This window comes from Erpetoichthys calabaricus, chromosome 10 (assembly GCF_900747795.2).
Source record: "Erpetoichthys calabaricus chromosome 10, fErpCal1.3, whole genome shotgun sequence".
In the NCBI taxonomy this organism is placed as follows: Eukaryota; Metazoa; Chordata; class Cladistia; order Polypteriformes; family Polypteridae; genus Erpetoichthys; species Erpetoichthys calabaricus.
In genome coordinates, this window is record NC_041403.2 from 71,952,262 (window position 1) to 72,024,350 (window position 72,089).

Consider the following 72,089-nt stretch of genomic DNA (forward strand, 5'->3'; position numbering starts at 1 on the left):
AAACATGTGGCCCAGTGAGGCTGTAGCTAGATTACAACGTTCACAGGTTGAATCTTGCCCTGGAAACATTTTGGATAATTTTAATTAGAGATAAATGCACTCGATAAACGATTTTAAGTTGGACAATTGAGTGCTTTGTGCATATGGAGCTAGTACATATTCTATGCATGGCTGCCTATCACTCGTTTTCTGAAATGTTAAGTGAAAGATCCTTTCCCCATTGTGCCCTGGGAACTTCAAAAAGAAGGGACTTTAAAAGGTTTTTATAAATTGTGGAGATGCTATCTAAGTCTTCAAGACTGATCAATATTTCTTCAGGAATAAAAATAGGAGGGAGGTGAGGAAAATTGGGGAGTTTCTATCTTGAAAGTAGTGGAAAAATTGTATTGATGAGAAGTTAAATTTGAAGCTTAATTGCTCGTAGGATGCAAAAACAGATTGCATATATGTGTAAGATGAAATTAGTCAATGTAAGATACTTGTATTCATAAGTATATGATATATATAACTAACAATATATTCCACAGTTGCAGAGAATTTATTTCAGTGGTGCACCACAGGGTATTTTACAACTGCTCATTACACTCTTTTAAACTTGGTATGTACAGCTACTGTGAAGATGTTCTGCCAAAGTATGTCCAGAACAATAGCTACTAGACCTAAATCATTGCATTTATGAAGATTACTTTGTGTCTTTGTCATTCCAAGCCAAAGGCTTTGGTTCTTTCCCCTAAAAGGACATGTTTGTGTATTTTATAGATTTTGGACATGTAAAGAGATTGCATGGTACATAGAAAGTCAGTTCCTTATTTGGGGCCTGTGTAGGCCAAAGCCTCCTCGAAGAGTTGGGAGAGCAGACTACTTAGGGCAAAGCTTCTTCTAGGCAGACTAGGATGCTTTTAAATGGCCTTGCACCCTTTTCACTGTTGCATCTAAAAAAATAAAAAAAAACCTTGCCATGGGAATTATTTTCTCAAAGAGGAATTTAGATATTCCAAGTTGGCAGGCCGAAAGCTTATGGTGGCGATATATTTAGTACAGTAGACCCAAGGACACAATCCCATATGTGTGCACATGTTCGTAAAGTATATCATCTACCAAGTATTAGCCTTAGACATTCATCTCAAAGTTTTCAAGCATATTGTAGGATTAGTCTCAGAATGTATTCTAAACCATTAACTGTTGTAATTCTTAGTATGATCTATGGAAAGATTTTTGACACTTTATTTTAGTTGAATATCCCATGTTGTTATTATTTTGTCATTGTGTTGTCATTATAAGTTACATCAAGACTGACCGCAACTTTGTATGTAGCAATGAATTGCAGAGACTATGTAAGATGGTGGTATAGTAGCAATACATGACTGATCATGTCACTGGATTGTGTGATGAGGACAAGCATAACTATTCATAGCTTGGTTACTTTTCCTCTTATAAACAAATTTATGCAGAGAAGAAAGTGTGGTGCTGGATGTTTAGGTATGCTGATGGATTGCAGCTGAGTGGGCTCATTCCTTAGAGTGAGTTAGGCTGCTGCCCCATACAGGGAAGTGCTGCGAAGAGTCGAATAGTCAAGCTGTAAGAGAGCCATAAGAGTTAGAGTTCCAGGGAAAAGAGAGAGAAAGCTTTCCAAAAGGGTGAGAGAAAGAGTAATTTGTTTCTCGGTAGCAGGTGGGCTTACAAGTCCCTCCAGCGTGTACTGGGTCTTCCCCGGGGCCTCCTCCCGGTTGGACGTGCCTAGATCACCTCACCAGGGAGGCATCCTGATCAGATGCCCGAGCCACCTCATCTGACTCCTCTCGATGCGGAGGAGCAGCGGCTCAACTCTGAGCCCCTCCCGGATGACTGAGCTTCTCACCCTATCTTTAAGGGAGAGCCCAGACACCCTGCGGTGGAAACACATTTCAGCCGATTGTATTCGCGATCTCGTTCTTTCAGTCACTACCCATAGCTCATGACCATAGGTGAGGGTAGGAACATAGATCGACTGGTAAATTGAGAGCTTTGCCTTACGGCTCAGCTCCTTTTTCACCACGACAGACTGATGCAGAGCCTGCATCACTGCAGATGCCGCACCGATCCGCCTGTCGATCTCACGCTCCATTCTTCCCTCACTCGTGAACAAGACCCCGAGATACTTGAACTCCTCCACTTGAGGCAGGATCTCGCTCCCAACCCTGAGAGGGCACTCCACCCTTTTCCGGCTGAGGACCATGGTCTCGGATTTGGAGGTGCTGATTCCCATCCCAGCCGCTTCACACTCAGATCCAGAGAGAGCTGAAGATCACGGCCTGATGAAGCAAACAGGACAACATCATCTGCAAAAAGCAGTGACCCAATCCTGAGTCCACCAAACCGGACCCCCTCAACACCCTGGCTGCGCCTAGAAATTCTGTCCATAAAAGTTATGAACAGAATCGGTGACAAAGGGCAGCCCTGGCGGAGTCCAACTCTCATTGGAAACGGGTTTGACTTACTGCCGGCAATGTGGAGCAAGCTCTGACACCGGTTGTACAGGGACCGAACAGCCCTTATCAGGGGTCCGGTACCCCATACTCCCGGAGCACCCTCCACAGGATTCCCCGAGGGACACGGTCGAACGCCTTTTCCAAGTCCACAAAACATATGTAGACTGGTTGGGTGCACCCTCCAGGACTCTGCTAAGGGTGTAAAGCTGGTCCACTGTTCCGCGACCAGGAAGAAAACCACACTGTTCCTCCTGAATCCGAGGATTGACTATCCGACGGACCCTCTTCTGCAGAACCCCTGAATAGACTTTTCCAGGGAGGCTGAGGAGTGTGATCCCTCTGTAGTTGGAACACACCCTCCGGTCCCCCTTCTTAAAGAGGGGGACCACCACCCCGGTCTGCCAATCCATAGGCACTGGCCCTGATGTCCATGCAATGTTGGTGTCAACCAAGACAGCCCTACAACATTCAGAGCCTTGAGGAACTCCGGGCGTATCTCATCCATCCCCGGGGCCCTGCCACCAAGGAGTTTTTTGACCACCTCGGTGACCTCAGTCCCAGAGATGGGGGAGCCCACCTCCGTGTCCCCAGGCTCTGCTTCCTCATTGGAAGGCATGTTAGTGGGATTGAGGAGGTCTTCGAAGTACTCCCCCCACCGACCCACAACATCCCGAGTCGAGGTCAGCAGCACACCATCCCCACCATATACAGTGTTGACACTGCACTGCTTCCCCCTCCTGAGACGACGGACGGTGGACCAGAATCTCCTTGAAGCCGTCCAAAAGTCATTCTCCATGGCCTCCCCAAACTCCTCCCATGCCCGAGTTTTTGCCTCAGCAACCACTGAAGCCGCATTCCGCTTGGCCTGCCGGTACCTATTAGCTGCCTCCAGAGTCCCACAGGACAAAAGGGTCCTGTAGGACTCCTTATTCAGCTTGACAGTATCCCTCACCAACGGTGTCCACCAACGGGTTCGGGGATTGCTGCCACGACAGGCACCGACTACCTTACGGCCACAGCTCCGGTCAGCCGCCTCAACAATAGAGGCACGGAACATGGCCCATTCGGACTCAATGTCCCTCACCTCCCTCGGGGACGTGGTCAAAGTTCTGCCGGAGGTGGGAGTTGAAGCTACTTCTGACAGGGGGCTCTGCCAGACGTTCCCAGCAGAACCTCACAACACGTTTGAGCCTACCAGGCCTGACCGGCATCCTCCCCCACCATCGAAGCCAACTCACCACCAGGTGGTGATCAGTTGACAGCTCCGCCCCTCTCTTCACCCGAGTGTCAAAGACATGTGGCCGCAAGTCCAACGACACGACCACAAAGTCGATCATCGAACTGAGGCCTAGGGTGTCCTGGTGCCAAGTGCACGTATGAACACCCCTATGCTTGAACATGGTGTTTGATATGGACAATCCATGACGAGCACAGAAGTCCAATAACAAAACACCACTCGGGTTCAGATCGGGGTGGGGGCATTCCTCCCAATCACGCCCTTCCAGGTCTCACTGTCAATGCCCACGTGAGCATTGACGTCTCCCAGCAGTACGAGGGAGTCCCCAGAAGGTATGCCCTCTAGCACCCCTTCCATGGACTCCAAAAAGGGTGGGTACTCCAAACTGCTGTTCAGTGCATACGCACAAACAGTTAGGACCCGTCCCCCCACCCGAAGGCGGAGGGAGGCTACCCTCTCGTCCACCGGGGTAAACCCCAATGTACAGGCTCCAAGTTGGGGGGCAATAAGTATGCCCACACCCGCTCGGCACCTCTCACTGGGGGCAACTCCAGAGTGGTACAGAGTCCAGCCCCTCTCAAGGAGATTGGTTCCAGAGTCCAAGCTGTGCGTCGAGGTGAGTCCGACTATATCTAGCCGGAACGTCTCGACCTTGCGCACAAGCTCAGGCTCCTTCCCCTTCAGAGAGGTGACATTCCACGTCCCAAAAGCCAGCTTCTGTAGCCAAGGATCGGACGGCCAAGGTCCCCGCCTTCGGCCACCACCCAACTCACACTGCACCCGACCTCCTTGGCCCCTCCCATAGGTGATGAGCCCATGGGAAGGGGGACCCACGATGCCGCTTCGGGCTGTGCCCAGCTGAGCCCCATGGGTGCAAGCCCGGCCACCAGGCGCTCGCCATCGAGCCCCACCTCCAGGCCTGGCTCCAGTGGGGGGCCCCGGTGACCCGCGTCCGGGCGAGGGAAAACGCTGTCCAAATTTTTTATTCATCATAGGAGGTTGTGTTGAACCGCACTTTGTCTCATCCCTCACCTAGGACCAGTTTGCCTTGGGTGACCCTACCAGGGGCATAAAGCCCCGGACAACAGAGCTCCTAAGATAACTGAGACACGCAAACCCCTCCACCACGATAAGGTGGCGGTTCGAGGAGGGGTCATGCCCATGGTATATTATATTATACAACAGCATCCAAGTTTGTGGTTAAATTCAAGGCAAATTTACAAACAACTCAGTTTATTCAGAGAAAAGATTTTTAGGCAGCTAAGACTTTACTTTGGTTATACAGTTTGGTGTATGATCCATTAGTCTTCCTGGTTCAGCCTATTTCACGTTTATCTGACTATTCTCGGGCTTATAATTAATTTTCTGGTCCACACCACAATCATTAGTCATTTTTGGATGAGCTTAACATCATCTCACAACATTAAGCATCAAAAACCCGTTACGTGGGAATCCTGGCACTTTCCAAGACGAATACAGTTAGCTAAACACTAAAGCCAGTACAGCAGATCTGCCTTTCGAGCCAACTGATTGCAATCTTACCACAAAGGTGCTTTAAGATTGAACAGTTCACATTCTCTTGTAAGTTGACTTACTTTAAAATTGGCCTTAACTATACTACTTCAAGGAAACCAAGAAAAAGCTTATGAAGATCATGAGCGCAAGAATAAAATGTGCTTTCATTAAAGTTGGCTTTTTAAATTGGCAGAATGCAATCAAAAGGAAAAAAAAATCACATTTTCATACTGACGCAATTCAAAATGTTGATGAGATAAGTTGCATGCTTGCTACTGATCTTACAGCAGAGAAAAAAAATTCACAAGACCTATGATACAAATGATGCCCAGCACCAAGTTTTATGTAGGAAGCTTGTTGGAATTTTTATTTGTTACTGTAAAAAATTAAAAATAAAAGGATGTAAAGCAACAGTAAATAAAAAGGAAACATGGAGTTCAATCATAAAATACACTTTACATACAATATAAAGAAGAAAACTGTAGGTAGTACCTTTCTACACTAAACATTAATCCAATGAGCTTTGCAATCACAGATTTATAACAACATTGTTTACATGGGCATCTTTTACAACTGGCGTTCAGGCAGGTATTGGGGTAACGGTTAAAATAAATCGGTCACTTGGTGGATAAAAGTCAGGTACCTTGCAAGCTGGTTGCATATCACAGAGTACAAAAATTCATAGCAAGCAGTGCAAAATGTGTTTTTTATCCTTTTTTCTTTTCAGCGTGAGAATAATCTTAAACTTTATTTTTTTCCTTTGATGATGCATGCTGATGAAGCCTTTCATTCACTTCATAAATAACTTTTTACCATATATACAAATATATTTTTAATCTGTTTATATTTTAACATAAACTTCTGTTCTGATGTTAGACCCTATTTTTATGCCGTATTTGATTATCATATAGCATGATGGGCTCATCAGTAAAGTGAGCTTAGCAACAATAAAATGAGTGAACATAGTCATTCTGAGTTGGCCTGCAGTGTCTGCAATGGACTGGCACTCCACACAGGATTGTTTCTTACCTCACATTTGATATTGCTATGGTGCCCCATAATCCTAAAATTGTACAGCGTGCATTCGGCATACTGTATATGAACCAATGGAGGGAATTGTGCTGCTGTTGCAATGGTTAGCACTGAACAAGTGGAAAGATTACAAATTTGTGGTGGTGGGGTTGGGGTGTAATGATAAAAATGTTTTAATTCATTCAACAAATTAACTATATAAACACATCAGAACTGCACAGCCTTGACTGTCCACCTCAGCATGCAGTGCTGTAAGTCTGTTATATTATGAAATTATGGATGAAAAAAATATATTCTCTCCCCATAAACAAACACTAATAGCCTCAAATTGCTCTTCCACATGAATTGTCCCACCTCCAGTTCATATCTTCCTGCCTACCTCAGGCAACTTGGTCAGTCATGTCCCAGTGGCAGCTGGTTTAAAACTGCTGTGTAATTTCTTTCAGACCCTTGTGAATCATATGGTGATCTGCATCAGTAGAGACAACTGGATGAAGACTTTCCTGCTTCTGAAAAGTGACATCTGACTACTTTTTCAGATTTACTCCTGTCCGGCAGACATGCTAACTTGAACAAACACAAGCCATTAAATCATCACAGAAGACAGAATAAGCAAAAATTAACTATTAGTAAGAAATGATTATAGCTTTGTTTTAGGTTTAAACCAATTTGAAATATGAAAATTAAAACAAATCATTTTACCAGGTCCATCAAGTCTTACTATATAATGGCAAATATTTATTTTGATTGTCAGTGTTTAATCGACTTATGGCCCATGTCATACATAAAGAGAGCTAATGGGTATCGAGCCTCTCAACCTCTCGACTGTCCATCAGTTCTTTTTTCACCTTTTTTCATTGTCATCCCTCTCACTAACCTTACATACAGAAGCACACAAGATTTTCAAGCCCACAATCTTCAGCTGCCTTCAGTTCTCTGAGTCTCCCTCTGATTCTTTCATCCCTTCTGTGTCCTACCCAGTTTTCTCACACCCCTGTCTTAACTGACAGTTTTTGCAGGATTTACCAATTTAACACAGAAGCTTTTTTCATATCTCATCTAATTTATTGGTCTAATGATGCAAGGCTAACGTCTAGTAAATATGCTTTGTGTTCACTTTTTAGATTTTATTTTACAGGAGAAGGCTTGAGAAATCTCATAGTTGACAATCAACGGGCTTTCAAATTTTATCAAAGTATGCAAATTGCTAAAGTTTATACAAATCTGCCATTCCATGTACTGTGTAGTATTTTAAGAGAATACCTGTGCAGTGATAAAGTAGTTTGTTTCTATTATAATAATCAGCACAGTGCGAAGAGCAGAGCACATGCATAGATCATGGTACAGTATAAAGTGAAATAATAAAAATAAAAATTAGCATAGGAACAAAACTCCCGTCTCTAGAACTTCAAACCAATTCCTGGTTACACTGCTTTCTGCTTAAATGCTCACCCTATGTGTTTGGTTCGAGTAAGATTTCCCTGGAGAATCCAACATTCTTTCTCAATCCAGAAACCTCCACATTTAGGTGGAATGCCAACTCAGGACATTATGGATGTGTTTATCTTTGTGCCCTCTGACTGTCACTCGATCCAAGGCTGATTACTTCTTTGAGCCAGTTCCTTCTGGGACAGTTAGAACTAGAAAGTGAATGGATTGATAATAATAATAATAGTAAAGCACTTCTAATTATGTAAACATACTTGAAATAGCCATTAACGTGCTTTATCTTAATAATCAGAATATAAACTGAAACAGTCATGGCAAGTAGATTTTACTTGCCTTTCATCTACCAATTACTAACTAAGGCATTCATCTAGATTTAGAGGCTTTCTTAAAGTGATTTTACCTGGCATTTTGCACTTTAATCATACATTAATGAAAACAGTAAAAAAGTCATGGTCTGGTCACAGCTTTACAATTTCCACTTTCAAAGTTTCTTTAAGGAACAAGTTTAACAAAAGTCTATACAATAAATGTTTAATTCTGTGTGTATATATATTGTGAGTCACCGTCTTGCACCTCAATAAATGAGACTGAGTCTCAGTACTTTAGAAAAACCAGCTTTATTCAGCTTGAAACAGGAACAGCAGTGCTATTTATTGCAGTGGGATCTACCACTCTATACACAGACAGAACAACCAGGGTCGGGGGGCAGATCAATGGTCAAGTTATACTGTTCCCTGCATTTATAATGTTCCTTGCACCACCCATCGGAATTAGGTGCTTATAGCGTGACCGCGATCAGCTCGTAGTTGCTTCCGAGGTGCTATGCTGCTGCGCTGTGAACCTGCGGTTGCTTCAGTGATGGACAAGTAGCCATCTTCAGACAACACTCGTGCTTTGGTGTGTCGTCCCATTGGGGGAGGCACCAAAAAGGGTTCAGAACCCTCACATATACACACACACACACATATTATATATATATATATTATATATATATATATATATATATATATATATATATATATATATATATATATATATATATATATATACACACACATACATACATACATACATACATACATACATACATACATTGTGGACACTAGAGGTCACAGTCGCTCCTCAGACCCAACACAGACAACGAGGACAAAAGTTAAAATCACCAAGAGCTCATTAAATTGTCAAACTCTTCACAAGAATTTCCACTACCACTGCCACAAGTAAATAAACAATACAGCACACAGTTATTCTTATTCTCTCTCTTTCTTTCTCCGCTGCTCCTCCCAGCAAGCTTTATCCACCATCCACTCGACTCTGGCTCGTCGATTGGTTTTAAAGTGGACCTTTTAATATTGGCCAACCCAGAAGTGCTTCCACTCTTCTGCCCACATGGTCTGGCAGCACTTTCAGGGTTAGGAGAAAACCTCATCCCGTATAAGTCCTCCACAGTACCCCATTGGCAGTACCCACGGCACCCAACAGGGCAGATGTCCCAATTGCCCAGCGAGAATCCAGGGCACCGCTGTAATCTCAGGGAGCTGCCATGTAGTGTCTTGGGTGAAGCATTGCCTTAAAGAAGCTTCCCTCCCCCATCCTTCCATATCCTTGGTGTCCCGGCTGTCTTTTACAACATTATATATATATTATACACACACACAAAGAGTGATCAGAGGGGGCACTGTCGTTAGCATTCCCTTATCTTTCTCTCTTTGCAGCATCAAGAAAACATTCACTGAGGGCACTTAGTCCTGCCCCTTCAGGTTTCTCAGCCTACTGTATAAGAGCCCCGGCTGCCCGGAAGGAGGGGTTTTTTCTACCAGAGCAAGTTGCCAGATGGAGCTCCTGACAGACTGACCCGGAGTCCTTTTTGCTTAGTTAGAAGCTTGAGGGCGAGAAACCCAGATGCCAACAGACATTGTCCTTTTTTTTTTTTTTTTTTTTTGGATCTTTCAATTAAATTAAAATGGGACGACCCGGTTAGTGTCCCAACTTTTATACACACACACACCCACATACATACATACATACATACATACATACATACATACATACATATTTATAATTACTGACACCTTTCCATTGTTCATTATCACTATCCAGTTCTTAGATACAGATAGCTGCTGCTGATCATGACAGCATTGAGTTGAAGGCCAAATCCAAGCATTCATCACAGGGCAAATTCATGCATATACCCAGACTCAGTCAAGATAGGGTCAAGTAAGAGTGATCTGTTAGCCTAATCTGCAAGTCTTTGGCATATTAGGAAAACCAACGCAAACAGAGGTAAACCCAGCCACACAACACCACCACAGAAGCAGGAGGGTGCATCTGCAAGGCAGCACACCCTTACCCACTGCACCATATGCTGAAAAATATGCTATCAAATACATATTCTAAATAAGGCTAACATTGTATCACTTCATTAATACTTCTAGAGTGTGGTACATACAGTACAATAAGAATTATTTGTAATCACTTTGTAAACAGTGTTTTATGGTACTTCCTTGCTTTGAGCTTTGAATCCTCTTTAATTTTTTTGTGCTAAAAAGGAAACCTAGATTGGCACAGCCCTTTGTAAGATGTAAAAAAAAAATGGAATGCTTTACACTCTTTAAATAGAGAGAACACGAAAGGAAAGAGAAGAAAAAAAAAAAAAGATACCATACAGTGCGTTAAGTGACAGGCAACTATATATCACCACCAGGCCATCCTGACATCTTTATACTAGCAGCCCAAAAAGTGACCGATACATTTCCAAATTACAAAGAAAATGGCTTAAATAAATGGAACTTTTGAAAGTGACAGCTACATGATAGTCTCACTAATAAGCATTTGAAGAATGACTTACTTTATAACAGCGATTCTGACATTTATAGATTCAAGGATTTTTTAAAAGCCTCATCAACTAAAGCTCCCTGTCACACATAATAAAGCATTTATCACAAAATCTGTATAAAACAAGTCTCTACTCCTTTTGTGCTTTATATGACTGTCTGTAGGCGCTTTACAAACTGTAGCCTGAGCCACAATGGTGTGGTCAATCCCATCGCAATACATATTCATCACTTATTCCTCTTCACCATTGTATCTTGATTGGAAGGCTCTCAGTTGGACATGCTGCTCTTGAGAATTTCCAAAAGCTATAAAGTTATTTCAGCAACTCCTAGCATGCTGTGAGACAGATTGGGACCCACAATCTGATCATATCATCTAATGAACTGAATCAAAATTTCCATCAGGATACAAAGTCAATTCTTTAATGAAGCTAACAAGATTATTACAAATTAAGGAAAAGTCCCCGGTAGCTGTGACTCCAGTCTACTATAAAAATCTGTCCTTCCTCAATTTGTGATGACATTAAGAGCTTTTAACAAACAATATACTTTCACGACATATGAAGGAAGCTTAAAAAAATTATTTCTGTTAGTGTAGTTTATTAAGTGGTGTCGCCAAGCACTATTATAAAATTGTATTTATTTGGTCCTTAATTGAATTACTCCAAAGCAATTCCAACGTCTCATTTTTTTGTGGGTCGTATTTGCTATCAACTTCTTTTCAAATAAATAAAGATGTCATTATTCTACATTCTTACTTTCTACATTCTTACTAAGTTTTTGTTTACATTTTTTTCCAGAAGGTATTTACAGTAACTATGGCAGTTTTATATACAGTACCTCATATTAGCACAGACAGAAACTGTTAATTAAAAAGCAATAATATTTTTGCATATCAATCAAGTAAAAAGAAACCAAGTTTATCATGTAAATATGGTGTAAACCAAATTAAATTTAATAGAAAAGCAAACAAAAAAAAAATTACAGCTTGTTTTTTATCCATGTTAAAAGAAATGAGTTTGTTCTTTGATCAACTAAAGTTTTACTCCAACTGAACCATTTCTTAACAAAGGATTACCTCAGTACTACAAAAATATGCATTTTGCGATTTCAAAATGAACAAGTAAATAATTAAGAAACACAAGAGCAGAAGGATTCGGGAAATCTGAAAAAAAAAAAAACTTAAGGCACAAACTAAAACAGCCTGCTTTCGGGAAGGAGCAGTACTGATAATGGATATGTAGTACAGTAAATAGGCTATACAGATTTTTGTAACCAATCAATTTTTAGTGTCATATTTTTAACCAGTTGAAAATTGACCTGAGAAAAAATATAGTACGGCAAGGGAGTATCAATAAACGATATTTCAGTTTGCATTAGAGAAATGACAAAAGATATGTTTATAAAGCATGTCTAAGGCAGTCAATAAAACAGAGCTGAACAGGGAAAATGGAGTCAGGAAATAAAAAAATAAAAAAATAAATAATAATAATCAAAAAACAAATTCACATTTTTGAACCCAGAGCCTATCCTGACAGGATCAGGCAAAAGAGAGGAAACAACCACGGACGAGGCACCAGTCCATTGTAAGGCTCACTTATGAAAATATCCATCTAACAATTTAAAATCAGTAAGTAATCTAACACATGTGTCTTTGGAGATGGGGAGAAATACTGAAATACCAGGAAACAAAAAAAAAAAACTTGCAAACAGAAGGAGAGCATGCATAATTCAACAAATTCATTTCCATTTTTGACAGTTATTTTTTTTTTTTTTTTATAGTATTCTTCACTGACCACAGGCTCAGAGCGTTTGCCAAGTATGCAGCTATAATATACTAACAAAATAGTTAAACTATACATAATTTACACATGCAAATTATGCTTAAACCCACCGTAAAATATAGTGATTTTATTTTCAAAATCATACAAAATGATGAAAATGTTAGTCTGTTAACATTATAACCAAGATCTGACTACTCAGAAACATAGTGAAGTTAAATAAAAACTCCAACCAACAGCATTTGCAAACAAACAGACAAAGTCGGAGTATTTTTGAGACGGGTCTAGTGGATGCTTACTTCCTCCAGAGCTATCTACAATATTATTAATACTGTATGTGCCGAGTAGTCTAAAAAGATAATATTCGTTCATCCTTGGGTCCTAAGACTTCTGTATCTGTGACATATCCCATGTGAAGGAGTAATGGCTTGGTAATGTAGCAGCTGCACAAAGAACTAAAACAGGATATCAAGAAGAGAAACAGAATAGTGGAGATTTAATATAATAATTCATCAATGATTGTCACTTTTATTTTAAGGGAATGATGAGCAAACAAAATTGTAATATGTAGAGCTAATTAGCAGCTCTAATCAGGGTATGCTAGACTAAAGTAAAGTAATAGTCTTCACCCTAGATTTAAATGTAGAGTCCAATGGGGCATCTCCTATACTAACAGGTAGATCATGTCACAGCTTTGGGACCCTTTAGCTAAATGTTTGACATCCCATTGTTTTGTTAATTCTTAGAATCTTTAGTAGACAGGCAGCTTTAGATGATAACGTAAGCTCTTATAATTTAACTCTGTGTATGCAAGGATTCTAAAAGTTTGCACAACACTTAACTGAAAACAGTGTAAAGACTTAAGAACTTGGTTATGTTTTGTTGCAAGTTAAAACACAAAGTCCAGAAACTGAAGGCACCCTAAGCACTAGTCAAAGTAGTCAAAAAGCAAGTAAGGGTAAATACCAGGAAAATAAAATGAAACTGCAATAAATTCAATACCCCAAGCAAAAGTCTTAACAGATTAAAAATCCTTTGTAACTTGCTAGGAAATTGTTAAAAGCCAAACTAAAAAAAAACTGTAAATTTTAAAAAGTGTAAGGGAGCGAAAGGTATTAAAATATAGTAAAATTAAAATATATTATGTATACCTGGGTATAGTGCTACATGTTCAACAAACAACTGGCAACTGACATTTTTAGTGCATTATAAACTGTGCCAGTCAATAAAGACCTATTAATGATGTTAAGAACGGGTACTATTTTAAAAGTATGTGAGATTTTTTAGTAGTACTAGTGAGTTTAGGTATAAGGGAGAGGTTAAAGGTCTCTCTTTAGAAACTAAAGTTAGGTTAGGAATTGACAATATTAAACAAAAAAAAGCAAAAAAAAAAACAAAAAAACAAAAAGAGCAACCTGGCCATTTATCCACTTTAGAGGCAAAAAGATGATTTTAAATTTTGAAACTGAAATTGGAAGGAATGGCTATATGTAAACTACTGTACACTATATAGGTCATAGATTTTCAAAGTTTATAAATTTCAGCTTTGCCTTCCCCAAAATTATTGCTCTTCAGCAGCTTTTAAACTTTGAAGACCTGGGCTTGTGTAGCTCCATCTACAACTAGTTATTAAATTTTATAATGAGCAGACAACAGGTTCACTTACACAATTAGACACTGGAGGCCCCACGAAACCACTGCCTTCCCCACTGTGCTCACTCTTCACCTGTGTCTATATGGTCAAACACTGTAATAACCACATTCTTGGGATGGTCTAATTAGTGATAAATAGGAGACTTCATATAAGAATCATGACAAATTGTTAAATCTTATATATTTACATACATAAATATATTGAACATGCCTTAAAATCAAAGCAATTTCAGTTTCATTAACAAACGAATCATGACAATAAGAAGTCCATTATAAGTAACAAATTACCAGTTAATAACAAGTAGAGGAAAATATAATCTTCATGCAACAGCACTGATACAGAATATAAACCTCTGAGGGGGTCTAAGGTCAGTTATAAAGGATAAAGTCACAGTTCCGCTGTCCTATAACAACTCCTGGGCATTCCATGATATCAATCAGTATATACTGAATAGTGTAAAATATAATTAAATCCTTTTACTGATCCTAAGGCCCCAAAAAATCTCTGATGTTAAATCCAGTGGGCTGAATAGAATTCAGCAGGCATAGAAAAAGCAATATGCTGGTACATTACATTATACTGGAAATAGTAACTGGATGTTCCGGAATCAGTATCTGTCATTTCTCAAAATATTTAATAAGCACATATTTGTTACCTCACTTTTCATTTTTTCTTACTCTTTTTAGTTATGTGCCCATGTCACTAGATGTGACAATATAAATATGGCTTTCCATAGCCATTTAAGCTATTCCTTTTCATTTCTCATGGGCAAAAGACACTATTCCTAGTGTTAGTTAGCTGCTTTTCAAGTACAGTAGGCCTGAGTGGTAGGATATCCTTTCTGGTTGCAATGTCCTTTCTTCCCCGGCTACAAGTTTTTGTCTTCCCCTTTGATCCTGTTTATCTGGTTTAGTTTGTCTTAACGGTTTCGTCCTTTGCTTTTTTCAAGATTAGGTCCTGCTTAGAGCTTACCTCTCCTGGACATCTTTCAGACAAATTAATTCTTATATACCTCAATGTGTCCTTAACAGTAGTCGGCTTTGAATTCCTTAGGTTGCAAATCCCTAATGACCTACAGCATAAAAACATAAGAGTGTCACTCCTTACTGAGGTACTTGAAGAAATGTGGTATAAAGAAAAGGATACTCCTGAACATTTATTGATGCACCACTAAATAGGTCCCACCTAGTGACATCAAATATGAAATATGGTGACCCAATAGCACAAGACAGACAATTGTGAGATCTTCCAAAAAAGGGAGGGGGGCAACATACCAGTAGTTTTAAGATCTATTATAAATTGCTTCAAAATAAAGCTTGTGTTGTAATAAAAAGACCCCATCTGACCATTTACAGTCTGGTATACCCAATCAGTGACCTGGTTACAAATGTGAACAAAATGCATCTCTTATATATATTTCTCTTCTGGTTTGTCCTGCTTCCACTTCAAAACCGGTCCCGCCCACACACAGCTGACACGGCATTTCTCGATTCCTATTCGTCGTCTTCCATGTCATGCACTATACTGGCCTACTGAGTGTAATACATCCAACAAGTACTCGAGGTGCTGCCACAACGGTAAAGTAGCTTTATCACCTTTGCGGGAGCCACCTGTGTCTTTACAACAGCTTCTTACACAGCAAACATCAGAAGCTAAAAATTATCGTGAACACATTTGAGAATACAACTCTTCTCTAGCATTTGCTTCCATGGGTGCATAGATAACTCAGCCTCCTGGCCACGGACCATACTGTTTTAAAATACATGGGCAAATTTATCACCAAATCTCTCCACTATACGCTAACACTTCTAGCTCTCCAGGATATGGACAGTTGTATGTTTTTGACACAGTGCAAGCTACCGATACAATGCTCCGACATTGCAGCGATTTTCATCGGAGAAGATGGCCAATTGCTTGCCGAAAGGGACATTTGCATCTATCCCATATGCAACTCCTGTAAACAGATTTCCACGCTCAATGTGAATTGCGATCCTGTAGTTTACCCACTTTTATTCCCTTATGGACACATTGGCTGGCACAAAGATTTACAACATGTTCCCGATAAAAGAACCGGCAAGCGAATAAGGCTTACTCAATGCCAATTTTACACGTACAGATTAACAATGAGGAATACATTTAGTATTTTGCACTCCAGCAGCACACTATTCCAACAGTACGTCATAGATGCATATGTTAAAACAGAGGGCGCGTGTCTCAACTATCTCAGATTACATCAACAAGATCTGCGCGTGGAACAATACAATGTTTGAATACAGATGCACTGCAAGCAAACACTGAAAATAACAACATACATGTAGGCAAAATGATCATATTACCATCCACATTTCCAGGAAGTCCAAGATACATGCAACAAAACTATCAGGATGCCATGGCCATAGTACGTAAATTCGGAAAGCCTGATTTATTTATCACTTTCACATGTAATCCTACTTGGCCAGAAATTCTACATGCACACTGCGTCTTTCAAGAAGTATTAATTTCTACTTGATTTCTGAATTCCTTTCTCACCGTTTTCCATCCCTATTCTTACACCGCCGTATGCTATGGTGGGCGCCGGCTAGTACTTGAAATATTATAAACACTTTACACCATGGCTAACTAACAATATATATATACCGTATACTCACGTATAAGTCGGGTCTTGAAACCTGAAAAATGTATCATAAAATCAAACCCCGACTGATACGTCCATTCAAAAATGCAACACAATTATTTATTTATTTTTTTACATCTTCTCGCCTCCTCCAATCTAGTATCAGTTTCTTGGACGCATCGAATTTTGGTGCAGCAGCGCAGTTACCAATTTCTTTCACTACTTCAACGATGTTTAATTTAAAACCAGCTTCATATTTTCTTCTCATCGAACGCTCCATCGTAGATAAGGGATGCTCTTACGATAAAGGTGAGATACAAAAAACACAAAACAGTGCAAACATCGCATATACAAAAAAAAAAGGCAGTCTGCTCAGAGGTTACTCTCTCAGGTTGGCATTAGCATATCATAATCTCTTGGACCAATAGCGTGAGTTTTCCGCATTCGACTTATATGACCGACATTATAAAATACCAGAAATTATACGATAAAAAAAAAAAAATCAAGTCCCCACTTATCCGTGGGAGAACTTATCCGTGAGTAAATACAGTACACACAACACAAGACTCAAATACAATAGATATCAAAAGTCTACACAATGTTATTAAAATTTCACCTTTTGTTAAAGATAGCAGAAACTGGAACACATCATGTCTTACCTTTTTTCCTTAAGATAGTAAAACCAACAATATCAGGGTGAAAAAAAAAAAAATTTAAAACAGAAAATGCCCTATAATGGTTTCATCATAGTACAAGCATATGCACAGTGGACTAGTACGAAAATTGAATAAACAGCTCCGTTTCCTTTATTGGCCAGTAGCCAGTAGTAATTCATTCTATCAGTATCTATTATAAAATTGTAAAGGATGATCTTACAGTATCTTCAAGCCAGAATAAAACCAAGGAGGTTAAAGTAATAGAGTGGGTAATTTTATTGCACAACTAAACTAACACAAGGAAGTGACAAGCCAAATGAGAACACAAACTATAATGTAAAAAAAAAAAAAAAAAAATCTTTCGGGTGCTCCCGTTAGGGGTTGCCACAGCGGATCATCTTTTTCCATCTCTCATTCTCTCTAAATCAAAGTCCGTCTTCCTCCTATCAATCAGGTGTCACTCCTAAACTCACCTCCGACTCTGGGATCAGCGAACTTGAGATTTTAAACTCCATAGCATCTTCATTTCCTGAGCATACTGTTGTACGTATTCTATATCGAAAAAACGGTGTGGGTTCCCTTGGTGTTTCAAGGTCCCTCTTATTCATGCGTTATATGGAAGTGGGGGAGATGTTATTTGCACCTTGGATTTTCCAGCATGCTGATATATGTATGTCGAAGAACCTTGGGGGTTCCCCTTAGAAGTCAGAGCAAGAGGTGTGTACCAGCCCACTTCAAGCCTTGCTTGTGGGGCTGGAAATGACCCCCTAACAAAACTTTTGCTGTCTGCTCAGAGTTCTCTCTGGAAACCGGAAAAATCTATCTCAGGAATGCAGGGACATCATTTGTATACAGTTGAACAATACTGGCAGCTAACTTCTGGCCTGTCTTCTACAACACATAGCAGGGGTCTTTATGTCCTCACTAAAGCCAACATGTTGCTTCCAAGTGACAAGGAAGGTTCATTGCAATCTTTCACTGGTCCTTCCCTGATCATGTTTTTATTCCAGTGCCACTCTTTCCACACTTTAATCCCAGGGTATTTTTGTCCAAGTGTTTGATTCTCCCTTTCATAACATGAATGTTGTGTACTCTCTCTGCTTAGAACCGCAACCCCTCATTTGAAATACCCCCCCCCCCCCCCCCCCATTCACCTGCGTGATTCTTACACTGTAAACTCTATCAAATAAAGTATCCACTCAGGAACTAAAGTATTAGGCTGCACGCGCCTAATACATACTAAAGATTTAAGTATTATGGACACAAGATACACTAGCCTGATTGTATCGGGACCAGCAACCATGCTGTGGTTTTTACATTTATTAAAATACTGGGTGTATCAAGAATGGGCCGTCACTTGAACAACATCTAACTATTGACTGCTCTGTGGTCAAAAACATAAGTAACATAAGTTTAGTGAAAAGTATTGAATGAGGATATTATGGCTGATGTGAAGTAGAACAGACTACATTCACTCTGGTAACATGCGAGTACTAAAGTGATGCCAAAGAATAAGTAACAAAAACCAAACAAAATTTGGATGCTGCAGGATCAGAAAAGCACTCAGAATAAGAATTCATGAGATCAAGGACTCAACAAGATGTTTTACAGTAAGTGGGGCACAGGAATGTTGGCCTTTGTTGACTTTAATGTGCTCCATAAGTTGCTGGTTAATTTCTAAATAGTTTGTTCTCCCTGCATACCATAAATGGCAAATTGGATTAAGATCTGGTGATCAGGAAGACTAGGATATTAATAAAAAACAAAAAAACTTTTGTTCCTGGACCCATTCCTGGACTTTTGTAGTGTTTTATCATTACCCTGCTAAACATGCAATTGGAATTCAGATATAGTGAAGCATTATAGCAGCCAGTGTGTGTCACACAAGATCACGCCACGTCATTACACCACCAACAGCAGCCTGTGCCCTTGACAGCCAGCTACATAGACTCATGGACTTGTGTTTTTCACCATAAACCGGTCTTTCTATTAGCATCGGTCAGCTTGAATTGGAATTTTTTGGATTAGTTGATCATTTTCCACTGCCCAGTTTTTGTGTTCTCATTGTTCGTTCTCAGGCGTGGAACACAGTTGGCTAGGTGGCTACCACTGCCTCAGGACTGATGAGGTAGAATAATTGTAGAACAGAAATGGCAATGATTAGATGTTTTCTGAACTTTAAATTCAAATAACATTCTCCAGATTTAATATAAAAAACCTGGTCTTGGTTTCACAAGCCTTATATGGGAGTCGCTACAGCAGGAAAGCCGTATGACATTTATGATGGCAACCCCATCTGTGTGTGTCTGTGATTGTGTTAAATAGCACTACAGGGTCTTTGACTTTGACCAAACATCTTTTCCTTTTTAAAACAATGATCTTATAACCCAGTTTTTTCAGTTACAGTTTCACATCAGAGCTCTTTCATTGTTCCACATTGTTCATTATTATAACAGGAAATAAAAGAAAGAATGTGACATGTCTGTTCCTGTTCTGTGAGTTTTGCCTTCAACTTTTTTGTATTAGTTTTGTAAATGTAATCATTTGTAATTTTAATTAGATGACAAGAACATTTGCAGTTTTTCGTTCCAAGATTTCCTTTGAACATTTTGAGCACTGCCTCAGTGAAAAAAAAATACATTTAGTAACACATTTTTGAGTGACATGTGTATGCATTAATAAATATTCAAATACACATTCAATTAACAGTTGTCATTGTTTAATTAACAGTATTGAAAAACAAGTAATGAAAATTGTCTCAGAAAATATGCCATGTATTTACTTAATAAGAAGCTACTAAAGTAAAGTAATGACAAGGGATCTGCTCTAAAAACAAGACTAGACAAACTGCTCTAGTTTCTCAGTACTCCGCGTGTAAAGGCCATTTCACATTGTTCTTATCACCATGTTGATCTCTGTTGTATCTCCATGGGTATGTGAAAAGATAAACAGGCATTTGGAGAAGTAATTTGAGAAATTATAAATGTAAATACATATACTGTACTGATAAGACAAAAATGTTTCTCTGAGACTGTTGGGGATTTTGAGAATTTACATTTGAGGGTTTAATGCTTTGACAGTCACAAGTTCAAATCAAAAGGTAAAGTGCCTTGAGATAAGTGAAGTGGCACATTGGACAGTATGCTGTGGCTAAATAGTTACAGTATATAGTATAAAAACCGCGCCCTTAATTGTCTGTGGTTAAGGGATTATAATATTTTGGTATCCTTAATGACATCGATAATTCATTTGAAAGACCATCCATAGATTACCACATACGTTTATTACTTTTCTTATTGTAAAAATACCTCAGGGGAAGATTTGTCTAATGCGAGGAATAGATGAATAGTCAGTTCATCCTAATTTCACCTTCTTGAAAACCTTTTGAGAAGAAACATGCTACTGGAGAGTATATAATTCCTGCCCTGCTGAATAATACAGCATAGTATTGAATTGTGCAGCAGACAGCAGGCTGCTAAATTCCATGGGGCGCTCTTAATGCAGTTTTGGGCAACGTAATGGTGTTTATTTATTTTGCAATGCAAACTCGTGCATAATCCAAAAGAAATAAGAAGCATCATCTGTGGTTGGCTTTTTATACTGTGAGACATTGTAAATTTAAGTAAAGTAAATCTGAATAAAGAATACATCTTCTGAAATATTAATTGGTATATGATACAGTAAAATATGAGTACAGTAAAATAACCAGAGTAACTGAATTACATCTCTTGTAATTATATTTCAAATGTGTGTATCTAATCCATTAAAGAGAGAGTTTATATGCACCCAGCACTGACTCTGGAGTAAACTATCAGCCATTAAAAGAAAATCAAAAGTAAAGCCAGTGAAGTAACATATGGTTCATATTTCAGAATAATAAAATGTATAATGCCCAAAGACCGACTCTACAAAGAATCCAAATAGATGTCTGACTTGCATTCTAATTTGTCTTATAAAAGGAATTGTGTGAGTCTGTGGCAGCAATAACTCAGTACACTAATGATAAATTAATAATATTACGACTGCAAAGCGTGATCAAAGTAGGCCAAGATGAAAAGTAATAATATCACACAAGCAGTGTCCAGTGTGGGCGACTGGAAAGGGAGGATCAACATATCTCTCAGAGCTGTGTCCATATGCACATCTGTGAATCGCTCTCCGGGTTCATCTGAGGTCTGTACTACCACCTAGGCTGAGAGGGTCACTGGCACTAACCTTCTCCTCCTCTATTTCAATCGCAGCACAGAGAAGATGCCCAGTGAGTGCAATTGACTCCTCCCATTCCTGACCCCCTGCCGCCACCAGAAGAAGGTGTTCCTTTTTGAAAAGAAGGCACAGCAGGATGGAGCTCCTATCCTATCTGGTGACTCAAAGAGAATGAAATACCTGATCTGATGACTTTTCCTTTCATTTTGGACTTTTCTGCTACCTTTGCACCCATTTTTTCTTTATTTTCCTTTGTTGGATTAAATGGAGACAACTGGGTTGGCGCCCCAACATTTATTCCCAGTTTAGTCCTTGAAGTCATTTTACTCGACCACATCTGTTTGTTAAGACATAATGACTTCAGATTGGATAATTAACAGAACTGGTATATATTTTTGAGTAACACTATTTCAGTTATAATTATGAAAGAGAAATAATTAAGATATGAAATGTGACACATAAGATAATATCAATAAGAATACTTGGAAATCACTTGTCTGCAAACTTCTCACATTGTGTAATTCCCAATTAAAGGAAAAAAGTCAAGAGAATATAATGTGTATAGTTCTGGTAACAGTGAAAATGTTTAAATATCATTAAAGTTATTACAGAAGGTAACTCAAATGGGACACTTTTAGGAGATCACATTGATTTTGAGAGTACGATTTAAAAAAAAACAAGATTAAGGAATCATATTTTAAGAATGTGAACAGATATTGTAATATACAAAGAGCCTTATATTTTTTGGTTATTAAAAATCTATACGCATATTTAATTGAACACCTGCCCATCTAATGTGCCCTACTTTTTTCCCTAACCCATGTGCTATGCTAAGTGTAGCAGCTAAAATACATCACTAAAGACAACACTACTTCCAGTAATGCATGTAATTTAGATTTTGTTTTGCATTAATATACAATACACAGGGTGGCATGTTGACACAGTGGGTAGTGCAGTTGCCACACTGCTCCGGGCGTCTCTCTCATTGTTCAATAATATTCCTTCTGTGTTTGTGTGATGTTTTCCTCAGAGTAACAGAGATCCAGCCACTATCCATCCTCCATCTCAAAAACATCCAGATTAAATCTGCCGAGTTTATAAACTACCCCATAATGAGTGAGTGCTAATATGTCTGTGTGTTCTAATAATGCTGGAATGTCCTTCTATTTCTTAAAATGGATGGAGAGATGTCCTCAGTGCTGAGTCATGGAGTTCCTGCTTACATACATTAGAACAATTTAGATAAGAACACGCCATTCAACCCAGCAAAGCTCACCAATCCCTTGTACTTAATTCTTCCAAAATAACATTAAATCTAGTTTTGTACGTCCCTAAAGTTCTAATGTGTATATGTATCTCTATATATGTGAGAAGAGGTTGTTAATTTCATTATGTGCTGTGCTTCTTTTATAAGTAATACACCAAGGTTGAAACTAGCATTCATATTTTCCTAAGGGTTTTATATTTAAAGAGTTCTGTAGTTTCAAGTAGTTGTAGGGAATACTATGGAAATAGATTTAGAAAGTTATGATTGTCAGGTGTAAGGGTACACTGAAATACTCAATTTATAGGTTATGCAGGAATAAAGGCTGCTAGGATTAGAAAAGCAGACTGATTTACCCAAAATTCTTGCAGGAAGTTAATTATACATACACCTTTCTCCATCAACATGCAATCTTACACCAATCTACTGTAGGCATACCCTCCTGTGTATTAGGACCATGTCCCAATATCAGATTCTTCATTGGCTGCTATATTTGATCCCAATTCCTAACAAAACCTTTATTACTTTAATATGTTGTTCATTCAACGTTGTGGAGCACCGGATTTCCAGGGTTCCAAGACAATAAGGGAACTGGGATTTCTGGCAGAATCCTTCAGCAATCAGCTGTTCTATTGGCTCTGGCATGTCAAAAGGCTTGAGACATTGCCATAGCACACAACATGTTTCATGCACAATTTACTAAATGGTAGGCTTTACTAGTAGATACTGGAAATGTAAGGGAGAACAGGCTTCCCCAGTTGCCAAAAATCTTAAGAAAACCTAATAAAAATATGAATTATATATACATACACACACACACACAAATATAAACAAAATAATAATGATAATGGAGAATTTGAAACAGTTTGTAGGTTTGTGCTAATGACGCAGCATTAGCTACTATGGATTAGTAATGCCGGTGAGTGAGTGCATACGTGAGTACTGTTTTTATATTGCTTAACTCAAGGTGACAATTAACCCACCTTCAGGGTTAACACTAACTCACATATTGATTGACTGGAGTGTAATATGGTGTGGTGTTGTACCAGCTGCAACAGGAAATCAAAACTCGAAACAGACATCCAACAATATTTGAAGAGCTTATGTGGAAATTGTCGCATTTCTTCATAGATTACACAAAAGCTTCTTTAATTCATATGTTGTGCAGTCAGTGGGTGACCTTGTATTGGCAGTGATGTTTCCTCTGCCTACATCGCCGTAGGATGAACCTCACACCCCACAAGTTAAAAACACTCTGAACTGCCTGATAACTGCCCCCCCACACAGGTAAACACATTGTGGCAGACAGCTGGGGACCCTACCCAGTCGGGACGCCTGGACGGTCCACGAGAGGGACGATACCGTCTCTGGGCCACGAGAGGGCAGCCGCCCTGGTCTGTTTGGGGGCCACTGGAACAGAGCTGGGAAGCTCATCCCTATGGGAGGACATGGCCACCGCCAGGGGGCGCCCGGACGGTTATGGAACCCTGCATGGCAGCACTTCCGCCACACCAGGAAGTGCTGTTGGAAGAAATCCCAGGGACACCAGGAGTGCTTCTGGGTGCTCATCTGACACCTCCACCACACCAGGAAGTGTCATTGAACGGAGCACCTGGAGCCCATCCAGGTTATTGTAAAAGGGGCCTGCTCCCTCCAGTAGACGAGCCGGAGTTGGGAGGAAGAAGACGGAGCTTGTGAGGAGGGGAGTGGAGGTCAGAGAAAGAGAGAAAGAGAGAGAGAGAGAGAGAGAGAGAAAAGAGACAGTTGTTGAAGACTCAGGCATTATGGTGCTTATATAAAACTAATCATTTAGCCCGTTACAATAACGGGCGCTAGAACAGTAGTGCATAAACATTAGTAGGAACAGTCTGTATTAAATGGCAAGGGACTTTGACCTCATTCTTTTTGTCGGTCGTATTTTTCTTTCTTTTAGCCTTTCTTTTGTTGATGTTTACTTGCTGAGCTGACCGTTCTTCGTGGGCTACAGCCGTGTATTGTGTGTCTTTAATTTTCTGTGACAGTAATACTGTCTTGTACGGCTCTATTCAATAAGGACACACACAAAAAGGCGAGCTTCTAAAGGGCGACCTCAAATGAGCGTGGCGAATAAAGGCGTTCGTAGATAATTTAGTTCAAAAGGCTCTGGAATATGTGAAGAGCAACAATGGTGCAGATCTTTATTTACGCGCGCCTTTATTCGCTGCGCCCAATTGAGGTTGCCCTTTTGAGGCTCGCCTTTTTGTGCGCGTCCTTATTGAAGGATACCGTCTTGTACGTACGCTGGCTTGTACGTCCGCTGGCTTGTACGTCCGTAATATACCTTTAATTTTCTCTGGCGGTAATACAGGCGTGCGCGTCGGTAATATGCCTTTAATCTCCTCTGACAGTAATACTGCCTTGTATGTGGCTGTAATATGCGTCACTGTATTGTGTACCTTTAATTTCTTCTCGCAGCAATACTGGGTTGTATTTCCGTAAAACGCCTCTAACTTTCTCTGGCAGTAATATCGCGCATCGCACCGTGCCCCGCGCATGCGCACTTCACCAAAAGACACCCACACACGGACACCTGGACGCACATAGGGATTTTATATATAGAGATAAACGTGTGTGTTTTGGACATCCTGGTGTCTGTCTGTCTGTGTCCGGGGGCTGTCTTTCCACAACATAAAACTGCCTCTGTTTAATGCCATCCTGCAGCCCAAACAAACGCAAATGAAACATCATACAGAAGTCAATTAAGCGGCACTACAAAACACAACTTAAATGCCTAGGTCACTCAGAGCACGTTCATTTAACCAAGATTTGAACACCCCTGATTTTAGGAGAATCTGAAAGAGCACAGACTTTCTAGTTAAAGCAACCAAGGTTAAGACTAGATAAAAATTTAAAATTATGAAACTATTCTTTAAAACAAGTTATTCAATAAGAACACAGTAGTAAAGTTAGTTTAGGACAAATTTCACACATATGCTACAACACCACAGATGCATGGAATAAGTTGTCAAGTGTTGTAGATTAATTAGCTGTATAGAGCTAGACGACCAATTCTCCTCAGTGTTGCTCTTATGTTTCATTTTATTACATAACAGGCATTCACTTAATATTCTTGAATGTGATAGTACCTCCTGTCAAAGTGCTACTGAAAATACGTGGCATTATTAGAACATAAGCTAGTCTCACAGTAGTAAATTTCTTTAAAAGGAGATTATCTTTCCAACTTCCACATCCAGCAAGTGAGAAAAATGCAGACTTATATATTTTTTCTTCTTTCCATAAAGCTGCTCAAAAACACATCAGGTTTAAAGTCTTCTGCAGCTGAGAATTACTGTAGACAATAATAAGATCAAGATATTTTATAACAACAATAATTCACTGCATTTCCCTGCAAACAAGAACAAGATGGAATGTACTGTATATTCCATGAGCCAACTTTAAAGAGGTAGGCTAAAACTCCTTCTAGCCTCCTTTTCTTTTGAGCCCTCAGTAAATCTTAAAGGCTTTTGCCTCTAAAGCACCCTCCGAGTTTCTTGCCCTATATCTTGGGCATCAGACTCCTACCTCCCCAAACTATTAATGATCTGCTGTTTTCCTTCAGCTTTCAAAGTCCTCTGGGTTCTTCTTTTGGCCATGCTTGGTACCCAACTCATTTTAAGTAAGAGGTAAGACTTCTGTCACCTGCTTCGGACCTTACCCCCATTAACCAGATATAAATTTGCAGATTTCTAAACAGAAAAATGCTTCATTTTACCTGCTATGGTGCCCTGTTTGTCTCACAATGCTAAATGCTTTCTGTTTTACATCTATAGGGACCTGGGCAAAAATCATTCCTAACTCACTATTTGGAATTAAAAGGTTTTCCTTGTGTTCACATGGGGTTTTTTGGGGGATTTTTTTCCCTACACTGCAAAAAATGCATATGCAAAAACTAGACAAAAACACTTTAAATGGGAGTTGGTTTGAATTTATTTAGCAAAACAAATCTGCCAATGGGGTGAGAAAAATTTACTTGACAAGATTTCATAAGTAAGCCAAATAATCATAAATACAAATTTTTTGATAAGTCAATAATTCTTACAATAAGGAAAACAAAATTTTATGCTATGATATAAGTACTTCTTACTTGCTTAGATTTCATTTATTGCAGTGTAATCTCATAGATGTGCATATTAAAAGATACTTTTAGTATTTTTTAATCTGAAGAAATTTCTTTACAGTCAAGGAAATGTTTTCTTAAATTAAAACCTTTGCTGCTCCAAAGTCAACATATTCAGTAAGTTTTAAGGCTTTTTTCACATTTAGATTAATGACCCTTAAATCCCATTTTAAATTCTAATAACAGCCTTTTTAATTTTGAAAAATGCTTCACTTTAGAAAACAATTTTATTTGGCAAATGACTACAGCATATATCATGGCAGTGAAGAAATAACTTCAATTTAAAAAGTTTCAAACATATCCTTTAAGTTGCTCAGCATGTGTATATGAATCTGTGTGTGACTATGTTCTGTGATGATTGCCGACCAGGACCAGAGTTTGTTAAGAGCTACAAAATGAAGAAAGAAGAAAATAACCAAAGGCACAGTTGGCTGATAATTGTATCAGCGCCCTTTCAGTTATGCGTTACACACCCATTTTGCTTTTACTTTTAGTTACAATTACAGGGTCACAGAGGTGATACCCCAGCATTTCTTCTTGCTCCTGCAACATGAAAACTGCCTCAGAGTAGAAGACCCCTTTAACATGTTACAGTGCTTTTGTGGTAAAGTGAGGTTTAAACTAAATTCCAGCAATTGTGTGGGGGAGTGGTAGTGTGGCAAGAGTCGTTCCCATGCACAATGCAGGAGTGGACAGCCCTGCACTTAGTGCACAGGAGCAGGATCTCCTGTGACCCTAACTGCTGCTGGGAGCTGCCGATTGCTACAGCCGTGCACATCCCTGGTTTTTATAAAGGAGGCATGAGAGCTACACCAGGAGAAAAAAAAAGAAACAGAGGAAAAAGAAAGGAGGTTAAAGGATGGAGAGAGAAGGCAGGCAGCCTGGATGAGAGCCCGGGAGCCCGAGGGACAGCAATAGTAGTGACTTGCCGCGAGGCTGCAGGAGTCGAAGGTTCAGATGGGGAGCCTCTCTGGAGCCATGGTCCAGGGAGGACCTGAGCCTGAGTCCGGATCAGGAGTGCTACTGTGGAGCCGTGGACCAGTAGGGACCTGGGGCCTCATGTATAAACGGTGCATACGCACAGAAATGTTGCGTAAGAACGTTTCCACATTCAAATCGCGATGTATAAAACCTACACTTGGCGTAAAGCCACGCACTTTTCCACGGTACCTCATACCCTGTTCTACGCAAGTTCTCAGCTTGGTTTTGCAGACTGGCGGCACCCAGCGTCAAAGGAGTGCTACTGTTCCTGTGTGGTTACCCTTTCTTAGATCCACATCCACTAGCGAGCTTGAGCTTCGTTCACGGTTTGTTCCTGCCTCGCGCTTTATTCATGCTGTGGCTGGCGCGACACTGGAAGGATAGATGGATAGAATAATTAAACATTATGAAGATATTTCGATGTTCCTTAAAAGTTTTGAAGAATCGGCGTTCTAAGCTTACAGATGGCTTAACGTCTATTACAGAGCTGATTGTGTGGTGATTGGGTATTTGGAGAAAGAAAAGGACAGGAATTGGAGGTTAGTACGTTTGAAAAACACTGTACTTCTGTAATAAAGCATCTCATTGAAGGTCGCGCATGGCGCAGCAAGCATCTTGCTGTAAGACATGAACAATCACTGCGCCACCGTGTTTCTATGTTTAATAACATGCTTTAACTCATATCATCATGAAAATGATATCACGTGTACTACTCCGTATTTTAATTATTCAGACAGCTGTAATATTACGAACGTAATGGATTCTGTGTCCTGTCGGAGGAAGAGCACATAGTGATTCACACACATAGAAGATCAAATACACAACAAAGCATTTAACGTGCTACTTTAGTTACGATGGGATTTGAGAAAGTAGTAAATTAAACGATTTTAAGATGAAGTTTATGATGTTCTACTTTAATGACAAAATAAACTACATGATTAAAGTGGAAATTTCGAGATTAAAGTTGACATTTCGTGCTTTTTTTGCACTGTGTGCCTTTTTTTTCACTGTACCCTAATAAGCTTTCATATGACACTCAGATGGTGGGCTACGAGTCGCCTTCTCACGCCGACTTTGATATGTGACAACTTTTTTATTTCGGGCACCGTGAGACTTTGTGAACTTAAGCTTTCGAGTTTTCTCCGACACGCTATGTCACTTGATCAACTTCCTTTTGTTGCTTATATAACTGTTTAAACCAACAAATAGTATGTTTTTCTTTGCCTCCATTTGGTATTCACTGAAATTCTTCTATTTTTCCTCGTACTTTTGCCATTGCCTTTTCACAGAACGCTGGGCTTAAGGGCTATTTATATTGATTTGCATATTCAAAGAGACGTAATTCTGGGAGGAGTTGGGGTGGGACAACAAGCGCGTGCACGTGCGTTTATTTCCATGCTGAGCGGGATTTATGTAGCGGAAGAACGCGGAAGTTGGTGAACGCACAGATTCCTGCTTCTGGATTTTTCTGTGCATAGCACATTTCGGCTTTTGTGCTTACGTCATGTTATAGTGTGAATTCTATGCATGGCATTATACATGAGGCCCCTGGACTCTTAGTGGACAGTTGGCTGCACATACCAGTAGGACATCTCCTCTGTTGTGAGGTCCTTTCCAGGATAAACAGATGAGGCATCGGTTTAAGAGGCGGCACTGGGCATTTAACAGAAAACAGTTTCCTGACAGTTGTTTTAACATTGTTTTTATGGATTCTGATTTTGGACACTATTGTTTTGAAAAAAAAAAAAAAACACCACAGAGCTTTTCACCAATCCCTTGCTTAGTGTCATCTTTTCAGCTCATCCCAGTCATGACTATTGGCAGTTGCGGGATGGAGAGGCACCCAGTAGGACCCAGTAGCACGGGGCTGACCCACAACATCACAGCTATGCAAATACATTATTAATTACGTGTTGGATATGATTAAAGTTTAGTTATCAGAATAAAAGGTTCCTAAGTGTGGGTGGCATACTTTGCCAGATAAAAATTCAGGCTACAAATAAACCAGCAGTCATTCTGAATGCCTAGTAGGTGTCACTTGGAAGCTTTTTCCGTTTCTGTTGGGAATATGTTAGAACTATCTTTGTGGTCATCTAAATTATTTTTCCAGCAAAATTTGTTATTTTTTGGGATTGGTTTATTTTAGTGATGACATTATATCACTATTTTGTGGCTCTGCTTTCCTGTGAGTGCTACCATTTTTTGTAGCTGTTTTTATGGGCACTGCCATTTTATTTGACTGGTCTTTATGATACTTGCATGGTTGCTATGCAGGTGATGCCATTTGACCTGTGGTATCAATGTGGCCATGATGAAAAAAAAAAAAAAAAAAAGATTGCCACATACAATGGCATATGTCTGAACATTAAAATAAAAAGGGAAGACAACAAAACAATGCAAACAATCAAATTGTTAAAGAAAGTATTCTTTTGCATTTTGGCAAATCATTTCTAGTATATCAAAAACCTATTTTTTTGTTTCGTTTAACTCTAAAAATGTTTGCCATCTCTGCTGTTCATGTTACATCAATAAAATTACAAAAGTTTCACAGTTTACTTTCATATATCTATTAAAACATCTTATATACCATTAAAGGATACAATTACCTGCCCATACAGATATTCAGTAGCATAACCCAAATTGTTTAAATGATGAAGAGGATTGTTTTTTTTTTATCTGCGTTTTAAAATTCACATAAAATAAAAATGTCATATTAACCACACTTTTGTATGGGTATGTTTGAAGATAGTTTGGGAAGTAAGGAACTGCAAAGGGCTGAATAACCAGTTCCTACCAAAACTTTGTTTAAAATTTTTCCTACCATGTGCTTTTCTTAATAAATATTCTCTTATTTCCAGTACTTGCCTGAAAATTTATTGATTCATCCTGGCAACATTCTGCTCAAAACTCGGGCCAAATTGTATGGTAGGTGTGCTAATCTGCACACTAACATAAACCAGATGTCACACTAAGGCCAAACGAGGCCATGATTATTATTATAATATACAGCATTTGGCAAGTGCCTGTAACCAATGTGAGTTAGAAGGCAAGGATACATTGCGATTGTGTACACATTGTTGTTTTTTAATAACTGGGACACGGGAAGGTCAATTGAATCATAAGCATTTACACTAAATGAGGGGTCAAGATGGAAAAGGCAAGAAAGTCCCTGAATAGACAAAAAAAAAGAAAAAGAAAAAAGCAGAATCAGGAAGGACGCGTGAGTCACTGTGTTCTGTAACATCTCCATGGTTTGAGATGCATTCCAGGATGCTTCTGGTTGTAGAGTTGGACAGACAGCTAGGGAACAACGCTGAGAAGGAGACACGATAAACAAGAGATAACTACATGCTCAGTGTCAGACTGGGGCTACAATTTAATGTCCCTAGTGGAGTATAAGGACTAGAACAACGAACTCTTAAAGTCCAAACAACCTGTTTTAGAGAGGCAGGCCAAAAAAACCTTCTATCTGATCAGAGTGCTGTCTGAAAAGCCTGAATGCCTAAAGGGGGCTGGGTGGTCTCATGGCCTTGGAACCCCTGCAGATTGTGTTTTTTTCTTTTTTCCAGCCCTCTGGAATTTTTTTTGTTTGTTTTTTTTTTCGTCCTCCCTGTCCATCGGACCTTACTTTATTTTTTGTTAATTAGTATTGATAAGGGCGGCACGGTGGTGCAGTGGGTAGCGCTGCTGCCTCGCAGTTGGGAGACCTGGGGACCTGAGTTCGCTTCCCGGGTCCTCCCTGCGTGGAGCTTGCATGTTCTCCCCGTGTCTGCGTGGGTTTCCTCCCACAGTCCAAAGACATGCAGGTTAGGTGGATTGGCGATTCTAAATTGGCCCTAGTGTGTGTTTGTGTGTGTCCTACGGTGGGTTGGCACCCTGCCTGGGATTGGTTCCTGCCTTGTGCCCTGTGATGGCTGGGATTGGCTCCAGCAGACCCCCATGACCCTGTATTCGGATTCAGCGGGTTGGAAAATGGATGGATGGATGGATGGATAGTATTGCCAATTTTTGTATTTTTTTTTTCTTTCTTCATCCTGTAAAACACTTTGAGCTACATCATTTGTATGAAAGCATGTGATACAAATAAATGTTGTTATTGAAAGAAGTCTTACACAGTGTGCACAATTAATTCTACATTGGCTTATGAATAGTTCTTTGCCAAACTGGACAGTATCATAAAAGGAACTGAAAAACTCTTTGACCTTTTATTTGAAAGAGCTGAAAGTTGATGGGTCACAGGTTGGTAATAAGGGCAGATGTTGTGGTCAACTCCATGGTAGTAGTTAGTCAGGGGAATGAAAGACATTAATAGCAAGAAGTGCATTTGAGTTTGGAACTACTCCTCCCCACTGCCATCCCGTAGAGTAGCAGACAACACATTAAATGTCTTTTTATTCCTGTTCTTAAAGTGTTTAGTACAAGCAGTCAAACATTGAATTTGTGAGGGCAGCAACTAGAATAAAAAAAATAAAATAAAAGGAAAAGTAACCTTTCAGCTGTACATCTGAAGCATAACTACATTTTAAAAATTGTGTTCTGCCTTTGCGGTGGGATGTATTATTTACTTTCCCACCAAAGCACATCAAGAATATTCATTTTCACCTTTCCCATAAAGCTACTCCTTGTGATGCCTGGGTTGCCCGTAGTATACACACTCCCCTTGAATGTGGGTCATCTATAATCAAGAAACCAAGATGGACTAGGGCAAATGGTGACACACAACAACCAAACCCAACAGTATGTGCCAAACAGTGCCCCGTTGTTTTATTTTCAACTCAACAAATGTGTAGTGTATTCTTCATTGTTAAATTAGCCAATCAATAATCCATACAAATTAGTGCTCTTCTGTGGGAGATAAAATACATGAATGCATAAATACAAATAAATAGGTTAAAAATCAAGAATAAAACCAAGCAGGTTTGCCTTATTATTGTTGGCCTTTATTTTCTTTCCTGCCATCCTAGTGCAACTTTCTCCTTCTGTCTCCCCAACTGACCTGTTGGGTCTTGCAGCCAGGCTGAGATGGCGACAGCTGCGATCCCTCTTTCAGGCTCTTGCCCTGACCACCTTCAATTGGGAAGATCTGAGCCATGGCCCCAATGTGCCTGCACTTACAAGAACTACTAAAACCCCACACTAAACTATCCCAAGCCTCCATTTTTAAAACACAGTGGTATAATAATAATTCACACCATTTGTGAAGCCCAGGTTACCAGTAGGTGACATAATCCCCTTGAACCCGAATCATGAAGTGTCATGGAACTAAAACAAACTAGTGTGAATGAGGACTCACAGTATGAGGAAAAGGTGCAAAACAGTGTTGTGTGCTTTACTTTCATCCTGAAGAAGTTAAAAAAAAAATGCAAAGCAAACTTCATTAATAAATAAGCCATTAATAAAACTAGTGCTTTTCTTTGGAAGATAAAAAAGAACAAATAAATGTGTTAAAAATCAAGAGTAAAACCATGCAGACATTGGGTTGTTTTTTTCCTGTCCTTTCCTGCCATCCCAGTGCATCTGTCTCCCTCATTCACACCGACTCACCTATGAAGTCTTGAAGTCAGGTTGAGAGGCTGCGGGCCCTCTCTCCAACTCTTGTCCTGACCACTCGGAACCAGAGCTGGGTCCTCCAATACACCCTCCTTGGCATCTACAGGATTCCTTGGAGTTTCCCCTGCTCCTCCAAAATGTTCAGCAGACAATGATCCACCCCGGAGCTCTGTTCCTCTCACTCTCTCATAGGGCCCACTTATTTCCTGCCTCCGCACCACCATGTAGAGTCACACTCCTGACTCTGCCTTTCTAGACACTATTTCTTTCACTCTCTTCTCCCCGGACTACCTAGGTTTCTCTATACTGCTGTGGGCACAGTGTTCTCATTACGATATGTGGAGAGTCAATGAGGAAACTGGAATCAAGAGCGCTCTCATGTGCAAACCTGACTAGCCCCAATCTCCCCATTAAACACGTCCTCAGAGTCTGAGCTACATCATTTTTATTTTAAAAAACTCCCTATGCCATGGACCCCTATCATGTTGTACCACACTCCTCATCTGAAACTTTTGGCTGCAGTGGCTAATGCCATTATGTCATTCTCTGGCTTCCAGTCCCAAATTCACAGTCTACTAGGATCAATTCATTCATTCTGTGTACATTTATTTCAAGATAGGTCCAGTCAATACTAGAACTATTATTAATATTCAGAGCGAATTGCGTTTTTCAGGATACTTCTGCCCCGATTCAGATGAATCTTTTTAAATGTATCCAATTCTACTGAGTCATTAATGGTGTGTCTACTCAAAGACTACTGGCTCTGTTAGAATAGGCCTGCTGAGACTCTGACTCTATAATAAATATTAATGTTGTATTTATAGAGCACCTTTCACAAACCCAGGGTCGCTTTACGTACAGAGGAAAGAAAAAAAAAAACAGCTGAGATTTAAAAGGTGGAGAAAGAAGATCAATCTTGGAGAGACTGAGGACCTTCCTCCCAGAGTGGACAATCTAGTGTGTGGGACAGTAAAGAGATTACTGCACAAGGACCTGAGAGAGCGACAAGGAGTGTATGGAGTTAGGAGCTGAGTGAAGTAGAAAGGGGCAAGGTTATGTAGGGCTTTGCAGGTTAGAAGCAGAATCTTGAATTTAATCCTTGATGGAACCGGTAACCAGTGAAGTTGGGAGAAAACAGGGGAGATGTGAGCAGAATGCTTTTTGTGGGTGAGGACTCTGGCTGCGGAGTTCTGAATATACTGTAGCTTCTCTAGAGATTTTGCAGTGAGGCCGATGAAGAGGGAATTATAGTAATAAATATGAGACATTATGAAACAATAAACCAGAGTTTGAGCAGTCATTAAAGGACAGAAATGGACAGAGGTGGGCAATGTTACAGAGATGATAGAATGAAATTTTGGAAAGAGACCTAATGTGTAGCTCAAAGTTAAGTGATGAATCAAGCAAAACAAGATTTCTGACAACAGGAGCAGGTTTGACAAATGTATCATCAACAGAAACAGAGATGTTGGATGCCTTAGAAAGTTGGGAGTTTGGCCCTACCAGTAACACTTAAGTTTGTTTGGCATTAAGTTTGAGAAAATTATTTTCCATCCATAGCTTAAGATCAGTGATGCAGTTAGTGAGTGTGCTGGGAGGAGAGTCTGTAGGGGAGTGTGTACTAAGATATAACTGTATATCTGAATAACAGTGGAAGTTAATGCCACGTCTGCGAATAATCTGACCCAAAGGAAGGATATAAAGTAGAAAGAATAATGGCCCAAGGACTGAACCCTGAGGGACACAACACAACACAGGTGAGGTGAAGGATTTATATCGTCTGAGTGAGACAAACTGTTGCCTAATTGAAAGATATGATGTGAACCATTGAAGGGCTAAGCCAGAGATCCCTACAGTGGAGAGACGTGACAGGAGGATTTCATGATTAACTGTCAAATGCTGTACATTATAGTACGCCCTCCATGAGACAACAGAACAAGAATGAGGTGAAGGGACAGCAGAAATGTGGGTGACTTGTGTAGTTAATAAACATAAAAAAGAGCATAAGAATGTCTCTTTATTAATGTACACATTGCCCGTTTCTTGTGAAATTATATGGAGAGTTTTATAAATAGGTCCAAGCTGAGTCCACTTCATCTTTGAAGGCAATCCTACGCTGAATTCTTTGTGTCCTTTCAGATAAATCCTCAAGATGAATGGGGACCATTAGTAATGACAATATTTAAATTCTGTGGCATGTATTCTTAGATTAGAGCTCACCCCTTGAAAGTACCTTGCCAATACATTAACCTTTTTGTTTTCATTCCACTCCGGAGTAATTTGGCTGCCTGTTCTTGTCACTGTCCTGCCTGAAGGAGATTGTTACTTATGGATTCAGTCTTTGTATGTCTTTTGGTGCCATGTGGTGGCTCAAACTGTGACTGCAATCTTGGTAAGTTGTTCTTAAATGCAGCACTATAACAGACAAAGGACCTGCCATAGTTTGTGCCAGTAAGTGACGGCAGCTCATTTTCCTTAAAGGTAAGTATTCCCAAACTTTTATAGTAAAAAAAAAAGTTGAAAACACATATTTGAAACTATGTTTAAAGCGTTCAATAAGAGTAAAAACAGGGTTAATAAAAATGGATGATATAAAGAGTATAATTTATAATGGCAATTAATCAGATGCTGTTGTATAGCTTTGAATGCATCACAATTTAATTTTAATTAATTTAATCCTACAGTGATTTCATCATACACTTCATACTTGCAACATCTACAGTCAATTAATAATAATATAATAGACTCCAAGAAAGAAAAAACAAATTGTACCACTTAACACAATTCTAGTAACACTATACACCATTTAGTCTAGGTCATTAAAGCCTATTACAAATTAATAAGCTTGTGCTGTGCTTCCATTTGGTGTTAGCTTTGCTTGATCTAGTAGTCTGTAATGGCTAAAATATTGCATTTTAAAAAATTTCCTCCAAGGATGCTACTTTAGTATTGGTGGTTTTCTTCACATCTGTACATGTGTCGTTTTTTTTTTACAGTCCGAATGAAATCCTTTTGTTTTTTTGAAGGAAGTGACAGAATGTAGGTGAAACATCAATCATTAGAGTAAAATTTTAAAATGTTAAAGCATTTTCCACATTCCTGACAAAACTGACTTGAGTTTTTAAGCATAGGATGACTTGTGCCCTGGGGTTTGTCAATGATCATTTATTGGTTTTATCAAATAAGTGCATATTTGAGTGTCTGATTAGAAAAAGAACCAGGATGCGGATCCGTCTCCCTTACTTTGTATCTTTGCACACCAACATGAACTCAAAAGATACAAATTCTTTCATTTTCAGTGCCAAATGCCTGACACAAAATATGCTGCAAAATTAGCCACTCTTAACAAGACTGAAGAATCTGTAGTTTGGAAGGCAACACTTTAGAAAGACACAGTACATCTTGCACTATTCTGCAGAGTTGGTTAAGGGTGAGAGAATGCAATATTTCCAGTTTTCTACTAAGGTTTTTAAGACATTGTTCCTCACATTTTGCATTTTTGTTTTGAACAGATTTAAAAGTGTTAAACATTGAGTGGTAGTTTTATTCAACATTATCACAGTTTAGTATTTGGGATATTTCTTTTAATCAAAGGTATGCTGTTATTCTTTAATAGTTAATGTTGGAGCACATTGTTAGAAACATACATTTATTGTAAATGTATTATATGGTTAGTTTCAGAGCACAGTGGCTCAAAGATGATCTTGGAAGGGCCATGTCCCTTCAGTTTCTATTCCTGAATTTTGCAGTTGTGTAGATAAAAAAAAATCATTTATGTAAAACGCTTGAGAAATAAATACAAGATGTCCTTTTCTTTAATATACAAGAATAGATAAGGAACCCCATGATCCCAATTCAGTGATCCTGAATTATCCAAAAAAGCAGAAACTAGCTTAGGAGAATCAGGTGAATGACAAGTACGATAAAACAATTGCTTTATTTACATGATGCTCTTCTCCCACAGATTTAGAGACCGACTATAACAGAAACAGGCAGCCATGTAATGTAGTCCTGCAGGAGTGAGCATTACCCTTTCCCATGTACCGTTTTAGATCATCCATTTTTGAATCAGCTTAACCCAATTCATGGTCACAGAGACCACAGCCTATTGTGGCAAGAAGAAAGTCAGGACCCAACCATGTATAGGCACCATTCCACTTCAGGACCCACTTTTGAAAACACAAATGCTCACTCAGTTCAGGTAGGTCTACTATAACCTGTACATCTGTTACTGAAGAAAAAAATCCATATAAACATAGGGAGTATATACAAAATCCAGCCTGAGAACAAGGTTCAAGCCAAGTCTCCTGGAGATGTGAGGTAGCAGTGCAAAGAATTGTGTCATTATACCATTAATGTTTTAGGGGCGCAGTTCCCAACTTCAGCTTTTAAGATTATTCTGTGACTATATGCTGTCTATCCAAGCAGCTGAATAATAACGTATAGTTTATGTAAATGTTTTATGATACTCCAATGTTTTCTTCAATACCTTGCATTCATTCTTTCATTTTCCAAACCAGCTTATTCCAGTACAAGGACATGGTGGGCCACAGCTTGCCACAAAAACATCATATTCAAGGCAGGAAACAATGCTGGTGCAAGACTGGTGGCATACAAGATACAATCACTCACACATGCACACACATTTTAGAGCCACCAATCAATTTAACCTGCGAGGAAACCAAAGTACTGGGAGAAAAACTACATACGAGGGGGAATCAAGCTAAAGTTAGAAAATTGGACTTATCAGAAAATAGAACAAACCTTAAAACTGATAATGTCATTTCTCAATGTAGTCTCCACCCTTCTCAATGCACTTGCGCCACCTGCCTGGAAGTGCCTGGATTCCAGCAGAATAAAAGGTTTTGTCTTGTCCTTGCAACCACTTGTACACCACTTTCTTCACGTTGTCATCTGTCTTGAATTGATGACCACCCAGATATTTTTTAGCGGTCCAAAAAGGTGGAAATCACACAATACCAAATCTAGCAAATAAGGAGAATGTGGCAATACCTTAAACTTCAGTTTCTCCGGACAAGCCTAGGTGCCCTTAGCAGTGTGTGGGCGGGTTATGACTTACAGCAAAAGGACTCCTTGAGACAGCAGTCCCCACCACTTGGATCGAATAACAGGTTTCACATTGGTCTCCAGAAAGTCAGCAGTAACTTGCACAGGTGACTGTAATACCCCTCAGTGTTCGACAATAACTCGGGTGCAAGAGTGGTTGCGAGGACAAGACAAAACCTTTTATTCCACTGGAATCCAGGCACTTCCAGGCAGGTGGACTGAGAAGGATGGAGACTACATTGAGAAATGACATTATCAGTTTTTTTAAGGTTCGTTCCATTTTCTAATAAATCCCATTTGCTAACTTTAGCTTGACTCCCCCTCGTATGACCACTGGAACAATTGTGGAAACTTCATAATGACTACCAAGGCCTGGTCTCTGTTGCTGTAAGACAGCAGTGCTAATCACTATGTCAGCATGCCCCCAGCACTGACAAAAATGTGGTGGCAAAATATACTCTGCTAAGCTATGCACATTAATAAACATCTAGGTCACACATACCACAGTAATCTAGGTTCCATATTAAGAACCATGGAATTTTATCATACTATTGCATGGTTTCATTAGGGTGCAAATATAATAAAAAAAATGGATACTAAAATTTTCAAAAAGTCTTTAGCAATGTGTGCCATGTCCTTTACTGGGTTTTGCCATTTTGGTCAGCCTGGCATATATATTTTGTTTTTACAGGGTTTACTGACTTTTCATAAGAACTGAAATTCACAAAGATAAACACATTAACCTGATCTTGTTTTTTACATTATTGCCTTCGAATTTATTTTGGAATGTCTTCGTTATTTAAGCTGTTGCTTGCTAATTAGCTCACATGTAGACATTTCACTAAGGAAACTGCTCCTCTTTAGCATGTTACCATGTACACCTGTGTCCGAAACACTCTGTCGGTTCTCACTATTGGTATGCGGTAAAGCAATGTATGTGTAGAACAATACAAATTATGCAGACAATTTAGAAAAAGACATCCCGGTGTAATAAAATCAATGACAAAAACAGAAATCGTTAATTTTCTTACCAAAGTAAATCATACATTGTAGGATCTAAATTAGGCATTCAGTCAAAAACAGTCAAATATATTTCTGCCAGTAGAGGGATCTCCTAAGACCTTGTGTGAAAATACTGGTATGTTAATTAACTGGATGTTAATTAAATGAGTGGCATATTATAGAATTGATGGAGATATTGCATTAGCTGCATGATTTGTTCTAACACTTAATTTTTTTTCCTCTTTTAGTCTCAAGAAGTTTAAACAAAGTTTAAAGGAACACCACAGAAAATTTCATTCATCTCCTCCTTTCTACTATTTGCAATTCTTCAGATTTTGATCCTCTAATTACAAAGAGATAGAAGAAAAATCAGTTAGATAATATGCACAAGGTGACATGTAAAAAAAATAGACTCTTTTCTACTTTGGCTAAATAATGAGGTAGGCAGAATACTTGCAGCTAGTAACATTGCTTAATGAGAATTAAATCAACTAAACAGAATGATGCTGAGTAACCAAAAAGAGTGTTTTTTGCACTTAACCTTGCATTGCTTAATAAAGGAGATGGGCAAAATGAAGCAAACATCAAACACACATTTGTATAGTGCCTTTCTATATCAAACATCATCCCAAAGTGCTCCATAAGTAGAGAGCCATAATACAGTGATACATCGATATGTCCTTTTGCTGAGCTTGTCTTTTCCGATACAGGGCTTCATGTTTCAGACTGTGGGAGAAATCTCATAAGACAGTGGCCAGGCTAAGATCTGTGACTTAGTCCCAAAACATGGGAGGCAGTACCACTAACCACTGCACCACCATTGGCCAATTATTTTATTTATTTATTATTTTATTTATTTTTTATAGAGACTGCTGCATAACCAGACCTTGACAAAGGCTTTGTTTGCGTTACACATTTGTAAGTGATTAATAGATGCATTATAGCACTTCCTTAAAACCACTATTATAAAATATTAACAATTTTTTAATTATACTAAACAGTCATTTGGTTGTCATATAAAATGAAGATAGAATGATTGATTGATTCTTCCCTGCTCAAAGAAACATAGTACAGGAAAGCAGTTTACCATTCAGCAACGACAAGGTATTTTTATAGTGTTTTAATAAGTACCTGGCCAAAATGTGAAACAAATGAAACAGAAAAATGACATATAAACAGTCACATGACAAACACTTATTGCCAATAGAGAAGACGGAAACATAAGCACCATCATAACATATAGCCACGGTGAAAACAAAGGAAATGTGTAGCAGACCTAGGCTATCTGGAGAGCCAGAGCCTGTCAACAATCGCCATGTATGACCATAACTAAAGTATGTGCCATTATTACAAATTGAAGTATGAGTGAAAAAGGCCAAAACACTAGGCAGACAGAGGCTGATCAATAAATTTTCCTAAAGAGTGAAACTTAATTTGGAGTTGTGAAAGAGCTAAAGTCGGTAACCTTAAAGTCTTAAATTTTTCTACTGTGAAAACAAGTCTTTCATTTAAAACATAGTAAGGAAACTCCTTACTCTAAAATAAAATGGTAACCACCACATCACCAGTCAGAGCTGGCACATTGGCACCAAAGCACCAGGAAAATGTCCCTATAAATCAGGGCAATTTAAATGCACATGATATCATTAAATGAGGCAACATTATCAAAAATAAACTACTAAGACTGTGAAAGGAGAAAACAAATCCAAAAAAAAACATGCTAAAGTAGTGGTAGGCATCTGGTGATCCAAAGAATACTTCTTTGAGAATTATACTATACATAGTCACAAATTATAGTCATAAGTGTTCAAGATTGCAGTGGTGATGTATAAAATGATGGAACAGAAAACTCCAAGAGCTCTTTCTGCAGTGATAAAACATTAAAGGTCATCTTGGTTGAACAAAACCAAAATATGCCTTACACTGCTAGACTGTCAGGAACATGTTTGGCATTTGATTAATTAGTTTTGTTTAGTTTTTAAAAATATTGTTAGAAACAAGAGAATGTAATTGGAATGAATCTACATTTTGATATTTTTTTTACCTCTAGAATATCTGAAAATGCATTTATTGTGTTTTTATTGTTTTTTATTATTTATTTATTGTCTAACTTCTCCAGTTTTTGTTTCTGTCTCAATTTTTTACTGTCTTTACTTTGCCTGTGCTCCACCTATTTAAGATGGTGGAAACTACCTTAGTTACTCTGGTATGGATCAAATCTTCTCAAAGAAACAATACTTTAAACAGCTAGCTGGAGGCAAGTAAAACAAGTTAGAACAGACATTTCAGTTCTCATTTAGGTCCACAATTTAAACGTTCTTCCTGATTCTAAATTTTACTGGTTTATCTGAATGCAATTCAGTCATATCCCATTGGCTACTTCATCTCTTGGTTTTAATTTTTATCACACTCTTTAATAATTTAATGAAAACTAAAAATACAATGTTCATAACAGTGATCAGTTCTAAATGAAACTGGAAACTGTTAAAGGGGTGCAAGATCTGGAGTAATGTGCCCATTATCTTCTTTTCTTGTTACAATCTGACTTGACATTTTTCAGAGTGGAAAAAGAACAGCTTGAACTATTTAAATATTATGAATTAATGCATGGATGGATGGATGCATGAGTGTAGTGCACTACAGCTAACATACTCTTAAGTTACTTTTTTCTGTAATCTGCATATTAATTCAGGCAGTTTTTATATGTTGCCTTTCACTGAGTTTAGATTCAGAATGCTTGTAGGAAAATTACTTGTGATATTTTATTGACAATAGGAAGAATATCATCAGTAGTGGCCTCGTATGAGTATTAAAAAAAAAAAATAGCCAAGCAATATGTAATGTTTGAATTACAGTGTTTTGGAACTTAAAGTTATAGCTCAGAGGTAAGCCATTGTTTAATCTCATGTTTAAAAATAAAACATTATTATTCAGCTGTCCTCAGGTGTATAATGAAGAAAAGGGAAACAAAGGCCAGAGGAGACAAAAAGATGGAGGACCTTAAAATTGGTGCAAAAGCAGCCATCTGAAGAAGAAAAGGCCAGTGTTAAAACATCATTCCTTGATGAGGTGAGCTATGAAGAGACAAAATTGTTGCATCTACTGTAATGATCTGGAGTTTGTTTATTTTTGAGGCTGTTCATTGACCTCTAAAAATAATGGAGGTAGCATTTTGGGGGTTTAGAGGTCATGGAATTTAATGGTCTTGTCTGTTTTTTTTTGTTTTTTTTTAATTTAAAATGTTTCTGAAGATATTCATTTTGAAATCTGTCTTCACAAGGGCCATTTTGTTTTAAGTATCGGCAAATGCCATTGTTTCCCACTTATAATGCAAGGGTGCCAGGTAATATGTCCTGGAATGTGTGATGTGGGATGTAATTACTACAATGGTATAAACATTTAGCATCATATACTCATTTGCTGTCCAGGTTTGTGACTAATTCAAAACTTAAAACTTCAGCGTCATTATTGTTGAAGATCTCTCTGACTATGAACGGTTTTCTGTTCTTCAACTTTGATTTCAATCTTGCATTTTGATTAAAGCTATGTGAAATCAAGTTTTTGAGTTTCTTGGTACGTCTCTCAATTTCCAATTTTGTCTCATATTCTGGCCATTGTTTGACTTGGATCCTGGGCATCTGATGCCTACTGTAGTCTGTCTATCATTCAATTTTCGGACATACTGAGTATAAAGCATGGAACCAACCCAATACATCACATAACACACCCACTTAGAGTCAAATATCCTAACATATGTGTTTGCGATGAAATGCGAAAAGTATTATAGCAATTGAGAAAAGACACTCCCCACACATGGTGCCTGTACCAAACTTTTAACCTAAAACTGCAGAACTTTGAGGTAACAGCAATAAACCAGCTACTTTTAAAATTAAACAGTTATTATTCATTCACTCATTCATTATTTGTGGCTGCAAGCTTAAATAAATGTAAAGAGTGGACTGCTGCATGTGTTATGCTTAATTGAATCAGAGTTTTGTGCCAATGCCTCGATAAAATGACCCTCTGAACACGTTTACTGGGTCATCCAATCATTCAACGAATAACATCATATTCTGCCTGTACACAAACAAACTGTTTTATTACGGAATACCTTGTCTAAATGAGACGCTGCTATGGTTATTTTTTTTTTCCATTGCATGACATAGACGTGCCTTAACTCCTGCTTCTTACAGGATGTGGCCGAGACCTACAGAAGGTAATTTAACATGTGGAACGCACAGGATCTAAAGCTTCAGGTCTGGCCTCTTGGCAGCTGGCAAAAGAAATCAAAACACGCTCCGAACAGCGGTGGCCAACACATTCTAAAGCATAACATGCTGTGCTGGCTTCCTCAAGCCTCTTTCATACGTTTTTCTAACATGTACTCAGAGGGCAAATTATGCACACTATCCCTCATTGGCTCTCGCACATGCTTGCAATGAAAATTCTATATATTTTCTGTAAAACTGCTCCCCGCTTGCTTCTCTGCAGCTACTGTAATAGAAACAACTACCGAAAGTCCCAGGTGGTAAGTTTAACCCAGTCTGGTTCAGCCTCAATATTAAACCTTTGCTTTCTCTGACGTTTTCCATGAGGTATCAGGAGACTACTATTAATGGCCATTATGTTCCTTAAACAGCATTTAAAGGAGCCGAACCAAAGTACACTTGGTTGACATATACAAATGGGACTGTGATTCATGCTGTTCTTACTCACGGTTATCCAATCCAGGATATCTCTGATTTGTGAAGTGCTCTTTCTGTAAGCTAGCTTAGAAGATAAAACATTGCCTTTTAGTTTTTTGTTTCTCATTTAATATACTATTTGTGCATCTGTCACATATGGCCTAATTTTTAAAAAGGCATGTTCTACCATCCAAAAAATACTTTTGCATGGCAGCTTAACAAGGGAAAGTGTTGATGTATTCCTGGGAAGCCTACAACAAGAGGGCGTACAGTGTAAAAATGAACAATTTATTGCCCGCCTACAAGCCCATTTGTTTGCTTATGTACAGACACTGTGAGTGAAATAATACAGAAAAGTTTAACCCCTTCCATCTTTATCTCTCAAATAAACTAGGAGACCCTGGAAAACTATGTAACAATCTTAATCCAGGTTAAATACATCACATTAGAAAATGATCGTCACAGCTTCGCCATTATTATTAATTACTATGTATTTTGCATTATTACAAATTACAAGGGTGGGCATGATACACAAGTTAAAGAAGCAACCATATTGCCAGTTTCTTTTTCTTACATTTTATATATATATTTTAAACACTGACATTTTCCATAGCCACAATTATTATGCAGTTATGCAAACTTTGTATTTCCTTTTTTTTCCCCCTCTAAATGCAGACAAGGAGCAGCTTTTTAGTGTTTAAGGCAGCTTAGAACTCTGAGTTCAATTAGTTCTGCTATTAGTGCTTTTATCCAAAATGAGGCAGTGGGGGGCACATGCTGGACAGATAAATAAAATCAGATTGTGATTCTGCTTTAATTCAAGGGCAACTTCCTTTATTCAGTTTGTGATTAGCTTTTAGAAACTAAAAGCAGATGTGTTTTTGCACAGTACGAGACACTTTCTTTTTTATAGAAAGACAGGAATGGCAGGCATAAAGAGGTGACACTTTACCTTTTCCAATTAACAACACTGTTCATTTTCAATGTTGCCATTAAAAAGGAGAATGCAGCTTGAGCTCATGAACACTAACAGTGACATTCTCATTTTCAGGGAAAATGTTATGCTTAGTGCATGTGGTGGATGAATGAAGAGTAATAATGTAAAAAAGCACATGAAATGCACAAAGGATACCAGCCGGCCAAAAACGATTTCTTTTCTCTGCCAAAGTATAATATTGTAATCCATTCAAGTAGTTGTCAATTTTAAGGAAAGAATCTACATTAAAACTGACAAACATACTAACAAAGCTGAAGATAATACTTATAAAGAGTACTATAAAACAAGTGAATTCATTTTGGCAATAGTCCCTTTTCTAAAACGTTCTCATTATTATTGTTCAATTAAATGTTTTGATGGTTATTGACTTATATAGGACAGTGGTAGTGTTGGAAATGTGAACATCATTCTACTTTAAAGAGCCATGACAGGACAGTGGCCGAGACTCCTGTCTCACAGATCCAGCGATACTAGTCCCCATTACTTGTTGGATGATGTTTAAATGTTTTCCAGGCACCTGGGTCTCCTCACACATCATAAAAATGAGCCTGTGTGCCAAAAGATGGACTGGCCAGATGCCTAGTAGTGGCTGACCCCTGCCATATGCTCAAACTTTAAACAACCAAGCTATGGAAAATGGTTTGAAGAATGGATGGATGGGATTAAAAAAAGATATTACAATCATCATCACCATTATTACCACCACTCTTGAACATAACGATGACAAATATGGCAGTGGCAGAATTGCTTACTTTCACATTCCAGATATTGATCTCACAATTACTCTTGATAATACTGGTATTTTCTTCCAGTCGGTCCATGTAATCGATTAAGCAGGTTCCAAAAATGAATGGATGTAGAGTTAATCTCTGGCCAGGCACCTCAACAGCATAGGGTAGTCATTAAGGTGAACTATTTATCTAAACATTGCTTTTAACTTTGCTCAAAAGATATTATACCTGTTACTTGCAAATGTATTTCGAGGAGCTCACCTTTTACCATTATGGGGGTTGGAGGTTATGCACATGTCGTCACACAAAAACAATTTAGGTTATTTGAGGTATAATAACCAGTGATCAAAACCTGACCATGAGTCAGATATTAGTGTAATTATTATATTTAAAAGCAGCCAATATTTAGTATTTTAGAGAGATCCCAACAGTTCACAAATAATCCTTAATGGAAGCTCTTGCCTCCTTTGGGGGGTTAGCACCCTACTCCCCCTGCTTTTCACACCATGACATCACCTAATGAAGATTCTATTGAATTTCCGAAGTGTAAATGGAGACAAATATGAACTATGCATGTGTTTCACCAAGCAAACACTTTTTGCTAAAATTATGTAATTTATTCCTAGCATCTAAACTCCTTGATGCTCTGGGGTGATTAACATGCCTTTTAGGTTTAAATTCATGTAATCCAGATTAAGGTTGCAGGCCCTAGATCTCACTTGGAATAAGACAGGAACTAACTCTGGATGGAATGCCAAAATCTTCCACACCAGGCCACATTAAAGCTGCTATTTAGCCTAGTGACTCAGAAGAGGTCATGGGTCCCTGGCTCACTAATTAAATAGCTAGACAGAGCTGGAAAAGAAAAGTCATGAAGGGTTGGCAGGATTTTCTGTCTAATAGTTTCCAACACAATGTCCTCAGCTGCCCAGCTCCCTGTTAGTGGGCAAAGTCAAGGAAGAAGAATGGTAGGAGGTCTGCTCTTTCCTGTCTAAATTCCAGGAATAGTAGACCAAGTCTGTTGCAAAGGTGTGAATCTATAAAAGAAAATGAAATGGAAAGCTGAACTAGTTTAAAGATTACAGAGAGCTCAGTGGTGGTAGAATTCAAGGGAAGCAGCTAATAAGGGGTAGTGCTGGCAATGGAAGCGAGTAGGAAGATTGGGTTATAGACTCACTGGAGGGAGAAAATGTGTCCAGGATCATGAGGAAGACAGAAGTGGAAGAGGAGAGAGACAGAGAGTGAGCGAGATTAACAGAAGATAAAAAGGGATTTCCTTTAGCCATTCCCTTCTGTAGGCAACAGAAGGTGGTCCAGAGATGCAGGAGAGCATACACTATCTTTGTTCATGCATTTGCGCTTGGTCTTCTCCATTTGTTTGTTCATCCTGTGCATGTTTAAAGGAATTGCTGGAATTGGGCTTTCTTTTCTGATTTTTGTATACTTTTTTCTGTATTGATTTTGGTACTATGACACTTTTTTTGAGTTACTAACTCTGATTTTGACATATAATTGTGGCAATCCATCTTCATTTTGAAGGTTAATATTTTTTTAGACTGTTTAATCTGCTATTTTAATTTAGGCTTACCACTGTTTTGGAATTCCTATCATTAGGACGCATCCATTTTTCGTTTTTCCTTTTATCCTGGCTCATTCTGAAACCCTATTTGCTTGTAGACAATACAGGAATAAACTTTTTTTATACAGTATCTGAAGATCAATTGGTTTTTATCTGCAGTGTGTTGAGACACTCCTGTTATGCCAGCAAAGAGAGAATGTTTCTAAGCATTAAATTAGTGATAATGCCTTCCAGCTAATTGAAGTGCAATTTTGGGCATTCCAAGATGGTCATTTCCACTGAATGACTAGCTTTATTTTATCTTCCTCTTTATCTTCCTTAGCTCCACTGTTTGTTGGTAAATAAAAAAGAACATTCAGCCTGCTATATCTTGGTTTACAAAGCTCCTGCCTGCTTGTTTTAGGAATTGACCCTTTAACATCCTCAAAACCGAGTTCTGTTCTGCTCAATGTACTGCTGCATCAGTCATACTCTTTTAGTCCTTTGTCATTTCAATGAATTATTTGAATATTTTAATTTGTGATTTAATATTAAGTGGCCCTGAAGCATGAATTCAACTTCTACAGAGTGAAGACATATTGACATTATTTGAAACAATTTGAGAACAATAGTCAGACACTTTGATAAACTGCACAAGGTTAAATAACTGATTTGGTAAATGTGTTAAATTCTGAATTAGTTACTAGCTTTATATCAATTAATATTAAAGTTACATATTAGAAAGTTTAGACAAATTGCATCAAAGCTCAGTGTTGCACTGGGTTGTGCTACAGTTAGCATTAGTGTCTCATAAGTCCATGGAGCTGGGGTGCAATTCCTAGCCTTTGTCTATGGATGTATGGCATTTACATGTTTTCCCCTTCCTATATGGGGTTTTTGTATGAAGACCCTGCACCTTTCATATTTCAAATCCTCACATAGAGAGGCAGACTGTAAATTCAAAGCCACCGAGTCACTAAGCAACAGCTAACCCACCAGAGCAGAAAGGAGCTCCCTCAGCCCAACTGAGCAAGCAGGCTTCTTGTTATGAATGAAGAAAATTGCTGGATCACAAACTCAAAATCAAGCTTAACCTCCAAAAACTAGGGATAGAAACACAGTAGGCCTCAGACAGAAGTTTGCTTGGCCCAAACTTAATAAGCAGGTGCTGTTGCTTACACAGACCAAATGGGTAAAGGAGGAACAGTAATAAAAAAAATACACCCTGGCCCTAAAGAATAATACAGGGTTTTTAAAAAAAAAAAAAATCACAAAAACAAAGCGACGACATAAGGGTATCGAATTGTTTTGTCTATTGAAGCTAACCTGATAGCAAATAAAACCAAATCTTAAATCCTAATAAAATTCAAAGACAAGAGCAAGGTCAAAAGCCAGCACTTACAAAAACTGGAACCAAGAGGGTGGTAAACACGACAAGTACAATAATAAACCAGGGCCTCAGCACTAGCTTGAAGCCGCTGACATAATTATAAAGGTTGAAGGTGGTCTCCCAGTTGTAGCGTCATTGTAGAAAAGAAACAGAGGTGTAATACCTTGAAAGCCAAGAATTGGCAAAAAAAATAAAATAAACCCAGATCAGGGACAGATCTCTGGTAAAACCATAGCTAATCTGACTTCTGTTGTCACTGCCAGGGTATCATATTGGGCAGTGATTGGCTCTCTGCCATCTTTTCAGCCTCACTACCCTAGTTTGAGTTACTGTGGATGTATTCACCGCGATGGAGTGGCACCACACCTAGAGTTACCTCTTACTTTGTGTCAGAATTGTTTTCTTTTTTCTGATTTTTTTTAATGAGTTTGTGTTTATCAAATCCTGCGATCGAACAATCATTTTGGGGTTTTTACGTCTTTCAAATTAATTCTGACATCATATTATGGCAATTGTCTTTCGTTTCAATGGCCAATGATTTTTTGCACCGTTTCATCTGACATTTTAGTTTTTTTGTCATCTATTGCCTTTTCCAGTTATTGGAGCAAACAAGCTCAACATTATAATAATAATAATAATTCTTTACATTTATATAGCGCTTTCTCACTACTCAAAGCGCTTTCCACACAGGGAGGACCTGGGAAGCGAACCCACAATCTCCTTACTGCAAAGCAGTATGGATTAAAAGAGACCCCCAGGAAATCACTTCCTCATCCAAGTTGCAGATTTTAAACCCTTTCTGAATCACTCATTCAAATTCTTTTGCAAATGGCTTTTTGGTCCTCAACTTTTTCTTTTGTTTGTTTTTTTGACCATGATTTTTGTCTTTTGTTTTGGCCTAGATGTCTGGACTTTTTGTTCTTCTGTTTTTCACTTATTTTTGGCTTTAGTCTGTCTCCTGATTCACTCTCAAATCCTTCTCTACTTACTCTTCTTTGTTAGAGTAATTTAATTAGGTAAATGGTTGGATAGATGCATTTAGGTCCAGTGGGTTTTGTCAAGCCCTAAACATCACTTTATTCATTTTTGCAATGCCTCCACTGATACAAAATACACCACAGATATCTGTAGATGGAAATCTACAGAGCCCCCCCCCCCCCCACTATAATCCAAGGGTCATTTAAACTATCAATACCAGGTGTCCAGCATGCCAGGACACAAGAACAGCCAGTTGCTGTAGCAAGGCCCACATCTCCATTTCTTCCTTTGAGTGTATAAATACAACCCACTATCCCTTAGACTTCCAATAATTTAATTTTCCTGTTCGAGAGTTTCATTGTTATTATCTCTGCTGTGTATTCAGTTTCCTCCATTTAAACGTTTGCTGTATTTTCAGTGGTTTGTATTGCACCAGGTTGTATGGTATTATTCACCTAATAAATTGTGTTTATTTTTAAAAGCACTCTGAGGCAACAAAGAGCAAATAAACATTGTGAAATGTGAGCCAGTTAACAGCCTAGCGTAGCAGTGAAACTGAAGTCGGATCTCAGCATTTGTAGCTGCTCTTTAAACAAGTAGTGAATATTGAATCTCTGGGAGAACTGGGTTTCACTTTGAATAAACTGCTTCTGTAGGTAGGATGACCATATCAAAAGGCATTTTACTATGTGAGGACTCATATTCTTATACTGAGCTGGGGTTTATGGAAAAATAACACTGTTCTTTGAGTTTTTGCTTTTTAGCATAAAAGTGGAATTAAAACTAAATAAACAATTCAAAGGCATATGGTGTTCTGATTTGCTTTTTTAATTTTTTTTTCTAACATCATTAAGATTCTTTTTCAGTCTTTCTTAGGTATGGGGGTTTTCATGCACACATAATCCATTTCTGCTCTTTAAATCAAGGACAGTAGTTTTGTTTCACATCTTTTTCCACACCATGCTTTGTTGCATGGGCACTGTCATTTTGTTCCCATTACAATAGAATTGATAGGTATAGCATTTCTGTTTGACATTGCAGAGGCCCGGGGACAATTAGATTTCTTCTTGTGATGGACAGTGCCCATGGGAGGACGTCCTGGCCAGGAGGCCATCCCTTCAGAAGCAAGAAAAGGAAGGCAAGGATCATCCTGTCTAGGCTAGGAGACAAACAAGAGATGCCAATAGAGAAGTGGGTTCACTTCCCTTTTGGATTATGATGGGTTTGTCAGAGGGTGCTGCTGGGATAATAATCCCTACTTTGTAAGGCTTCTGTTTGACCTGAAAGTGCTTTCAATGGACTATGCCATAATAGAGGAAGTACTCTCAGGTCCAGGATAAAAGAAGCCACTCAACCTCATCTAGGCAAGTTGTCTGGTGTGGAAGATGGACAACGCTTGCCTGGAGGAGAGGAGGAAGAGAGAGAGAGAGAGAGAGAGAAGAATTACATTTTAACTACAAAGAAACCTTTTGTAAGGTCAGTCAGTCATTTTATAACTTGCTCAAACAAAAAGGTGTGCCTATTATTGGTTATTGAATTACACTTGGTTAAACTTTAACAACTACAATTTAAATCCTGTCCCCTTTTGACAACTCAATATAATAAGCCTTGTAGTCATAACACAAGAAAACAAAACATTCTCCAACTAAAATCAACAAATCAGGATTTTAGGGAATGCAGCCTATCCCAGCAGCACTGGATGCAAGGTGGGAAGAGGCCGCCTGTCCGCACACATACCTACACAGACAACATTTTGGAATTGCCACTTAACTGAATATGCACATCTTTCCTTTCTGGGCTCTAATTTCTCTCCCACAATCCCAAATTTCACACAAAAATTGGGAGAACATGCCACAACCAAAAGTGACAATGACTAGGCTCAAGATTCCAACCAAAAACACTGCATTTGTGAAGCAGCAGTGCTTAACACACCACTATCATACTACCAACCTTAGTGTTACTCCATGGAATTTTAACCATAAGAATGTAACAGCATTAACCAGAATGTTAGGCATCAGGTTGATAATAAATTACATAATAAGTACCAAAAACAAGCACAGAAAGGGGAACAGGACTTAGAAAATCCCCACAAAAGACTTGACCTGCACACTTACAGGTCTGGGCCCACTGGATAAGCCTCATAGCAGGCAACCTAGCCCCACAGTAAAATAGCAGGCTTGGGTGGACCTGGAGAAAGCATATGACAGGGTGCCTTGAGAGGAGTTGTGGTATTGTATGAGGAAGTCGGGAGTGGCAGAGAAGTACATAAGAGTTGTACAGGATATGTACAAGGGAAGTGTGACAGTGATGAGGTCTGTGGTAGAAGTGACAGATACATTCAAATTGGAGGTGGGATTACATTAGGGATCGGCTCTGAGCCCTTTCTTATTTGCAATGGTGATGAACAGGCTGACAGACGAGATTAGACAGGAGTCCCCATGGACTATGATGTTTGCTGATGACATTGTGATCTGTAGCGATAGTAGGGAGCAGGTTGAGGAGACCCTGGAAGAGGTGGAGATATGCTGTAGAGAGGAGAGGAATGAAGGTCAGTAGGAACAAGACAGAATACATGTGTGTAAATGAGAGTCAGGTCAGTGGAATGGTGAGGATGCAGGGAGTAGAGTTGGCGAAGGTGGATGAGTTTAAATACTTGGGATCAACAGTACAGAGCAATGGGGATTGTGGAAGAGAGGTGAAGAATAGAGTCCAGGCATGGTGGAATGGGTGGAGAAGAGTGTCAGGAGTAATTTGTGACAGACGGGTATCAGCAAGAGTGAAAGGGAAGGTCTACAGGATGGTAGTGAGACCAGCTATGTTATATGGGTTGGAGACGGTGGCACTGATCAGAAAGCAGGAGACAGAGCTGGAGGTGGCAGAATTAAAGATGCTAAGATTTTCATTGGGTATGACAAGGATGGATAGGATTAGAAATGAGTACATTAGAGGGTCCGCTCAAGTTGGACGGTTGGGAGACAAAGTCAGAAAGGCAAGATTACGTTGGTTTGGACATGTGCAGAGGAGAGATGCTGGGTATATTGGGAGAAGGATGCTAAGAATAGTGCTGCCAGGGAAGAGGAAGAGAGGAAGTCCTAAGCAAAGGTTTATAGATGTGGTGAGAGAGGACATGCAGGTGATGGGTGTAACAGAACAAGATACAGAGGACAGAAAGATATGGAAGAAGATGATCCGCTGTGCAACCCCTAAAGGGAGCAGCCGAAAGAAGAAGAAGTCACTGCCATTTTGGTGCTCAATTGTTAGGGTAGCACACACAGTTGCTATGGAGGTCGTGACCTTTTGCATATAACGCGATGGAATTTATAAAAAAAAAAAAAAAAAAAAAGGTACTTCAAACCAACCAGCCGCCAACCCTCCTTCCTTCCAGGTTTTCTGGCTTTCTAACTCTTTTTGCCTCACACTTTTATAAAATTTAAATTTTGTCTTGGTTACAAAACATTTGTTGGACTTTTTGACTATGCTTTTTCTCCTGGTTGCCCTTTCTTATTGTGCTGTCTTATCTAGTATAACAGAGAGTCCCATCTTCAGTTCAAAAGGTCTTTCCCCTGAGGCTTTTGTTTCCTCTTTATCATTTGGGCTGTTTAATCTAAAAGCAACTACTTGACAATATTTTAACAAAAAAAAAAATTGCACATTTTGATTATACAATATGGATTTTGTGAAACAAATAATGTGAGATTTTTTTTCCTGAATGTTTTTCACATTATTTGCCATTATACAGGATTGGTCAGTATCTTGCTTCCATTATATCAAACTTTTTACTCTCCACTTAACATGAGATTAAAAGTTTTTTTCTTAGCCAACTCTACAAATATAAAAATATTTGTGTGGAGAATTCCTTTAAATATTCAACAAACAAACTTGAGCCAGTCTAACAACCCTGGCTGTACCATAAGAATTTTCAGATGGGTGGTCTCATAGCTCTGGGAGACTGGGTTCAAATACCAGTACCATGGAATTTGGCGATTTCATTTGTTTTTTGTTCTGATGCATTTTTAATGAACATTTTTAAACTTGTTCTCCCGTGACACCATAATTTTTTGGTTTAAAATGCTGCCATTGTTGTTATACAATTGCTAGGCTGTATCTAGGCTTAATAATCAGAGATGCACGTAGCATGAGGTCATCACCGCGATGGGAAAAACTGAATTGGTGTATTCATACTATTTAAAAGAACATGGTGTGCAACTTATTAATTTGATTAACTTGTTTGTGTTTCCCTGACTTTGATTTCTGTCTGTCTGGTTAATAAATAGTACTTGACTTCCTGGCTCCAGAACTAGGGAGACCAATCATCCCGAATCTTGCAGGACATTCAGATTTTCATCTCTCTAGAGGAGTCCAGATTAAACCCAAGTGGGACACCATTTGTCCTGATTTATCACATAATTGTCCCACTGAAAGAAACTGGAGGAGAAGGATGAAGGGATGAGGAGGAAGCCAGTGGGGGAGGAGGAAGAGGAGGAGCAATTGATGTTGCTCTCCTCCCCTAACTGCCACAGTCCCAATATGTGGTACAGTAAAGTTCACTGTGAATCCGGCAACCAGTCAGTTTAGTTTCTTGTGTAGTACACAGAGTCAGAAAAATGTGCATATATCCCCGAATACTGCAATCGTGCATACATCTTTGGAAGTTATCGTTATCACATTTAAAAATATACTATTTTGATTTATTTATTTGAATTGAAACAATCATATGGAGTCCCTGAGGAGACATTGTGTAAATCTTGTGAGCACCAAATACCTAAAGGTTGTACAAGCTAACCTTGCATGCACACCATATACCTTCAGATGAGCACCAACTACCATTGTATGCACCTATACATCATTTTCTTTTAATAGAAAATTCTGCTTAGTAGTTTGATGTTACGTACACAGCTACACTTTACAAAAATGGACACTGGTAAGTGTATATAAGTATACATTCAAATCCAAGTCATTGGGTCAGCAAAGCAGTAGTGCTAGCCACTATACTGCTGTAAAGTAAAACTTAAATTGGTTAGTTGGCTACTTTTTATCTCAAAGCCAATCACTTACTTGCACAATTTACAAGAGCTATTCAAATTCCGTATTTTGATTGTAAATATAAATGATTGTATGTGAATTTTGCCTAGTCCAATGTGGATATAATAATTACATTTTTTGGCAAACTTGGAACACTCGCCTATCTACATCAGTGAACTGTGGTATTTAACACCCTAAAATGATAAATCACATTGAGCCAATGTAATTGTCATCATTTTGTGAAAAGAAACATGCCCTTGTTAAAATTAGATGATTTTTGCCTGGCCAAATCCACTGCACATGTGCAGAATGAACTGAGATATGTAAAGGACACAGCAGAGACTTACACCATATTGCAACCGTTTATTATCACATTTTCGACAAGAAGGATTCCTAAGTTAAATCACAGGCAATATTTGCTTAGCCCTAAACGTAGGTACACTATTAAAATTCTTTGGCTAATTTGTCACATAATTCTTGTGATAATGTGGGAAAGAAAAAACAACTTCTTTCAGTTACGGTTTTACATACCACCAGCAAAGACACAAAAATTTTTTTCATTGGTACATTTGATTAGAAAATATTAATTTTTTTGTGCTGATTTTTAAGGTTGATATTCTGAAATTGGCTTATCAAGATTTGGTCATCCTACTCCGGACTCTACTGCCATGTACTTTTTGACCCAAACTTCTGCTTCATGTTTTGGACTCTATTTAAAATTCTAATTTCCTTACTTCCTGGGATCAACTACAGCTCATTTTTCCGAACCTTAATATAAAGCCATTTATGAATGTTTCTTCCTTTGCAGTCATTGCAAATTCAAAAGGAAAAAAAAATCCAATTATGTTTAATTTACATCTCCTTTACTACCTTTTTGGCAAAGAAATGTTTTTTATGTGTTCTGATGATATCTTGATCAGAGATCGTTATTTATTGCAGTCATGCATATGCATTTTTTAAATGTTGTGTGCAGGAAGGCCATGTAACCTGCTCCTGCTCACTTAGTGTATCAGAGATCGGATGGTGCAGCCACCTAGGATTTTAAAGTCCAAGTCCATTCCTTTCTCAAATTCATTTCTTTGTTGTGATGTACAAATGAACTTGCTTCCTTTATTATAATTGAATAATAATCTAATACATAGTGCTAACACTAAGAACAAGTACAGTACATCATGTGCATTATCTCCATTTAGTTCTGTGTAGACTGTGCATGGCAGGAATGATATTTTGTTTAATTTCACTCTACACAATAGCTTCTCCAAAAAAAAAATTGCAAAACTATGATATTTATTTATTTTCATTCAGCACTGCCAGTTTGTTACTTTGTCTGTCATCTTACCAAGACCATGTCACCATGCTTGCTTTCATAGATGCAATGGAAGGAAGCTAAGCCTCCGTTTTATATTACATTTTAAAGGGTGATGGGTTGAATGATTTAATTGATTATTTTGCTTTTTCATTGCACATTGCTGCTCATTAGAGAGGCACATGTGTAATTAGGGATAATTGAGGGCAGCTGCAGGGCTGCCCATAAAATGGATCTTAATGTCTCAAATCACTATGCAAAGACCCAGGAAGTTGGAGGAGAAGCCAAGAGGGAATGATTCCCAAAATCAGTGGTGGCAGCAGCTAGCAGCAAGGCAAACAGTGTAGCTGCAGTCCAAAGGCTGAGGTCATGTACGACTATCTGAGCAGCATGATAATATGATTGGGATGCTCTTTTTTTGAGGACTGTTGTAATGCAGTTTATGACTTTGCCATTCCCATGAATGATTCTAACATTCTCCCAGTGTCTGTTGACCTATTTTAGGGATATTTTCTGCAGTGACCTCCGATTTTTTTTTTTTATATACATATAATTATCCCCACACTACTAAAATCAAGCAGCATCAATATGGAACAAGTGGCTGGATGGGCAAATCACAACACATTCTGAGCTTCTAAGAGTGTCCCTGTGATACACAGTGTATTAGCGGAGAGCAAATCAAAAAGTAACAATCAGCCTAAGACATAAAAATGCACCTAATTATAGAATGTTGGCATATACACAGCTCTGAAACATTTGCTGAAATACGAAATGAAGTAAACCCACATGCTGCCTAAAACATGTACATGTTACAATGACTGTGGATTCCAAATCGGCCAAATGTTAGAGTGTGTGTGAATGATCGAGTCCTGTGACAGCCTTTCATCACATCCAGGGTTTTATCATACTTTGTGTCTGATGTTGTTAGGGTAGGCTCTGGGCACCGCGTAACCTTGAATTGGTTTAAGCAGGTTTGTGAATGAATGTATGCCCTATCATGCATGTATGGTTAAGGGACAGCTGAAGGGCTCCAGTAATGGTAACAATCCACTGCTCCAGTGGTTGGCGCAGTGTACTAATGTCTCTTCTCCCCTCTGCAGACAAGAAGACTGACGGCTTAACCACCACCTATGTCAATTGTTGTGTTCGTCCACCTGGATCAGCCTCTTCTTGCCAGACGTCCTCAAAACCGGAAGATCTGTCATCTTAGGTCAGTTGAGATTTAGACTTGCATCTGAAAAGACACTTTTTCTCAAATGTGCTTAACAAATGGTGCTAAGTTAAGTTTCCCTTTGGATGACCCAAACCTTTATTCTGTCTTGTCTATTCTCTTACAGGAAGCATGTATGTACAGTATTTATTTGGTCAATATTAAGATATGGTTTAAATGACCGTATATGTGGAAGGAATATAACATTCACTTATTGTTCAAGGTAAATAAAGCTCAAAATGCATAGTACAGCACGATTTTGCAAAATAAAATGCATTTTCTGTGAAACAAATTAAAAATAAATGCTCCTCTATTTTGTGATCTCACTCATTCCAGTATTATCCCATGCCAGCAAGAATTCCTCATGTATCAGATAGCAAGACATTCAGCAGCAGACGCACAACACCAATTCCAAATGGCACAATATCACACAGGAGTCATCCATGGACTGACTTTCCAACAACTGAAACTGAAATGAAACAAAAGTAAAACTTAGCTTACACAACAAGCATATCTTACAGTAAGTACTAATCACACTCAGTAAAGGGGGCAGGATTTGAACCAAGGACGCTGGCACCAGTCTAACATTATGATGTTACTGTATATCTCACAGAGCTTTGAATCACTTGTTCTTTAAAGGGATCTGGATAAGATGCCATCTTCAGATACAGCATTTCATCATGTTGCCTAGATCGCTTAAATAAATCTCATTTGGTCATTTTCTAACAAATACCAAACTGCTAATTTGGAATTATTACCAATCAGCATGTATTCACAGCACAGAACAAAGAGGACTGCCAGCCTTTAATAGGCCTGAAAATTGTACGCGTGAATTTTTTCAGATTCTAAGCAAAACCTTGCCAGTCTGTAGCGTGCCATGGTAAAAACAAATGCGTAAAAATGTGCATGCTACCCCAGAAATTCTTGCATACCAGTTACTTGATTGCTTGCCAACATCAACACTTTTTTTTTTCTTTGTACACACAGACTGCTTTAGTCTGTTCATTCCTTAATTGTGATTAGATGTTTCGTTCATTATTTAGAGAAAAAGATATATTGTATATTGAAAAAGAAGAAGTTTTGACATGCCATCTACAATGAGACTTAATCTGTCAAAAACAAATAGACAGGCATGCTGAAGAAAATCATCCAGAAAGCAAATATATAATAGACAGAGGTTTGCCAGATACACATAACAGCGTGACATAATTTCAGACAGGAATTCATTTCTCAGCATACCAAGGAAGCTAAGTGGTCAAGTCTATTTGATATATAAAGTCTGTTGGAGTCCAAATACTGGCAACCATCAAGTGTACAAAAGAGCAAAATTGCATAAATATAAAAATTGGCAATATAAAAGCCATGCTAAGCACCAGCCAGACTCACTGGCATTCACAGTCTTCACCCAGATTCAAACAGTTATTTAAAACTAATTCTGATGGCTGTCAGTAAGATTGTAATGTATTTTTCCATTTCATCATTTAACAAGGATCTTGGCAACTAAACACAATACCAAACAAAATCATACTGCTACTATGGGGCCTCTTGCACAAAAGTTGACCCCCTTTCTAAAAAGTGTCTTGTCTTACACTCCTGCTCACCTCACCACTACTGCCCATTGCATTCCCATTCTCACTTTCCAAATCTTTCATTCCCCAACAATCCAGACAACATTTTCTCAATCATCTCTAGACTCCATACTCACCAGTAGCTTTAAACTCGCTCTTGGAGTCACTTTTGGACAATATTTTTGTCAGAGTCAGACTAGTGCTCCCCTCTAGTGATCCATGAGGTAATTAGACCCCTTAACTATCTGTAGCCAGTACCCTCAGGTATTTTATCTGGTATGCTAGACACAATCCATATGGGGCAGCTCTCCGGTTTAGGATAGACTGGAGACTAATGACTCTCTGCCAGTCTGCTTTAATGGGTAATCTGGCCCCTGCTTACCCAGCTTGAGGTGATGTACTGTCACCTATCAGTCTTACATCCTCTTGTTTGTCCTCCACATCTTTTTCTAAAGACATGGCTTGGTACCTCAGACAAGTGCTAGACTGCATGTCATCTAGGGCTCTGGGGGTGTGATGAGCGGGTTTTTTTTTCTGATTTTGTTATAAAGCTTTCCAAAGAATTTCATGGTCACATCTACTGTATTTTGACATCTGATATGTTTTTAACAAAGATCAAAATAAACAGTGTTCTCCTGCAACAACATTTTGTTTTCCTTTTAGATGCTGTCATTTTGAGGGGTATTTGTGAGTAGCTGCTGTGCCATTCATAGGAAAGGTCAACCAGAATTGTGCAGTATGTGATATACCTGGATCAGGAGTATTAAGGTCACATTATGCTCTTCCTGGTTGTTTTGAAATATTTCCAATTAATACACTTTGGCTGTTTATCCTAGTTTTAAGATTGATGCTTTAGTTAAGTGTGTGTTTATTGTACGGTGTTGTGCAGTGCAGAGTGGAGGCAGAACCTCAGAGTTTTTCCTATTTAATTCTGGGGTTCGTCAGAGGTGTGTTCTTGCACCTAATGTCTTCAATACTTGCATGGACTGGGTGTTGGACAAGGTCATGGGGTCCAGTGGCAGAGGGGATTCTGTTGGCGAACAAAAAATATTCACTGATCTTATCTTTTGCAATGATGCTGTGATCTTCGCAAAGTCAATGGAAGCTCTGATCAGGGCTCTCGAGAGACTAAGTAAGGAGTCCAAGTGTCTGGGCCTGCGAGTACTTACCTTGGTAGCAACATTCATGTCTCTGGTGACTCTTCCTATGACGTCAGTAGACAGATTGGGAGAGCGTGGGAGGTCATGAGATCACTGGAAAGGGGTGTGTGGCACTCGCAATATCTGTGCAAAAGGACAAAGGTTTAAGTCTTTAGAGTCCTGCTACTTCCTGATTTGCTATATGGCTGCGAAACATGGATGCTATCTAGTGACCGGAGATGATGACTGGACTCCTTCGGTACTGTGTCTCTCTTCGGAGAATCCTTGGGTACTTCTGGTTTGACTTTGTGTCAAATGAGTGGTTGCTCACCAAGACCCGAGTGAAGCACATTACCTGCATTGAGAGGAAATGTCAGTTATGGCACTACAGCCAGAAGGCATGATTCCCCAAGGGTGATCCAGTTCTCAGGGTCCTCAGCAGCTGGACCAGACCAAGTGGACGTCCTTATAACATATGGCTGCAGCAGATAGTCATTTCAGGAGGGTGGGACTGGACCGTGTGTCTGCCTTGGGGGATACCAACCAGACCCTGAGCTGTTTCATTGTGTGGTGGCTGCAGCAACATGCTGTACCAGTACATGCTCCCCACCCTGACCTGTTTATCGATTTCAAACTCCTGCCCACTCTGTTTGACTAAGATTTTTGTCACACATATTGAGCCTTGGTTAACTGTTTTTTAATTAACCAGTCTGCGGTGGGCTGGCGGCCTGCCCAGGGCTTGTTTCCTGCCTGTTGGCTGGGATTGGCTCAGGCAGACTCCCATGACCCTATAGTTAGGATATAGCGGGTTGGATAATGGATGGATGGATGATTTACCAGTCATGACCCAATGCTTCATTCACCTCCCGATTCTTTATCCAACTAATTTCTAATGATGTTCAGTGCAGTCAGCACTGGGAGAACATTAAATGCTCCCATTCCACACTATAAATCTTTCTCCAACTGGTGATCCTGTCTGTTTTGGGGAACCCATTTCTTAGACATGGTTTACCACCTACTGCCTCTGCCTTTCTTCCCACCAAAGCATGTTAAGTTACAAGACCACAGCACAGGTGTTCTTTAGTCTATTAAGTCTCTGTTGAGCCATAGCTTTGTTCTGTGCCTGGCAAACCTTTACCCACCAAAAACACAAATATTTAGAAATAATTTATAGGTATTCTCATGTTGCCCTTCAAACCAAATAATGTTATGGAATCCAAATTAAAAACCAAAGATGAATATACTATTAAAAATCATATATGTAATGATAAAAACAGAAGGAAAGAAAAACAATTATATGGCCACTGCAGAGGACTAAACAACACACATGTCTGCCTAACAAGAGGGTAGCTTAGAACTGTTAACCATGAAATTATCACCAATCAGTCTTTTTTATCCCATACTCTGACACTTCTGAATTCTGTTTCTTGTGCTAGTCCAGGAATTCCTACCAACAAACCTCCCTACCCAGCTTTCATTTGCACAGAAAAGTGTTTTAAGCTTTATGTTCTAGCGTAACTTCTAGGGTCAGGAATGGCCTTGGGAAATCCAGGGGTGCTCCTGCTAGATCATCCCCTACTGGCCTTAGACATCCTTGTAAATATAAGCACCAGTGTTCTAATGTAGGGGCAGAGTAAACCCCCAAGTCACATGCACATTCTAATGAATAGCAGTGTGTGATAGATAGCTACCATGCTTCCACTTCCAGGACCATGGGAACTCCTGTAACTCCTAACCTGGCGCACTAGCATCTGTCTAATTTGACCTACCCCTAATCTCAAGATGGTACAACCTGATAGTATATATAAATATACATTTTTTTAAATCAACATTTTTATTAAATACAACAAAATTTTTTTAAAAAAAGAAGAAAAAAATGCAATTTTCAGTACTAAACTATCAGCTATGAAATGATGTCAGTCTGTTGGAATTTTGATTAGACTAGTGCATTAGTTGTGTCAACAAGCAATAAAGCATTGCTGAAAGCTTTACGAATAAATTCTATTTTAAACCTGGGAACATACTGCATTGTTTGTTCTGGACAAATAATTGGGGGGGGGGGAGAGAAAAAAAAAAGGAAAAAAGCGCAACTGATTAATAGAAGGAGGCTGTGAATCCCCTACTCTCACAGAGAATAAAGCAGAGAGAGATAGGGAGATGTTAAACATGTACTAAACTTAGCGTAGTGCAAAGTACACTATGGACTACACACACACTGAAGTAATTCATTAACATGTCATTAACTGGAAGGAAAATTCAGGCTAAACTAAAGGAATACATTAATATGCATTGAAGAAGACACATACATAATGTGGTATATATGGTAGATTTATTTTTCATATTGACAGATAAAATGCCTGTCAATTATGCAGCAACTATAAATCTTAATAATGGAGGCACAAGAAAGTCCAGTGGTGCTAAATAATGAATTGTCAAGCTTCAGACTCAAAATGTTACAAACAATTATCATGGCCTTCCCTATGAAGGCTTTCGAAGTGAGGTTGGTGCTCCCGAGATCCATGATGGGCTTTCTCTCTCTCGGTTCTATGTGTTGATCACATTGACTCATTTTCTTTGCAACTGCACCATTATTTGGAGAGAGCATTGCCACAAGGCAATCTGAAATGGCTGTATACTTTATTTGTAGTTTTTACTGCTATATGAAACAGAATTAAAGTGCTACAGACTTGAAGAGAAGTAAAACTGGGAAGTTGGGAGATGAGGAAGTGTATAAGGATATGGGTAGACTGAAATACATGGAAAACAAAGCCACTACAGTAAATAATTAACAATAATTCTTTGCATTTATATAGCGCTTTTCTCACTACTCAAAGCACTCAGCATTGCAAGTTTAGGGCCTTGCTCAAGGGCCAAACAGAGCAGGGTCCCTTTTGGCATTTACGGGATTCGAACCGGCAACCTTCTGATTGTCAGTGCAGATCCCTAGCCTCAGAGCCACCACTCCTCCTGTAATTGAAACTGAATGAGCCATTGGTCAGGTAATAAGGAAACCTAAAATAGGCCTAAGAGAATAACCCATGATAACCCAGCCAAATACTGGTTATAAGCGAGCTTTTTCTTAGCACACAAATGACCAGCACACTAAAGTAATTGCTTCCCTTTAGTATTCAGTGCCATTCTGTGCCTGTACTGCTCATCCCCAATTGTCAGTATTTGGATACAAATACAGGATAAAATTGCACAGAATTAAAAGAAAATGGACAAAGAAAGTTAAATATTTATAGGTATGGCAAAAATGCAAATTTTAAACAATTAGATCATTTAGAAGCAAGCCAAACACACACTGGTTTGTTAAACTGCTTGGGATAAAAACCTGTAGCCACAGTGAACTTCCTGAAGGAAACATCACATGTGGTGCACATAATGAGCTTACAAAAAAATTATATTTATGTAAATATTATATATTTATATCTAAAGGTGCTAAATATTATGTAATAGCAGTTTCTATTCCATGTCCATTGTCTATCAGCATCTTAGCTTGTGTTGTAATTGAGGAAAAAAAATGATAAATGCTATTACAATGTTAATATTTCTAATTGCATTAAATCCACAAAAACACTGGTTATATGTGTAACTTTGCATGTGAATGCTACCTCCTATATATATGGAAAAATATAATTGTAAACAAATTAAGAAAACAATTTAAGAAATATATCTATCATAGCAACACAACATTATCAGAACCATTTAATCCAAGTCAGTATCATGGGATTGGGGGGTCTAAAGCCTGCTCTGACAGCACTGGGTGAGTGCAGGGACCAACATGAAACAGGACATCGGTCCATTACAGGCCTCACTCACTTATATTTACAATTTAGAGTTTGAAGTTCATCCACCCAGCATGTCTGAGGATGTTGGAAGAAAACTAGAGAATGCAGAGAAAAACATGGATACATCACATCTTGATTATTAAAAATCATTCATACATCCCTCTAATTGTTGAATACAAAGTCACAGGCTGCCAGATCATTGAAAGTTAAGGCCATGTCACATTACGTGACTTTTCTGTCAATTTTCAGTTGTAGCCTTCATTCTCATCATCTTAAAAAGTTGGAGGCAGTAGATGGTATGCTCCCATGAAGCTAGCCACATAATGTGACATGTCCTTCAATTTAGACCAACTAGTTTGCAACTTGCTTGGATAAAACCAAACAGGTTTGATGTTAACTTTAGTCATTGGTACCAGCTTTGTGTGTATGAGAGTGGACAACCAATGATTTCTCATTCAGAAGTGCAATGCATAGAATTCAGCGAAAAGAAATAAGGAACAAGCATGTTTGGGACCTCATAGAATAGAAGAGAAGCTAGTCTGTCTGATGTCTCAGGTTTTACAATCAGAATAAAATGAGAAAAAAAAGGTGTGTGTTTTGGGTCAGATATTTCAGCTGAAGGCACCATTCCAGTTAACCCTCAGTACAGCATTGGTTCAGTCGGGCAACATGCTACTGGTTGTCAGATAAACAGGTGACCATGACTGTGTTAGAAGTTTGCTCTCAGTCAGTAAATGTGTTATGGGCAGCGGATTTCCAGTTGTTTAAGCTGACATAGCCAAGCGAGGAGACAAGACCAGTTGCTGCAGTTGGCAAATCTGACATACTTAATGACTAGAAGTCACGCGATGTGACATTGGCTTTAAGCAGAAACCAGATGCCTGTTCGGCACAAGCTACTCTTACAAGATCATTTACTCTTTCTTATACTTTTTCATGATTGACCAGTTTATTGCCAGCTATTAGTCTAATCTGTACAGAAGATCATAGCAGAAACTGTAGAGAAAAATAGATGAACAAATGGAGAATGCACAACCTGCATACAGAAAATGACTGAGAAAGTATGAGAGTAAGATCCCAACACTGAAGAGACAGTGTTTCTGCTCTGCTTATTTTTAAATGTTTTTAATAGATCCAATACTACCAGCAGTCACTTTTCACTTGTTTAGTAGTAACATATTCAAATGCTGGATTTATTGATTTAAAACTATATCAAGATAATCAGAATATATATATCATCCATAGAGTGTCCTTTTTGTAAAGGCTTTAGGATTCCAGGGGCTCAAAGATACCCCCTACTGTCCATGTTCCACCCCCTCTCAGTCCTTAGTGGGGTTATTTTGTGAAGAATAAAGAAAGAGTTCATGGCTGCTCTCCTTGGAGTCACATAAATGGTTTGTTTGAAATATATTTAAATATTATTATTTTGAATAATCCTCCAATTCTACCACAAACTGCATAGTGGAAAATGATGGCTGTTTTGTCAAAAGAGAAGATAAAATATAAAAAAAGGACCAGATCTTCAAATCTCAGCCACATGGTTTCAATTATCCATGGATTATTGTGATTGACTTGTCAGAACTGTTTGTATTAGGGAAGAAGGGCTAAAACGTCGGGTGTGCTGTGGCTCACTTTGAACTAAAGTTAAACAAAAGTGGGACAAGCCAAGAGTTTCCAGGCCAGCACTAAGCTACCAACACTTTTTTTTTTTTTAGGATTTCTGCAAGGAATAGCCAGATGACTTCAGAAAAACACTGTAAAATGCTACGCTACAGTCCAGGCACTATTTCTTAGTTAACTTGTAATACTTGCTAGTTTCAGATCCCAATTTAACAGATGCAAACAGGCAGACTCAATTCAAGAGGAGACCTAATGTTCTCTCTACTGTTGTAGAACAATGTGCAATTTTAATGCATTTTGTAGGCCATTTGATATAAACTTTGATGGAAAAAAGAAAATGTATATATATTATTTCTTTCGATGAACATAACCAGTGCTAGCAAAGGTGGTTTTCTGTGTCCAGTTTGCCCATTAATGCACATATTTCAACAACTCAAGCATAGAATTTTACATATCACCCGTAATCTCTGTTAGGACTATAATTCCAAGAAGTATTAAGTCTAGAATGCTAATCTTAGTCAGAAATTCACAAGCAGGTAAACACATATAGCCCAAAATGTTCAAACTATAATTCTAATCATGTAATCCTCTGAACAGGTATGTTTTATTTGCGGATTTTATTATATTTACCATTACCACTACTATATGTCTGCAGGAATCCATACTAGGTAAAAGAACAAAATGCAGCAAATAAAATTACCGTACTCAGTTCTGATAGTTTGTGTGGTTGTGAATTAAGCAGTTGGGCATCTTTAATATTCTTATTATCCAAGCCAGAAGTTCTTGTGTGTGTTTAGGTGGGGGCTATTTTTATTGCTCTTGAGCTTCTAATGTATTATAGTATCTACCTAATTGTAAGCATTCACAAATTCTAGATTCTACATTGAATATTCTGTTTTGGACAATTAAAGAACAATAGCCAAAACCAGTTGGTTATCCAAAGTATTTGAAGGATTTGCAACTTCTAGTGTGACATCTAGACACAATTGAGTCTTACTCGCTTTTGAAAAAAGCTGAACAATATACTGTATAATTGACTTTCTCCATTTTTGTTTTAAACATTGTAGCAGTTTATCTTGAACTTTGGGAGTTAAGCAAATGACAATGGTATTTATTTAAATGGTTCTTATACCAGAAAAGTGATGGTTTGTAAATGGGGTGCAATTGGACAACCAATTAGTATGAATTTATGAAGCACGGAATTGATTGACAGATTTGCCAAGTGAAAAATGGTAAATGAGTTTGAAGAGTAGAGAACCGCATACTTTAGGTACTCTTAAAGGATTCCCAGCTAATAAAGATTGAATAATTTTGTAGTGAACCCCCTCTTTTTGGGGACTCCTAAAACATGCAACTGTTCCCCAAAATGTTTCGAGGGAAAAATGTAATTTGAATACATAGTATTAAGTCTAAGACTCCTCTCTCCAAAGCAAACAAAATTTACAATCCCATTATCTGTTATATATATTAGTCAAAACAGCAAAGTAACTATATTAAGCATAAACAGCACTACAAAAAACAAAATAAGCATAACACAGCAGCACATACTGTATCAACCACCCTTACAAAATCAGTAGCACATGAATATCAATATATACAAGCAATCTTGTATAAACACGAATAGCTCTATATAATCATAAACATGTCTGAAATACCTCACCAGGAAGCACTTTAATCAAATGTTTGAATCACCTCAACAGGCTCCTTTTGATGCAGAGCTCCTCCCGAATATGTGCACTTCTCACCCTATCCCCAAGGCTGAGCCCAGATATACTGCAAAAGAAACTAATTTTTTAAATTGTATCTGCAATGTAGTTGTTTTGGTCACTGCCCAAAGCTCTTGTCCAAAAGAGATGATATGGATGTGTAACCAACAGTAAATTGAGAGCCTCGCCTTTGGACATGCTCTATCTTCTCCATAAATGACCTGTACAACGTCTGAATGTGTCCAGACGCTGCTCTGATCTGCCTGTCAATCTAGCACTCTCATCTTCCCTCAAAAGTGAACAAGACAGAGTGGTGGCTCTGAGGCTAGGGATATGCACTGGCAATCGGAAGGTTGCTGGTTCAAATCCCGTAAAACGCCAATAGGGACTCTGCTCTGTTGGGCCCTTAATCTGCAATTGCTGAGCACTTTGAGTAGTGAGAAAAGCGCTATATAAATGCAAAAAAATTATTAAGACCTCAAGATGCTTAAATTCATCAACTAGAGGCAGCACCACATCCCCAACCCAAAGAGAACTACTCCACCCTTTTCCAGCTGAGAACCATGACCTTGGACTTAGAGGTGTTGATCCTTAGCCCAATCGCTTCACATGTAGCTGCAAACCTCCCCAGTGTGCAACCAAGGTCATAGCCCAATGATGCCAACAGGACCAATCCTGAGATCACTGAACTGGACACCCTCCGCTTCTTTGCTGTGTTCAGAAATTCTGTTCATAAAGATTATGAACAGAATTTGTGACAGAAGGCAGCCCTGGCAGAGTCTCCTACTCATCAGGAATGAGTCTGACTTTCTGCCAGCAATGTGAACCAAGTTTTTACTCTAGTTGTACAAGGATCGACTAGCCTACAACAGCAGCCCCAACAGAACACCCCAAGGGATACAGTAATATGCCATTTCCAAGTCTATAAAGCACATGTAGACTGTTCAGGCATACTCCCCTGAATTCTCCAGAATCCTGCTGTGGCAGATGGTTATTTATGTAGCCTCGTTAGCATTACATTTTTTTTCTTGAAAAACAAGGGGGTTTTGCTCCCCTGCTCACTTCACTCACCAACCCCCGGGACTGCGCTACGTGCTAGCCTCTTTGCGGTTCTGCCACTCGCATATGGGGATCCGGATGTACAATTTAAAGAGATTGTTATTTTCATGGGAACTGTTAAAAATGCATAAGAGAATTAAATATTTTACATTACAGTGAGTAATTATCCATATTAAAAAATTAGTAAAACATAATAATTTGAAAGTAAATTATATTTCATGTTGCATTAGAGTTATTTGTTGCATAATACGATTTTGTTCTGTTTGGCTTTGAAATTAACCCGCAACTACTTTTTAAACTTACACTTTTACTGTAAAACTTCAGTAAAAAGTTTTTTTAATTAAATTTTCGTCAATATCGCATTGAATTTTGATTTTGTGTTTGGACTTTCATCATGACAACGCAATGTATAACTTCCCATGATTGAATTTCGATTATTTCCCTCTATTAAATAAAATGACTTTTTTGAATGTTTGGCTCTGAGATTTGTTAATTGTCTTTGCAAAAGCTATTCTAACAGGAAACTGTTAACGTTTTAATACGAATGGCATATCAAGATCTCCTTTGTTGTCTAATGTTATTCCCTGAAGATGTACTACATTACCTTTCTTGGATACATCCTTCTTTCTCCAGTAATTTGTGCAGAGGAAGTCCGGACGGTGTTAACAGTTATAGATATTATTCGTGATATTGTAAGTTGATGTTTTCATATTCCTCACGATCACCACCAACTGTTTCAGCATAGTCTATTGATACGCAATTAACCAATTTGCCATGTAACCGATCGACATTTTTGGCATTAATTTGTTTCACTTAGTTTCTCTGTGCTAGGATTGCCCGTGTACTCATTTTTACTGTTGATAACCCTTCATGATGAAATTCTTCAATAAGATTTGGACATAATACATCTTCTTTAATTGGGAACTTAAAGTGAGGAAACGTTAAAATTTAGAAGATCTGAGAGAGCAAGAACTGTGTCTGAGAAAAGCATTCACACAAATGAGAGGTCAGAGTGCCGTGTGCGTGGTTGAATATGGTTGAGAGGAGGGCGTGACTTGAAAAAAAATCTCATAGCTAAAGTCTTGTCTCATGGGACTTGAAAAAAAAGTCTTCTCTCTATTATATAAAAAAAATTCTGGGAGTATGCATAAAAAAAAACCCCAAAGTGTTGCATTTTCTGGCTTGAAAAATTACATGTGTTAAATCTGATCTTTCTACTGTAAAACATGCAAAACACTAAAAAGTACAAAGTCAGAAGTGTAGAAAGTAGAATAATGGAACAAATAAAAATAATGCTTATACCATTTATACTGTCAAAATGTGTCATTTGTGTGGTATATGTTGAAGCACGGTGAAATACACAATCCAGCGTCACAGTCGGGACAATAGCCTGAGTCCTTGTGGATTTTCTTTCCAGGTGGATCAGCTTTTGAGCAGCACACTGGACATGTGCTGTGGACACAAGAGTCATTTTTGGATCCATAAGAATCACTTTCGATTTCACTCTTCATTTCAATTTCACTGCCTGAACACAAATTCATTTTGTCATCACTGCTCATATCACTGTCAAGAACATGCAACACCTGGGCTTTTGAAAAACATCTCTTACGAGACAACAACAACATTTATTTATATAGCACATTTTCATACAAATAATGTAGCTCAAAGTGCTTTACATGATGAAGAGAAAAAAAGACAGAGTAAGAATTAAAATAAGACAACACTAACATAGAATAAGAGTAAGGTCCGATGGCCAGAAAACACAAAAAACTCCAGATGGCTATAAAAAAAATAAAAAAAAAATCTGCAGGGGTTCCAGACCATGAGACCGCCCAGCTCCCTCTGTGCATTCTACCTAACATAAAATGATCAGTCCTCTTTGTATTTAGGGTTCTCATGGAAGGACTGGATGATGATGGTCATGTAGACTTCTGGCTTTTAATCCATCAATGTAGGAACATCATGGTGCTTTGATTAGGTGGTGGTGTCGCAGGTCGGTCGCACCACAGAAAACCGGGAAAAGAAACAGAAGAGAGAGTAGGGGTTAGTACGGATTTTAAAGCCACCATGAATAGTTATGATAATTAATTGAAGAGCATCAGGATGCCGATACAGAGCATCAGGATTAAACTAAATTGAAGTTATGAGAAAGCCATGTTAAAATAATGTGTTTTTAGCAGTTTTTTTTTTTTTAAAGTGCTCCACTGTATTAGCCTGGCGAATTCCTATTGGCAGGCTATTCCAGATTTTAGGTGCATAACAGCAAAAGGCCACCTCACCACTTCTTTTAAGTTTAGCTCTTGGAATTCTAAGCAGACACTCATTTGAGGATCTAAGGATACGATTTGGAATATAAGGTGTCAGACATTACGATATATAAGATGGGGCGAGATTATTTAAGGCTTTGTAAACAATAAGCAGTATTTTAAAGTCAATTCTGAATGACACAGGTAACCAGTGTAGTGACATCAAAACTGGAGAAATGTGCTCGGATTTTCTTTTCCTAGTTAGGAATCTAGCAGCTGTATTCTGCACTAGTTGCAAATGATTTATGTCTTTTTTGGGTAGTCCTGAGAGGAGTGCGTTACAGTAATTTAGTCAACTGAAAACAAAAGCCTGAACTAATTTCTCAGCATCTTTCAATGATATAAGAGGTCTAACTTTTGCTATATTTCTTAAGTGAAAAAATGCTGTCCTAGTGATCTGATTAATATGCGATTTAAAATTCAGGTTACAGTCAACAGTTACCCCTAAATTCTTTACCTCCGTCTTGACTTTTAATCCTAATGCATCAAGTTTGTTTCTAATAACCTCATTATATCCATTGCCAATCACTAAAATTTCTGTTTTCTCTTTATTTAGCTTGAGAAAATTACTATTCATCAATTTTGAAACACAAGTAAGACATTGTGTTAGTGAAACAACAGAGTTGGGATCGTCAGGCGCTATTGATAAATACAGTTGTGTGTCATCAGCATAGCTGTGGTAACTCATGTTATGCCCTGAGATAATATGACCGAACGGAAGCATGTAAATCGAAAAGAGCAGCGGACCCAGGATAGAGCCTTGTGGAACACCATATAGAATATCATGTGTCTGAGTTGTAATTACCACAACTAACAGAATTTTCTACCTGCCAGGTAGGATTTAAACCAATTTAAGACACCATTATGAGGCTACAACAACAACAACAACATTTATTTATATAGCACATTTTCATACAAAAAGTAGCTCAAAGTGCTTTACATAATGAAGAAAAATAAAAGACAAAATAAGAAATTAAAATAAGACAACATTAGTTAACATAGAAAAAGAGTAAGGTCCGATGGCCAGGGGTGGACAGAAAAAACAAAAAAAAAAAAAAAACTCCAGACACCGTCTGGAGAAAAAAATAAAATCTGCAGGGGTTCCAGGCCACGAGACCGCCCAGTCCCCTCTGGGCATTCTACCTAACATAAATGAAATAGTCCTCTTTGTAATTAGGATTCTCACAGAAGGACTTGATGATGATGGTCATGCAGAATTCTGGCTTTTAATCCATCACTGTTGGAACATCACAGTGCTTTGAGTAGATGGCTAGGCAAAGACATGTCTGCACTGTTGCCTGGGTAACTCTCTGGCATGTCGCTTATGCAAGACACGCCTATATCGTTTCCAGAGTAACACTTGGCGCGAATGCTGTTGGCTCTTTTACAACCGAAGTAATATACGGGTCCAAGACTTACACGAGACATGTCTGTACAGTTGCCCGAGTGATACTTGGGATTAATGCTTTTAGCACTGTTTTCACAGCTCGAGTGACACTCAGGACTAACGCTAAGGAGGTTGTTTTTATTTTTTGAAAAAGTTCATATTATTTAAAGC